This window comes from Cyprinus carpio, chromosome B24 (assembly GCF_018340385.1).
Source record: "Cyprinus carpio isolate SPL01 chromosome B24, ASM1834038v1, whole genome shotgun sequence".
NCBI lineage: Eukaryota > Metazoa > Chordata > Actinopteri > Cypriniformes > Cyprinidae > Cyprinus > Cyprinus carpio.
In genome coordinates, this window is record NC_056620.1 from 489,349 (window position 1) to 561,437 (window position 72,089).

Consider the following 72,089-nt stretch of genomic DNA (forward strand, 5'->3'; position numbering starts at 1 on the left):
AGAACATGCAAACACAGACAAGCATAGTAACAGAAAAGCAAAGCAAAGCCCCAGTGCTTTAGGACTTAAAAAAAATCAGATCCACAAAAGTCTCATAAAAAACAAACAAATAGACTAAATATGACTAAAAAAAAAAAAAAAAAAATAGATATATATAGTCAACTGATCTATTTACATATGTTTATATACTGAGACAGACAGACAGATAGCTAGCTAGATAGATGTTTTGTATCTGCTAGTACTGGCATGTTCAAATCATCTATATGTATCATTCTTTAGCTGTTCTGTTTGCATATGTTTGTATCCTGACTGTGCATGTTGCAATTTTTATGGTCTGAGCCTGGTATTCATTTTTGATTCTGAGAGACAAATAATAAATAAATATATAATATGAGGCAGTGCATAATTCATGGCGGAATGGAAGGACTCATGCTGATGGAACACACACATTCAGCAGCGCCGCAACTGCAGGTTAATATCAGACAAGATGTAAAGGCCCTTGAATTCAAAGGCCTTCTGGGACTTCCTCTCCAGCAGTACATATTTTATAGGTTCTTACCCTCTAAAGAAGATCAGCTACCGTATCCTGGACATGAGCAAGAGCATTTATTCTTTAAGAGTGTCAGAGTGTATTGACGGATATGGTAAGGTGTTCGTCCATCACTCAGAATGAATCACTAATAGCGTCGTCAGATGTGTGGAAACAGAACTGTGTGCATTATGTGTTTACTCTGTGGTTGATTGTATCCACTCACAAAATTAAAGAGCTTGTGCTTATTTACAGCTCTCACATTCTATACTTAGAAATTGCTTTACACATACACATACTGTAAACTTGAGCTGATGTGGGCTGCAGGTTTTATCTAGCAATGTTCCAGGGACAGGTTTAATTTAATTTCACATAAAATACTGTATCAGAAACTCATTAAGTCCAATAAGGAAGGTTGTATATATTTCTACTATTTGTTTTGTTTCATTTTCAACTGATTAGGTTTATTTGGAAATTAAAGTGATTTCTATATTTTAACCATTCAAATATATTTGTGTCTATGGTTCACTGCGCAATGTTCCAAATTCACAGCTGAGCCGCTGTGCATCTCCAAGCAAACAGAGCAGCTGTTTCATTTATGAATATATCTGCATTTTTGAGCAAATCTAGTGAGTCAATGATTCAATGACCTATTCATAAAGAGAGTCACTTGCTTCATTCCTAAATGAATCAGCCTTTTGAAGGAATCGATTGAATGAATGATTCAGTGACAAAGGCAGTGACTTGCTGCCACCTACTGGCGGTTTCAGTTTAATTTTTAAAGTACAATTTGAGTCATTTAAATCATTGAAAAGTTCTGTATTCAAAACATTATATTTTAAACATTAATTTGTAAGATTGTTATTATGAAATGAATTAATGCCACCTCTGAGTCTTGAACATTTGTACTCTTCTGTGCTGTGCAAAGATGAATTTGTGATGCTGATTTCATTTGACTAGTAACTTATCCTTCCTGATTTTACTTTATTATTTTAATTGAATTTATTGTTTTAATTAAAATTTTTGATAAAAGTTTATTAATTTAAATTTTTTGGCACAAACATTTGATAAAGTTAGAGGAATTACAAAGGTTTAAAAAAGGAGTCAAAAATCGCCTCATAATGGGAAGGTTAATTTCTGTCAATGATCAGATCACAAGTGCTCCTGAAAAGAAATGTAAGCCCTTAAGAATGTAAAGTTACCTAAGATAGATAGATAGATAGATAGATAGATAGATAGATAGATAGATAGATAGACAGACAGATAGATTTGAAATCATGACACGCAAGTTTCAGGAAAATGGGAATATTATTTTAATTGACTCAGGCCTGTTAGATCCCTCTTTCATAACACTATCCAGACCGACTCTGTTTTGTTCAATCCCACTTTTAGATTTACCCTGTCCTGCCAAGTCTATGAAATCCACACCACTTCACTGTAGTTCTGCGTCTGGTGTTTCCCTGCCAAATATTTAGCTTTGAGTTGAGCCAACATTCATAGGCCAGGCAAAGCCTCTGTCTACCATTCTGGACTGTGTGACAAACACAGATCCTGCTTTATGAATCTCTTTCCAAATGTATTGCTAAGTCGCTGTGCTCCACATAGTCTGTGAATCTCAATACCTTAAACCACAATGTGGATATGCAACGGCCAAAGTGACCTCACAGATTTAAAATCAATAAATAACCATTCGGACACAAATGGGATGCATATCTATACTAGATTTATTTTATTTTTCTTAATTACGACTTGCATTTTTCACTATGCAAAATGACTTGACCGTTGATCCTTCTTTTTCCTCTTGAGCAGCACCCAGCTGACATTTAATACAACACCATGGGCTATAATTAATTTTCCAAGGTACGGTGTATTCAATAAACCCCCTTAGGCTTGTACCTCTCATTTGTCTAATGCATATGCTATCAGTAATGACTTAGTATTAGGCAAATCTATATTTACAAGCCGATGAGAATGTGGCTGCGTGACGAGCGGGTCAAAGCAGAGGAGGTCAGAGCTGTATGCACAACAAGGAAGCCAATAGATCAAGATATTTGTACTAAATTTAATACCACCACCATGATGGACAGGATGCTTCTGTCATTGTGAATGCTGCTGAAATTAGAGGACATTGATTCCTCTTCCATTTGTCCTGCCACTAAAGCACTGTTCGTTCCTGTAGATTCACAGATGTTCTGCATCAGATGTGTCCTTGGATGATTCTTTGATTGTATTGCAGAAGCGACCACGTTCTCAAGAATTTATCATTTCAAGAAGTGAAGGAGCAGTATTTGCAGACTTTTATATTCTATTAATAGTGATTATGTAATCTACCTTTTCCCTTCTTCTTCCTCCACGCCATTAAAAAGTGAATACCCTTTCACCTACTGACGTCATCCAGACATATACAGTCGTGGCCAAAAGTTTTACATAATTACATAAATATTAGTTTTCAAAAAGTTTGCTGCTAAACTGCTTTTAGATCTTTGTTTCAGTTGTTTCTGTGATGTACTGAAATATAATTACAAGCACTTCATACGTTTCAAAGGCTTTTATCGACAATTACATGACATTTATGCAAAGAATCAGTATTTTTCAGGACCTCTGCAATTCGACTGGGCATGCTCTCAATCAACTTCTGGGCCAAATCCTGACTGATAGCAACCCATTCTTTCATAATAACTTCTTGGAGTTTGTCAGAATTAGTGGGTTTTTGTTTGTCCACCTGCCTCTTGAGGATTGACCACAAGTTCTCAATGGGATTAAGATCTGGGGAGTTTCCAGGCCATGGACCCAAAATTTCAACATTCTGGTCCCCGAGCCACTTAGTTATCACTTTTGCCTTATGGCACGGTGCTCCATCGTGCTGGAAAATGCATTGTTCTTCACCAAACTGTTGTTGGGTTGTTGGAAGAAGTTGGTGTTTGGAGGGTGTTTTGGTACCATTCTTTATTCATGGCTGTGTGTTTTTGGGCAGAATTGTGAGTGAGCCCACTCCCTTGGATGAGAAGCAACCCCACACATGAATGGTGTCAGGATGCTTTACTGTTGGCATGACACAGGACTGATGGTAGCGCTCACCTTTTCTTCTCCGGACAAGCCTTTTTCCAGATGCCCCAAACAATCGGAAAGGGGCTTCATCGGAGAATATGACTTTGCCCCAGTCCTCAGCAGTCCATTCACTATACTTTCTGCAGAAGATCAATCTGTCCCTGATGTTTTTTTTGGAGAGAAGTGGCTTCTTTGCCGCCCTTCTTGACACCAGGCCATCTTCCAAAAGTCTTGGCCTCACTGTGCGTGCAGATGCGCTCACACCTGCCTGCTGCCATTCCTGAGCAAGCTCTGCACTGGTGGCACTCCGATCCCGCACCTGAATACTCTTTAGGAGACGATCCTGGCGCTTGCTGGACTTTTCTTGGATGCCCCTGAAGCCTTCTTTACAAGAATTGAACCTCTTTCCTTGAAGTTCTTGAAGAACCTATAAATTGTTGATTTAGGTGCAATCTTAGTAGCCACAATATCCTTGCCTGTGAAGCCATTTTATGCAACGCAATGATGGCTGCACGCATTTCTTTGCAGGTCACCATGGTTAACAATGGAAGAACAATGATTTCAAGCATCACCCTCCTTTTAACATGTCAAGTCTGCCATTCTAACCCAATCAGCCTGACATAATGATCTCCAGCCTTGTGCTCGTCAACATTCTCACCTGAGTTAACAAGATGATTACTGAAATGATCTCAGCAGGTCCTTTAATGACAGCAATGAAATGCAGTGGAAAGGTTTTTTTTTTGGGATTAAGTTAATTTTCATGGCAAAGAAGGACTATGCAATTCACCTGATCACTCTTCATAACATTCTGGAGTATATGCAAATTGCTATTATAAAAACTTAAGCAGCAACTTTTCCAATTTCCAATAAAAATACAACACCAAAAACATCACGCCACGACCCTACATTCATACAGAGTCTGACCTATTTTAGTCTGTCAGATTCTGCATGAAGCATTCAGACACATTCTAGGCAGTGAAAAATACATCATCATGAATAGCACGTTATGTACTGTATATGTATAGGTTTAAGAGGCTTTGATACAGCCACACTATATTGTACATGTTGACATCGAAACAAAGCTGAAAATTATCAAAGAGGACCATTTTCATGAGATGATTCCCAACCTGGGGCTTTGGGAATATACATACATATATATATATATTGAAAGTTCTCTCAAAATGTAAAAATTTCTCAAGTTTGAATCTCACAATACTAAATTTAAATTAGGTAGTTGTAAGTCATATAAAATACTCATCAAATTAAATATTCTTGGTAAACATATGTATATCATGATATACTGTAACAGAATTTAATATTTTGAATTGATGATTTTTTTTTTTTTTAAGTTTCAGAAATTTTGTTGTTTGCTATTGTCATTTTATTACATTTTTTTATACCAGTTTTAGTAATTTCAGTAGTTCAACTTAAAATTTAAATGAAGTGACAGTTTAGGTAACAATAACAATAACGGTAATTTGACAATTTATTTGAGTAATTTAGTAACAGAATCATATTGTCACACCCCTGGACCTGTTTTGTTGTGTTTTCTGTCCCCATGTGCTCCTTGTGACCCTGTTTCTCTCTTGTTTGATTGTGTTCATTTGGTTCAGGAGTGTCTCATCAATTACCCTCGTTTTGTCTAGTATTTAAAGTGTAGTCTGTCCTGTGACTCCTTGTCTGGTGTCGTCCATGCAGTGTGCTACGTGTGTGTTCCTGCCTGACCTGTGCTACTCCTGGTTTTGGATAATTAAAGACGGTTATTTGTATTTATCCTTTGTCTCCACATTCCTTGACTCCTCAAAGTAGTAACTGTGACACATATATAGTTTGATGTTTTTAATTTGGATTGGCAATATCAATTAAATATAAATTCAGATTCAATTATTCCACTTGATTGGCCAGAAGATTATGATGAATAATGAAGATGTTTGAATGCATGTCAAATTGATGGAATTATTGACTAACTCCATGAATTATAGCAATTGTTTAAATAAATATTAAAAACGCTTGCAGCAACATGACAGTGGAAGACTTGAAAGACACTGGAAGACCTTATTTCTGTCATATAAGTGTTCAGATGGATTATAAATCACACACAGTTTCAGAAAAAGGGAATCATTCTACCTGATATTACCTTGCATGTGCTACAGAGTCCATACAGTATAAAGTGTTTTAGCAATGCTTTGCTAAATAAATCTCTTGGCCAACTATCATCATTGCATCCATGTCTCTGTCACACAAATTGTTTGCAATGAATAAAGCCTTTAGCCAGTGCAATGCATTTGAATATTTCTCAATCTGTGGCCCGTAGAAGTGATTGTGAAGGGCATCAGTAGTCTATGGGCCTCGTCTTATCTGCATGATGTGCATCAGAGAGCGGGTTATCCAACCAGGTATAAAATATTAATACTGAGAGCACTATAATAAATATCACAGATGCTGAACACAATTTACATTTCTGCCACCATCATCAGTCTGGAAAAAACGTGTAATTATTTTTCCATGCACCAGCTCTGCTCAGAGGAATCTGTGGGGTGAGCAAGTCTAAAGTACCTGTGCTGCTGCCTTACCTTAAATTGCTGATTTATGCTTTTACTTAAGTGGGACTCAAGCATGCGTACTATCTCCAGTAGGCCCTGTATACTTATAAGTGCAAAGAAAGGTTTGATTTTATTTATTAAGACAGCGAGTCAGATTGCTAGGTTTCAGATGTTCTGCTGGTAGTTATTTATTGGCAAAAAGAACCGTCACAAATTCAGCTCAAATTAACCTTTACTAGGTTCGACATGGAATCTTTTTGGTGTTTACTGTTAGGGTATTGAATGTTTGGTGGAACTCATGGCCTAGTGGTTAGAGAGTTTGACTCCTAACCCTAAGGTTGTGGGTTCGAGTACTTTGGATGGGTTAAATGCAGAGCATGAATTCTGAGTATGGGTCACCATACTTGACTGTATGTCACGTCACTTTCGCTTTTTTCACTTTTTAATTGCTTAAGTTTTTTTTTTTTTTATGATTTTTTTATTTTATTTTTTATTATGACATTTTAGATATATATATATATATATATATATATAATATATATATATATATATATATATATATATATATATATATATAAGCACAATTTGACAAAACCAAAAAAAAAAAATATTTTCATCTTAACAATTTAAAATTGACAAAAACAAAATTATTAAGTGGAATTAAATATATGCATGCCAATTAATTAAATATATGATTTCTAAAACATGTTTTACTCTAAGACTGTATACAATTCAACAGCATAAATCTAAAGTTTTGTTCAAAATTTGAGGTTGATATCACAAAACATGTCAGATTTTGTTTGGCTTCAGTACCAGATGTTTCCACTTAATGGAATTTGATTCCCATCTGTTTCCTATGGTGAATGAAAAGTGAATAACAAATCACAATTCTGAAAACAAAATAAACAATTACAAACGCAAATGCAAATCTAAAAAAACACAACAACAATTCAGAAAACAAAATAACAAGTCAGACAACTTTTATTTTTCTAATAAAAAAAAAAACTTTCCAATTCTTAATATTTTGTAGTACTTTTTTGTCCTTTAAATTCTCTCTGCACCACGAAAATCCCAATTGAACACACCCCTGCCTGTTGTTTTTTGTTTTGTTGTTGTTGTTGTTGTTTGCATTCCTATTTGCTCAAATAGCAAAGCAAATTGCCATGATCTAGTGTTTCCACGACTTGTAAAAAAAAAAGAAAAGAAAAAAAAAAAGACAAATAATTAAGAGACTGATTGGCAGTAAGAAGAGAGAACTATGTCAAATTTACTGTCACTCTCATAGACACTCTGTATGAAACCCCTCCCATTAGCATTAAATATTTTTTTTTTTTTTTTTTTTTTTTGTAATCTGATTCAAAAGGTAGTATAAGTACAATGTTACCTTTTATGGACCTTGACACTGTTATTTATTTGGCAGTCTATGGGACAGTCACAGGCCTCCCGGTTTTCATCCAAAATATCTTAAATTGAGTTCCGAAGACGAACAAAGCTTTTACAGGTTTTATACCGTTGTTGTTCTCTTGTTGATCTGATTGTTTCTACTGTTCTCATTTGTAAGTCGCTTTGGATAAAAGCGTCTGCTAAATGATTAAATGTAAATGTAAATGTAACAACAAGGGGGGTAAGTGATAAATGACAAAATTTTCGATTTTGGGGTGGAGTATCCCTTTAATACTACTCCTGCTACCCTTATCACTAATAGTTTATTATTAGTAGTAGTAGTAGTAAAGGGATAGTTCACCCAAAAATGAAAATTCTTAGATTAATTACCCACCCCCAATCTTCTCAAAACAAAGAAGACCTTTGTTCATCTTCGGAACACAAATTAAGATTAAGAAGGTCTTTATGACTTACTATTGGGGAATGCTTAACAGTCAATTTGGATCACATGTGCCTTAAAATCCAATCACATTACTGTCTTGATGTCATTTAAATTCAGTCAGAGTTGTGCAACACTCAGTCTCCGTTCACAGATACTGTACCATAGGAATGAATAAGAAGTGCCATAAGCTGTATCCCACCTGTTGCAAAAAGTCATTGACTTCTGTTATAAAATTGCATTTTTTATCTATATATTTTTTTTTCTGTGTGTAAACTCTAAAAATACAAAAGTATTCTTCTTTGTAAAACATGTTGAAGATTAGCTAATAGGCCTTTAATTCATTAAATGATAAGCTGTTTATTTAGTGTAGTGAAGCCTCTCCTCCATTGAAATCCTTAAAAAAAAAAAAAAATTGGCCTCTGGTCTCCTTTCCCATGTACCGCCAGAGTGGAAGCGTAAGCATTAGCCATTACGCTTTTTTGGCTAAAGGTTGCAGACTTGCCTCCCAGTAGCTTTGCTGCTGCTGAGCTGCACCTTGTTTATGAGCAGAGGAAAGTGTGCGCATGCGTCGTCGTACTCTCCATAATGGAGGCACAGGGTAACTTGAGATGAAGAATTTTTGAATAAAGTCATTATTTTTGTTTTCTTTGTGCACAAAAAGTATTCTCGTAGCTTTGTAAAATTACAGTCGAACCGTTGATGTCACATGGACTGTTTTACCGATGTCCTTGCTACGTTTCTTGGAGTGGAGTGAGAGAATGTTCGATTTGACCCGTTTGGTTTAAACAGCTTGTTCACGTCTTTGTAAAGATATCAGAAGGATCCCAGCGTAAGGATAGTTTAAATTAGAATGGCATCCCGGATCGGGTCAGAGGATTGATCAGAGCCTTTTGTTTAGTAATCGAGGCACAGTGTCATGGAGAGTCACAAAGAAACATTTGTCAAAAGATGAAGCGGACCAAGATCTGACTGCAGCCGCATCACAAATGATTTCATAATGCTTCATCTGGAAATAACCGTTTTACTTTGATTATGTTGTCAAAACACTCACATGCAATAGCGAGGGGGCGGTGATAGTGTGTCCTATGCAGTGACTTTAGCCTTTCATAACAGTGGCTGATTACTGATAAGCCTTAAAGGACCCGCCCCTTAAAAACAGCTTGTTTAAGAGAGGGTCAGAATGAGGGTTGAAAATATATATATTTTTTCCCCAAATAAATATATATTTTTTTTGTGCAAATAAATAAATAAATATATAAATAAATAAATAAATAAATATGTCATGACTCATTTAATATGTGTTCCGAAGATGAATGAAGGACTTACAGGTTTGGAATGACATGAGGGTGAATAATTGATGACATTATTTTTATTTTGGGTGAACTATCCCTTTAATTAATATGAAAAGTTAATATTAATTAATATTAAAATTGTAATTAATATCAGTCATTTATATTAAAAGTTGCCATATATATTCTTTTTTTTCTTTTAGCATAACATACCTGCATTATTGAAAAAAAAAAAAAAAAAAAAAAAAAAAAAAAAAAAAATATATATATATATATATATATATATATATATATATATATATACACACACACACACACACACACACACACACACACACACACACACACACACACACAATGGGTTAGCGAAATCCTTGATTATATATATTCTTTTTTTTTCTTTTAGCATAATTGAAAAATACAGAGTGATCTCGTTTGAGTGCTGCGTCTCTCTCCACTCTTTCCGCGATCAATGGGGAGCGCGTGCGAGCCGCACACTGACGTTCATGAGAGAGAGAGAGAGAGAGAGAGAGAGAGAGAGAGAGAGAGAGAGAGAGAGCATTATTACTCCATCAACACCCCTCAGAGTCAGTGGAGAGCAGTGAGCACCTGTGTGAGAGTTGCAGAGTTGCAGTATGTTTCCCGCTCCGCATCTTCTTCGTGTGGCTTTCACTTAATGCGCTGAACATTTCTGGAGGACATCTCTTTTTTTCAGCTCATGTGAGATCTCAGCTTCTCTTTGGAATGATGGGGACCTTACATGACAGTATTGGATTTGTGCTCTTTTCCTGTTTGTCCATTCAAGTTGGATTTTCTCTTGATGGTAAGAACATTTTCGGCTGAAAATACATTTACGGACTTTTAATGCATCACACCAGTCCGCAGTATAGTACACCAAATGATCAACTTTAAAGATGCTCCCAATGGCTATTTTACAGTTAAAACTACTGCTGCATGCATCTTTGTACCGCTCTCTAAACAATAAGTGATAAAAGTTATAAATACGCCAGCATGCTGTCCGTGACGAGCAGAAGAATAGAAAAATCAACAGTTGATTTCGGGAAAACTCGTTCAGTGTCTGCGTATCGTCTCGTATCTGTCCTTCCTCTTCACATGAACTCGTGCTATGTGTCTTTGCCAGCATTATAGGTAGTAAAGGGTAATTTTGAAGGAGCAGCATGCGCGACTTGCATCTCAAGTGGCGGATGGTCAGAACTGGGCTCTCGTTAAACGGACTGCGGTTGTTTTTCAGCACCACGGACAGCGCTCATTAAAGCCTTTATAAACGCAGCGGAGCAAAGTCCTTCATTTCATTCCATTTCACAAAGACAGACACTGCTCCACGAACACGTCCATTCCAGTCCGAGGTATTAATTCAATACATTTGGCTCGTCCCAAAAAATAAAAGTAGGGGAAGAAGAGGAAAAAAAAAAAAAAAAAAAAAAAAAATATATATATATATATATATATATATATATATATATATATATATATATATATATATATACACACAGTGTGTGTTATATAATATATATATGTCATATAATGTGTTTTAATAAAAAAAAACTATAAACTATATAATCAATAATCCCTATTGTTTATTATTAATAATAATAATAATAATTAATATTATTATTATTTATTTATTTTACAAATTTTATTTACAGTTGATGGTGTTTAATGTAAGCAGAAGATGAATTATTATTGTTATTATTAAAGAAAATTATAATAATGTATAAAAATTAAAGAGTTAAATATATCACTGGTAGACTGTTAACTTATGTCTCTCTTGCAGGAAAGTTTACCGATTTCCCTACTAACATCACTGCAAGGGAAGGACAGAACATTGAAATGGCATGTGCCTTTCAAAGTGGGATGTCCTCGGTTTACTTAGAGATCCAGTGGTGGTTTATTCGAGCTCCAGAGGAACTGATTACGAGCGAGGAGGATGAGGACGATACGGAGGTAATAACATTTTATGCACGGGTTAAGCAAGGGTTATTCCGTAACTACCCAGCCTACAGAAGAAGCCTCCTAAGCCTCCTTGGCACATTGCATGAATTTCCCTCTTTCTGTCACACCTAGTGGATACGCATCCATTTTATACCCCCACTCTTTGCACTTTTAATTGACTGGATGAATAGTTTTGCTCATTTTGCTCTTGTGTTTGCATTGCTACTGGTTCCCTTCTGCGGCAAAGCAACCTCAGCAATTAGTTTCACTCATGTGTCCTTCTGAAAGGCAGAGCGTGCAAAATATTCCTGTATTCCCACTCATGTCACATAATTAGAGCCCCTAACCCTCCACGTCAAAACACACACTTACACAGCAAACAATACATGTCAGACTAATCAGTTGTTTTGCTCAAGGATGTTGTGTTGCCTGATTCACGCTTTATGATTCATACCGAATGGAAGACTCCTAAGGCTTTGAGATCCACAACTAAATCGCTGTGACATGCTCGTTTGGTCTTTTGAAGGACAAAACACAGAAGCGAGGCCTATGCGAATGACATCAATGGTCCAACGTGTGTGTTAGAGATGCCACTGGCTGACTGCCAACAAGTGTGTGTTGTGTGTGCCTTTGTTTGGATCTGTTTCTGTGTAACATGACTACATGTTTAATGACAAAACATCAACAAATGAGTCAGTGCCTTGTTTTTGTGCACATGCCAACATGGCAGGCTCACCTAGTCATTTCTGTTGAGAGATGTCTTTATAGTAGGGTTACAGTGCAGTTTTTTTGCATTTGCATTTTGTCATCATCAACATCAAACAAGTTATTTTTTGTTTGATAAATGCACAAGAAGAAGAACATCCCTTTTTGTTCCTGCTCAGATTTAACACTGCCATTACTAAGCTATTGCTGTCACTTATCATACACATATTGCCAAGGCTTTGATCGATGGGATCTATCAATTTGGAGAAGCTGTAACGCTGAACGTGGCGTCTCTGATTGAATCTCATTCTTCTCTGAGCATTGTGCATCGAATGACATGCAGCTGGGTCCCCAGCGAGGCGAAATCTGACAAAAATGAGGATCGAGGAGACGTCCTACAAAAAGACATCCAGCAATAATAAGAAGGGTGACACGAGCCAATGGCTTCTGATGTATAATATCGAAGCGTTCACCTCTATTAGGAGTGATAGTGCAGCACAGTGAAGGACTGCAGCGGTGCTGTCGCTGTGTCACTGTATAATCTATAATGGATATGATCCTGAATCTGCAGCCATCGATATCACTATCGCTGACAGCCAAATGCACAGAGCTTCCTGGTGCTATTAATAGCTGTGAATGAGAGATAATACCGATTCTACTCTGTAATGATACATAAGGACTCACCTCTGGTTAGGCCGGAGCACTTTGCTGTAATCTGCAACCGACTGCATCCCAGTCGTCGAAAGTCTCTCCACATGCTCACTTGAATCAGATAAATCATTGCACATTTCTGATGTCCCATAGCAAGACAAGAGGCCATTTATCAAAAGAGCTACGGCCCACATAAATGCAAATGATAATGCAATTTCGAATGCAAAGATCTACTTTATTTGCATACTTATGGGAGACTTACGGGCTGAAGTTCATTCTTTCAGATGCTCTCCGGTGAATTAGCTGGATTTATTCCAGCCCGTCGTGTTCTTTTGTGAACTTTGCTGCGACTTGCTGTCGTTTGTCAGGGAAGTTTATTAATCCAAACATTATTCAGAAAGAGATCAAGACTTGGGTAGAGACTGACATTTTTAGCTGAACGCTGTGTACCATGCTGATGGATGAATGCGAATGCAGGGAAAATTAGAGACTGTCAAATGTGAATCATCAAACAACATGTTTTTATCATCACTGCGCTATTGTGCTACGATGACTAGTCATGGCAATACCTCGAATCATGCAATTACGGCTGCTCGTCACACATTCAGAGGGGTTTTATTAAATAGAAAAGGCACTGTCTAAAACACTTGAAATGTTAGGACTGGATGTGTGATATTGAGTTTATATTTTAAGCTTGGCCTTGGTTATTAACCTTTACATTTTTTGAATCAAATGATGGTAATAAGAAGGATCAGAATTGTGGAAAAAAAAATTGCATAAACACTTAATTGGGCTGAATTTAACTGAACAAAAGGATCTTGTTAAGACTTCATAGCATGTGTTGGCTTACCTTTCTTGATTTCTTAAGGTATAAATTACCATTGGCATCTGAGACAAGAAAATAGCAGTTCTTCCAGCTGAAAGACGATAGATCCATCAGTGTAATCATTATATGCATGTAGGTTGGCTGCGAGACAGGATCAAGCCCAGTCAAGCACAGCAGCAGCAGAACATTAAAGGAACATGCTTCTTCTTCATGACTCACAGGCCAGAATTATACAGCAGAAGTTCACATTATATATCATATGTATGCAGATCCTGAAGGGCATCTCGGATTTTACACTGGCCAAATGTAGGTGTGATATATAACAGTTCAAAGAGAATATGGGAAGTATTATTGCTTATTAATGTTCAGTAAAGCTATGCCACTTTCAAAAGTTTTATTATTATTATTTTTTATTTATTTTAAATAAATTTTCTTAATCAAGGCTGCATAAAATTGATCAAACGTGACAGTGAAGACATTATTAATGTTACAAAAGATTTATATTTCAATCAAATGCTGTTCTTTTAAACTTTCTATCTATCTGTATATCATGAAAAATCATGAAACAGTTTCCACAAAAAATATTGTGCAGCACAACTGTTTTCAACACTGATAATATTCATAAATGTTTCTTGAGCAGCAAATCAGCATATTAGAATGATTTCTGAAGATCATGTGACACTGAAGACTAGAGAAATTATGCTGAAAATTCAATAAGTTACATTTTAACATATTCACATACAAAACAGCTATATTAAATTATAATAATATTTCACAATACTACATTTTTTTTCCTGTATTGTTCATCAATTAAATGCAGCCTTGGTGAAAATAAGAGGCAGTTTTATATACTACTGTATGTAAAGATCAATTATAAGACACAGATATACAGTATATGTTTTATAACTGTTGAATAAGTGACATCTATGAAGAATGACAAATATCATTCCCAGATTGCATTGCGATGCATAAATCCATCATGGCAGGTGAAATGACAGAGTAGTCTGTTATATTTGGACTTTATTTACTATTGAAAAGTATTGGTTGATGTGCCATGTATATTCATAATTAATTTAATGTGATTAGTTTTAAATAAAATTAAGCTTTTGGCAATGGTGTGAAAAAAAAAAAACTATATTTTTAATTCCAAAGCTACAGTACTTTTGTTTGAGTGCTTTTTGTCAGCAAATATTGATAGGCAATTGATATTGATAGTCCCTATCCACCCCCCCCATCTCTTTCTTTTTGCAGATATATTTACTTATTGCAGTTCCCTGTTTCCTGTACTGAAAGTGATGTCATTGTGTGTGAAAATTGTTGCATTTGGTGCCAAAACAAATTTCACTTGGAAATTGTTAGTAAATTTAACAAAAGAGTTGTTTTGCATTGAATTAAATGTGATATTTTGAAGTAGAAAGACTGAAATAATAGTTTATTTTAAAACATACTCCAATAATCTTTGTTTTTGCTTTGAAAAAAATATATATATTTTTTACAGTGTATACTCATCATCCCAAACCACTCATTTACAAGGTTAGGCTCACTGCCTACGCAGGCAGCACACTAGGGTTTGGAACATGTTCTAGTGTCCATCCGAGTCAATGAGAAATTCATTGGACAGACATTAGCCAGTTTCTCCCTAAATCCTGACCAGCGCCACTGCTTGTGGCATGACTGAAGGCATTTTCAGTCTTGTAAAGCTTAATTGACAGCTACCGCTGATACTGCAGCTGCACAAGGAGACAACGTTTTATCACTTAAGATTTCACACAAATGTCTACTTTTCCCGATGGAAACGAGCGTCCGATCTCGACAGCACACTCCCTACCAGTACAAACTAATGCAAAATCCATATCATCCGCTCAGTCTCTCTCTTTTTAGCCCAATTACCACCCAGTTCTCTATCTAAGTCCCTCCGCCAGACTTTAAAAGACAATAAGCTCTGAAGGTCAAAGAAAGAGTGTGCCTCCGATAGATGCATCCATCAGCTCGGCCTATTGTTAGGCCAGACACATTCATAATCAATGTAATGCTGCTCTGATTAAGCTCTCCATCTGTGGACACGACCGAGTCTGAACCAACCATGTCCTTTCACAGATTTCTGACCTGTAGCCTGGAGCCGAGTCAAGACTGGATAGTGCATAAAGGAACTAAAAATGCTCAGAGCCTTACTTCAGTTGGACTAGCGTAACATTTACACTGTGAGCTTATTACTGAGTGTCAATAATGACACAGATTTTGGCTTAATTGAAAGAGTTGCATGTCAGTTATTAGAGTTCATTTGCAGCATAAACTGGGACTGCTAACACACAGTGGACTTTAATGAAAAGCTTATTATTGTGACGCTTACAACTGAGTAACACAATTAATGCTTGTAAAATTGCACTGAAATCTCACAAGGCAAGGCAGCGAGTCTCAAATCCACCGCATCGGTTTAGTGCTTACTAGAAATCTTACTAACATAATGTACAGTACCTGCCAGCAGGGAGTTTAAGGCAGGAGTAGTATGTGTGGTTTGGACCACAATTTTTCATTAGCAATACTTGCTCAGAGTTTCTCAGTCCCACTGGGTTTTAGCACTGTGATTTAAGACTTGACCGCTTAAAAATGCTGCTAATAGACTCTAAATCGAAACTAGCCTATTTTATATAACTATATTATACACACACCCTGTTACCATCCAACACAACATCAGATATATAAGAACCGACTGTGTTACTTTCCAACACAGCATCTGAGAGAGAGGAAATTGTTTAATCATTTCTTCAGTTGAGAAGCACTGAAGCGCAAAGACGGCAGGTTGTGTCGCTTTTTTAACCAGATTTCTAAATGCCATGACTTCTGAACTCAAAGCATGATGACTGATGCTCTGCCCACCGCAGTGGTGCTACTGTGTTTGTTCTCACATCTTAATTCACACTGACATATGAACCTTATTGTCATTGACAAGCTGTGATAACCGCACAAAGGCTTTGATGGCAAAGGCACAGAATCACGGAAAGCCCCGCTGAGGAATAAACTGGCACAGCTGAACTCATTCAGTCAGCACAAACTGCCAACAAAAACTGAAATAATCTGGCAAAGAAGAGATATTCATCAGCCCACTGGAAAACAACAAAAAAGCCAACTCTTAGTGGCCCCGCCTGGCGATGTAAAGTGAAGCTTCAGTGGGATGATGAGAATAAATGTGTGTGGGCAGTCACTCTTTTAATCTTGACTCTGGGCCGTTGAGGATTTGGAGATCCCAGTATAATGGATTCTTTCCACAACTGCCACAACCGCGTGATAAAAAGAGGCTGCCACCAGCTTTCCAGAGAGAAAAAGAGAGGAAGAGGAGTGACTGGACAGAGGATCGTGTTCGGGGAGGGCCAATCAGCAGCCGTGTAATGTGCACAAGAGAAGCTAGCAGCGCAGTCCAACTCAATTTAGGGGATCAAAACAAAAGTAGTTCCCTTTGAAGACACCAGGCACTGTGGGGTCCAATTAGTGAATGACTCGCATTTGATCTGCCTCATCTATCTCTGGAACCGGCTTCGCAACAAGTGCATGTGTGTTCCCACGTGACTCTGGTGTAACGTCAAATCTTGATGAAAAAAAGAGAGAAAAAAAAAGAAAAAAATAAAACAAAAATAAAATCTTCTATAATATTAATCACTACTAGAAAATGAAAAAACAGCACAAACAATTAAATAAATAAATGCAAGAATGATACAAAAGATTGAAGAATGATGTAAACATTAACTAAAAAACAAAGTATATCATAAAATCATATAAACATATACAGTTGAAGTCAAAAGTTAACATACACCTTGCAGAATCTGCAAAATGTATTATACTGATTTTGAGATCCATCTTTTCACACTGAGGACAACTGAGGGACTCATATGCAACTATTACAGAAGGTTCAAACACTCACTGATGCTCCAGAAAACAAACAAACAAACAAACAAACAAAAAACGATGCATTAAGAGCCGGGGGTAAAACTTTTCGAATTTGAAGCTCAGGGTAAATTGTACTTATTTTGTCTTCTGGGAAACATGTAAGTGTCTTCTGTAGATTCTGAAGGGAAGAACTAAATGAATGAATGAATGAATAAACAAATAAATAAATAAATAAAACATAAAAAACATCTTCTTTCTGTTCAAAAGAAATGCATGGTTGCATGGTTTTTTCTTCTGGAGCATCTGTGAGTGTTTGAACCTTCTGTCACAGTTTCATATGAGTCCCTCAGTTGTTCTCAGTGTGAAAATATGGATCTCAAAATCATACAGTCGTCATACAATAGCTGGAAAGGGTACAAATACACACAGATGGGAGCTGAAAGATTTTTCTGAAGAGCAGCAGGCAGGTGAACTGTTCAGGACAAACAAGGGACTCATGAACAATATCACTAAACAAATAAATAAATAAATACATTAAAAAAATACAGCTGTGGATCGTTCAGTTAACAATACAGTATTAAGATTCAAGGGGATGTAAACTTTTGAACAGGGTAATTTTTTTATAAATTAGACTATTTTCTCTTGTGGACCATATGCAAACATATTTTATGTGAAATATCTTATTCAGGGCAGTACTAAATAAACAATAACATGCATTTTGTATGATCCCTCTTTTTTTTTTTATAATTTTACATATTTTATTTTGTAGATTCTGCAAGGTGTATATAAACTTTTGACTTCAACTGCACATATGCATGTATAAAATATGTATAACTACACCAATAGGGAACATAACTATCCAGTCATTATTAACTAAGTTAACTACTCAGTAGAATAATTCTAACTTCCAAAATGGTCCTTTGGTTTTTCAATTTCTTATTTTATTTGTAATTTTATTATTATTTTTAATTTTTTTTTTTTTTTTTTTTGATGATTTTTTTTTTCTTAGAGAAAATAGCAGAATAATATATAAGTTAAACAAATGTCTTGTTGAACATAGATTTAGTAATTTTATAAAAAGCGTAATACATCTGTTACATTATTTAATAAATAAATAAATCATACATTTTAAAAAATCTAAATTTCCTTTTGGTTTTTCTCCAAAAACTGGACCAATGTCTTGAAATAAATCATCTGAATAATGTTTTGAGGTGTTGTAATCTTGATGTAAGTTGAATAATTGGCTCCAGTCTGTTAAATTATTGAAATATAATGCACACCCAAGATGTAATAATAATAATAATAATAATAATATATTTAACTATGATATTATTGATGATGAATTGTGCAAAACCATTTTTATAGTGAATTGCATAACAGAATGGTTCATAAAATGTAACATAAATCAATTGTAACTGAACTCTATGTTCTTATAGTTTGGTTCAGTATGTGGAACAGAACTCTATGGTCTGTTTTCTTGCTGTTCTTATCTCATTTGTTGTGGAACTGGAATTCGATTCCCAGATTACAGAATCGCACCTCAGCAGGAAATTACTAATGGATTCTGACTGGAGTCCTGAGACGGCCGGCGTTTGATTTCACTGCAGGATTACATGAAGGCAGCGTATTGGAAGTATTGAATGGCACCTGAACTTCTGTATATAGAAAGCTTTCTTTCATTTCTTTTTACAGCTCTTTCGAGATGTACTGTATTGATGTTCCTCAAACGTTCATGTTAGCGTTTGTTCTGAACCTCAAACCCAGAGTATTCAATAAATTCAGCTCGAATCATGCACAGAAGACACAAAATCCATTCAAACCTTTTTTTTTTTTTTATTTTTTTTTTTTTTTTAGATGATTTCAGTTGCATGTGTGCTATATATATTTGATTTGAATATATTGATTTTGAAAATCCATTAAAAATGTCCCATCGAGACTCACGTTGAGTATCATCTGATATGCAGACATTTGCTGCCTTGAAAACTCATATTTTGTTCTATCTTTAGTTTGTTGGCTACCATAGTAAACAATAAATATATTTAAATGTATCTGAAATACATTTATTTCATGCTAAGTGTACTTCAAATACATTCACATATTTATGTGTTTAATAAAATACCCTGCAATTGTACCTTTAGTAAACTACACTGGTATACTTAAAGTCTGCTAAACTGGAACAAATAATTCTGTGCTTAATGCACTTTAATTGTGTGGAAGTAAAGCTGAAGTCCAACTAAAGAAATATATTTGAAGTATATTTGATTGTGCTAAAGTGAGACTATAAGGATACTTCAGTTACACATCTTGCATTTAAAGACTGATATTATTCAAAGACCATACAATCCTCATCAGTAGTGACATTAAAACACATTTTAGGCTTAATATTAAGAAATGTGCATTGTGCACAAGTCGTACTCCTAATAAAGTTGAATTGTAATTTGTATATCAGTAAGTCTGGAGTGATATGTCAGTAAATATGTTAATAGCTGGTTAATAGATTCAAACTATACTTAGTATGAAATAAATGTATTTTGAATACAGTATATTACTTTTTCACTAGGGTAGGCATGGTGAAATGTTTTCTCTCAATCTTTCTTTACTTACTTTCTTGAGTCTGGAGGCTGTCTTCTCCTGATGCAGTGATGAAGTGCTTTGTCCTGCCAGTTCTCCCTCCTCATCCTCACGGTTATTAATATTAAAATGGAGCACTTCATGAGGTGTGAATTTCTCCAATGCAGGTATTCATCAAAACTTTATTAAACTAAGTCAGGCTAATTTATCTCTCAGGACTTTAATTATACATCAGTGAATGATTTATTCAACGTGTGGGGCCGACTTACCCTAATATCACTCCTACAACGCTACAAATCCTACAAATCCCCGACCTGTTCAAGACACGGATCTCCTCTGCCGTAATTTCCATTCTCGCTCACGAGAGACTCTTTAAGAGACGGGAACAGGAGGAATTAAATGCAGTTGTGACGATGAAGCTCATGGACGTTTCTTCACATTAAAGTGACAGATCAGATTAATCTGATCAATGCTATTGACTGATTTTTGGTCTCTCTCCTTTGAAATAGTCAAAGGTTTCGTCCATGTATGTCCTGCTCACTCAACAAACGCTGTGTTTTGATAAACAGTCACTTTAGCGCTTTAATCTAAATATCTGTTAAAGAAGTTAATCGTGTAATGTTTTGATCGATTTCCTCAGTGTGAGTTTTTAGTGGTGTAGTTTGTAAATGTGTAGAATTAAAGTGAAATGCATTATGTGGATACCTGAAAAAGAAGTGTTTATTGTATTGAAATAATCTATATTTGAACTATATTTGAAAATTTGTACTTGCAAATAATACACTATTGACAAAATCAACTTAAGTGTACTTGAAGAGAGTACATTTTCATGACTATGTACATTTTTAAATTTAATTATTATTATAATTATTTTTATTTATTAATTTTTTTTTGAAAGTGCACTTTTCAATAATGTCAAATCAAAAAGTTTTACTGGTAACACTTTATTTAAAGCCTTTATGTACAACACATTATAAAAGTAGTTTTAATGCATATATTATGCCTTGTAATACACATTATAATGCATTGTACAACCTCATGAATAATCATAACAAAGTTGATACAATATAACACTTATCAATTCAGTGTTACACTATGCAATTAAAAATTGGGTTATAATTATTGACGACAACATATAATAACAATGCACATTATGAATAATTTGAATGCATGAAACCCTTTAATAACCCTTTATAATACATTATAAAGGCTTTAAGTAAAGTGTTACCATTTTTTAAAGTATATTTTAAATCATTATGTTTTAATAATCTGTTGTGCTTTAAGGAAACTTTATTTTATTTTAATTATTTTTTTTTTTTTATGTGTAGACTAACATACTAAAGCACATGTTAAGTAGTTGTTTATAATATAACTGTGGTGGATTTTACATTTAAAGTTTATATATTTTAAATGTCCTAAATGGCAACTACAATACGTATGTGGGTAAATAAATAAATAAATTAAATTAAATAAAATCCAGCTAATTGTATTTAATATCATTTCAAACTATATTACTGTTTCATTTATATGCAATTAAGATTCAAATTAGTGTACCAAAAATTACATTCACTTCAAATATTATTTCAGTAATAAGTTATCTCTTTAAAAGTAAGCTAAAGTGTACTTCTTTTTTCACAAATGTAATTTATTAGACCAACATGTTCAGTTATATTTGTATTTGGAAGCTTTTTTGAATCATTAGCAAACATGTAAAATGTGGACTTATGTGAACTAATATATAACGACAGCAAAAAATATTACTGATTGGATTTATTCTAACCGTTTTAATTGTATAAGTAAGTACAGTTTAATTGATTTTTAAAATATTGTAACACTTTTGATTAGGGAACACTATTTATTGCATATTAGCATATATATTACATACTGGCTGTCAAAGCACATAATGAAGCCTTTTCTCTTAATCCAGTGACTAAACTAAACAACCCTACTAACTACTGATAAGCAGTGATTAGGAGTTTAACTCTAGTGAAAGTGTCACCAAATATCTTCTATAATCATGTAACTGAATATTTTCTTAATGTGCAATTTGATTTTATTACTTGTTTAATGATCTTATCGGCAATAAAACAATGTTTCAATTGCAATGCATTTTGGGCATCTATCAGAGCTATTTCTCACTAACTAACCCATCCACTCATTGTCCCACAAACACAAAAATGACTGACTGGTGAAATGGGGAAAGCCCATATGTGGAAGCGCATATTAGTTACAACACAGTCTTTGTTGGACGTGAATAAAACATTGCAGCATCATAAACAGCCAGCCTAGATGAGTTTCCAGAGATGATTTACTCTATTTTTGGTCAGTACCACAGACATCAGTGTGCAGATAGAAAACGATAAACTTTGATTCCAGTACTTCTGAGATCGTCTGTAAAATAAAATAAACATAACGTGGTTGGAAGACTGTGTGAGCAGCTGTTTCATGCATATGAATGACAATCGCTTAGTCTTTCGTTAGCAGCAGCACATCTGATTATGTGAAACACATCTGATGGATCAACATCATGCCACATGCTCAAAGCTTCATCTAGAACAATTTCACTTATTCTGCCGAATATAAATGGTAAAAAAATCTTTGGAAACTTGTATTTACATGAATTCTGTTCAGCTTTGACATGTTCCAACAGTCAGACATACAGTAAGCTTAATTTAAGACAATCAGCTTAAGTTAATAGCTGAACTAAACTTCATGTCAGTACTGAACACATCATTTAAACTTTCATATATCAGACTGGAAAATGTAACCCCTCAGGTTAATGACTTTTCTAAAAGCTAATGGAAGTCAGGTGTTGCAATCAATGAAGTGAGATTGAAGGTGTGAGTCAGACGAGTCCTGATCTCCTCAGATAACACAAACACACATTATAGGGAAAGCCTTGTTGATTCGTGGATGTTGGTGTATCTTGGATGCATTAGTGGAGGTGACAATCATCTGATATCCAAGCCATATGGAATCCATAACACTGGCCTAAAACCATAATAACCTAATAACCTAAAAGTTGATCTGGCATTATGTCAGCCTAGAAATTAATAATCACTCTATCCATTACAATCCTTGAAAGTCCACTTTATTTCCAGTAAATAATGAATTTAAAATAATGATTGCAGAACTCCATTTGCATTTACCTGAAGGACAAAATATAATGATGCGATTCACAGAAACCGGAAACTATCCTCGGCTTTGATGCATTTCATGAAAGTGTTGTCCTTATCCTGTACAGTATGACAAAGCTAATCAAATTAGCTCATTGTTAAAATAAAAAAAAATAAAGAAGTACATGATTTTATGAATTATCCCTCAAAACTTTAACATGCTTCAGATATTATGATGTGTAAATGACGCAAAACACTGAAGTGGGCTTAACCACGTTTTTTTTATGATATTTATATTATTTATGGGTGTTCCTTCAACTGTAGATACTTTTGACCCACAGACGTCATAAAGTCTCTTAAAACACACTCACACTAGTTTAATTTGTCCAATAAATACAGTGTATATACTGTACATACAGTACAACTTCTTTCTTTCTTTCTTTCTTTCTTTCTTTCTTTCTTTTTTTCTTAATTGCATTTAATAATAAATCTGTGGTGGAAATTACTTTTAGAATTTTTGGCTAATTTCACAGCTTTCTTTTTATGTACCCCAAATACACATACGTATATAATATTTCCAAATTTGACAAAATTACAGCTTGATTAGGAATTAGGAAGGCTTTATAAAAGCCTTAATAAAAAATGAAAATATCAAATTAATAAACCATGTTTTGCTCACGAGTGAAATTAACCTTGACTTTCCTTGTTTTCCTCAAATCATGTCTCAGTCTCAAGCATCTCACTGTAATCTCCTTGGTAACCAGGGCGATAACTTCATAAACAGAATATATTACAGAATTTATACTATATCATATATTCATATTTTTATGAGGAGTTTAAGATGGAAAGTCTGGGTCCGGGTGAATCCAATAAGAAAATTTAATTCAGTAATGACAAACCATTTCAAAACTGCACAGGGTTAAAGGTTTAAAAAAAAAAAAAATATTTATTTTTTACCCTCAGCATACTGTAAGTATGTTGGCATAGCAAGTATGGATCTGGGTTATTATAGTTAACTAAAACTAAGTCTAAAACCAGAAAAAAGCCATTACTTCAAATAAAATAAAATAAAATTAAATTAAAAATTGGAAAAAAAAAAAATAATAATAATAATTTAACATTTTATTTCAGCCTGTTGCCAACATGCAAAATGAAATAAAAAAAAAAAAATCTGAAAATATTAACAAAAACAATAATAGTATCTCAATTACAATAAAATAATGTAATGGATTTATTTCTGTGCTAATGAGCGGACAGAAAGGACAACTTTTATAGTAATTTTGTCAGTTTTGCAAAACAAAATTATAAATTTTCAGTGTGTGGATAACAATAACTTGGACAATCTGCAGAAAAAAAAAAAAAAACTCTATTTGTATTTCATGAAGACAGGAAACCCTGCAAGTTTGGAATGAAGTTTAGTTTTGTTAAGTTCACTCCTGCCTGTTAACGCCACTGTGCCGAGCATTAAGAGAATGTCTGAAAGGTAATGGAAGCCTCCAAACGAGCTGGAGAGTGATGTCTGAATGTCGTTTGTACTGTATTCAGAGCGAGGCTGATGGGTTTGTGGCGCCGGATGAAAGTCGCAAGAGTGACGTTTCCTTATGAGACTGTGTTGACACGACGCGGCCTGCTTGTTTTCTTGTGGAGATCTCGTTTTTTCTGGCTGCCTGTTGTTTCACTGTGCCAGGTGAACATTTCAAAGCGTGAAGTTACGCTCCTCTCAAAGCGATGCGGATCTGTATCAGCTCGACTGACTTTCTCCACAGAGAAGACAAAGAGGCAGCTGAAAGTAGAGAAACAGAGGCTGGAGAAAGAAAGCCAGGCCTGCTTAGGGATGCAGGAAGACCAGCGCCATTTCTAGTGAGTGAAAGAATGTCTTTCAGTCTGTCACTCACGGGGGAAACGGGACGCCTGGATAAAGGCTGAGACCATCAATAACACAGCTGTCAGCGCTGGTAACCACATCTGCGGATACTAAATGACCTCAGGCTGAGCTAAAAACACTGCTATTACAGTGAAGCTAACGATGCTGAGACCTCAACAAGGTGCTGCGAGAGTTTAAGGCCCAATCCCAATTCTATTTTATACCCCTTCCGCTTGTCCCTTGGAACAGAGTGTAGTAGAGCGTCAAGGGGTCGAGGTGAAAATATTCCCCTAAGAAATGGGACATAACTACTGCACTGTTACACGTCATCACACGTCGTTCAGCTTCCATACTGGTGTGCATTAGAGCCATTTAACTACTGTTCTGTATAGATGCGCTGCTTATATTGACACACACACACACACACACACACACACACACACACACACACACACACACACACAAACACACACACACACACACGTTTGTTTTTGTGAAAAGTGGGGACATCCCATAGGCGTAATGGTTTTTATACTGTACAAACTGTATATTCTATTGCCCTACACCAACCCTACACCTAACCCTACCCCTTACAGGAAACTTTGTGCATTTTTACTTTCTCAAATAACTCATTCTGTATGATTTATAAGCGTTTAGAAAAATGGGGACATGTGTAATGTCCTCATAAGTCACCCTCTCCTTATAATACCTGGCGACATACCCATGACATTATACAGAGTTGTGTCTTGATATGTCACAAACACACACCACCACAACAAAACACACACACACACACACACACACACACACACACACACACACAAGGGATGGACTAGGAGTAAAAATGGCCCTGGATTTTCTCCCAAATAGGCCCACCACAACTAAAAATGGTCTCACTATCTCACAATATCACCACTATCAATGTATGGCATTTATGGCAAATAACATCAATAAAAAAAAACATAACCAAAAAAAAAACAACAACAAAAAAAAAAAACAAAAAAAAAAAAAAAACACAGCACTTCTAATGGTTTCCACTACAAATGGTAAAAGAAATGGGATTGGGTCTAAATATGAGGAGTGCTGAAATAAAGCACATTTTCACAAATGCATGCTTTCTTCAAGTCATGTCAGTCTGATCAAATGTATGAGATGAGTGCACATGGAACCTCTTAACCCCCGTAATCACAAAGTTATATTTGTGCAAAGTTTTTTGAATGGAATACTTTTTAATAAAATGCTTTCCAAAAAAAAAGATTGGAATGCATTAACTTTAAAGGATAGTTCTTTGTTAGGGTCTGCAAAAGTCAACCTTATGCATTGATTTGAACCTTCAAGTGTGTGCTGAACTTCAGCGTTTGAGTGCAAATGAAAAACACGTCAGTGCCTCCGGTCTGTAGAACTGAGAGAGAAAGAGCGAAGCAGCAGCTTCAGATAATCCTGACTGACATCAGATCCGCTACACCATGAGCACAAATTCATACACCGCAAATAATCTGCAGCCGTAAAATATTCTATATAGGGCTGCCAATTTAACCCGTCAACTTAATTAGTCATGAAAAACATAACGTGTGAAAATTTGCATAGGTCATCTTACATTTCATTACAGCTGATTGGTCATGAACATGATCTAAGGCAACAACTCACTGTGTGATGAAGTCTGTAGAAGCCTGCAGGTACATGCCCCTAAGAATAGAGCGACTGGGGCAAAAACGCCCCGTATGAGTTTTTGTCTCATATTTATGCCATATGATATAGTAAAGATAAGAAACATTCTGTAATATGCACCCTGTTATATAAATAACTTAAGATAACAAACAATAAATAAAGCTTTTAAATAGATTCAATAGCAAAAAAAAAAACAAAAAAATATAAACCAAGACTTACAAAAAAATAATAAACAAAAAAATACTATACCAGCCAAACAAAAAAACAACTTATAAACAAAACAAAAATCTTACTTTTTAAAAATCTTGTTTTTTTTTTAAATTATCTTCAAATTGATGTTTTCTCATTAAATCTGTACGATTTCCTCCTAATACATAAACAATCTCGTCCAAGGCTGATGTTTATCATGGTCCTTTGATGTTTGATATACTGTAATGTATATGAACATAACTTTTTAATAAGCAGGGGAAATTCCCAACATTAGACAAATAAACATGCCTATGGTGTTTGCATTGTAAGAATGTACAGGGATACTTAAGATTTAAAAATGTTGACTTATTAGGTGATGTTTTCTCATTAAATCTGTACGATTTCCTCCTAATTCAACGGAATGCATGGGTTCAAATAATTTTAAAGTTGGGACAGTTTTCAAGACTTTTGGTCAAGTTAGGAGGTTTCTGGGATACCCCTTTCCTATCTGTACTTAAGATACGAGTAGAAAATGTTATTCTTTAATAGCTTTTGTCCTAAAATTGGTCCTAACTGAAATTACCATGGTAACCAAAACAAGTGCAATATGATTTTAAAGTCAGGATCTTTCTGTAATACGCCCCCAGGTCACTAAATAAGAACTTCATGTTGTGTTATATTGTAGACACAATATTTTTGCTTAGTTTTGCCAATATTAACTATTACAGCCACAGCAGAACTGTTGTGCGTCTCTGAGCAACACACAATTTCTGAACAGCTAGCACAGACTAGCTCAAAACATTACTACAATCCCTAATCAACAGATCACAAACCAAAACAATTTTTTAATAAAAACACATCTATCACATACTAGCACAAAACATTTCTCAAGACAATACCATCGCATTAGTTCTCAAGCCATGACCAGCCAGAATAAATCAAACATCTGCTGAACACAATAATATACTCGTCCTTTTCAGAGCTTATCATCTTTTTCCTTTAGCAAATAATACATCCACCTAGTCAAAGCTGAGGAGCAGCACTATGTGTACTTATTCTGTCATTCACCTGCTGTCCATTAGAACAGCAGCAGATCATGTTATTTTTTCACTTTAGCAAATAATACAGGCAGTGAGTGGATGTGCTGAATGCAGAGGAAAGCATGCCTTTTTAATAATGCAACATATTCTAATCCCGTGGAATAAAAAAGGTTAAAGCATTGCTTCAGACCCTCACAAACCTTGAATTATCTGTTGAATGCATTTATGAACCCTTTATGTGACTGTAGAATTCATGAAGCAGCATCGAGGTGTCAGTGTTTAGATGGTTAGCTTTAGCAGTTAGCATTTGCTGGTGTCTGTGGAAGCCTGTTTCCACGATGGAATAAACAAAAAATAAAAAAACAACTGCGACTTTATTTCACAATCTGATTTTTTTTTCCCTCTCACAATTCTAAGTTTATGTTTCACAATTCAAAAAAAAAATCAATTCAGCTTAAAAAAAAAAAAAATTCAGATTTAAGACAAATAAACATTAAAAAAAAAGCAAAACTCTTTGTTAAAGAAAAATTAAAACAATTTTAATGAACTTTGTCCGTTCGTTACACAGCAGCAGTTTTTGGAGCCTGAAAATGCAAATGTTTGAAAACAAGTTTTTGAAAATACAACCTGGTCTCATTGTTTATACGTCAATATTAATAAGTGCAATATTGATGATGCTAAAACTTACAATTTACACCGTAAGTTTCTCGCCAGAAACACGGCATGTTGCAATCTTTTGCATTTTTGTTGTATTTTATAGCTCTATTTTCAGTCACAGCATGTCGGAGAAAACGCCTTTTGTGTCCCATGGCAAAAAACGTTAAATATTATATGATAAGTAATGGTTAAACGACTGCAGAAATGTTTAATTTTTAGGGTCTAAAGTGCAGTCTTGTTTAATAATGTAGGCCTATTCTTCAAAACAAGTTGGCAGCAGAAGTCACACAGAATAGTACTTAATCATTTCATATTACGTAAACGAGTAAACAATTTAATGATGCAATTTTTAGATGTCGTAAATGTCAGTATTGTATGTAAAATGCAGAAAATACTTATTTGTAAGTTTAGGTGCTGTAGATATGTCAGTACATTTTAGTGTCGGTAAAAACATAAGTAAATGGACTTTTTGTAGGACCATTTTATGTAAAATACATACAAATTATTGTGGGATCGCGTTGAAAAATCACAGTGTTTCAATATCTGTGTAAACTATATAAAAAAAACGAATGTTGTCATGCATGTGTTTTACATGTTCAGTCTATAGGGATGTGCACAGGTTCCTAGTGTTTCGCCACCTACTGGCCTCGCATACATAATACAGTGTTTTTAGTCATTTTCACAGATCTGTGTGATCAGGAATCGCTTTGACAACATTGTTTTCTGTATGTGAAACTTTCTAAAAACAGTAAGGAAAAACTTGTGTGTTTTGTGTCAATTGTTTTATTTCATTAAACTAAATCAAACAATTTCTAAAGTTGTTGTTTTTCATCTAGATTTGAAAAAGAATGATTTTTATAAATAAATAAATAAATAAATATGCAGAATGTACAGAAATGTATGAATGAGACCAATTCATAAAACTTAGGCCACCAATTCACCAAAATGTAAATGTAATAGTTATAAATTACCATGGGATTGTTTTGTTTGCTTTATTATATTGCACTAATATGACAATCATTTGCTTTAGAGAAAAAAAAACAAAAAAAAAATTGAAAAAAAAAGGGTTCAGTCCCGTAAACCTTTCTGGAGCCTTACATATGCCACACAAACCACTGCAGCAATAGTTTGATGCATTGTTTACTCAAGTTTTGTCAACAATGACAAGAACACTTGTTAACTACATTATAAGAGCCAAAATCAATCATCAGCAACATCTGTCTGGAGTCACACCGAGAGCAGTTGTCAAATTCAATAATTTCCTTCATATACATATATTCTCATGTTGTTTAACAGTCCTCTCGCCTCTCCACAGGCCTGAATAATTCATGACTCACACATCAGTGTGTCTGTGCCCAGCAGAAAATGATATCATCCCTCTGGGCATTAACAAGCTTTCTCAGCATAAGTATGTTGCTATACCACATTTGACATGTTTCAACAATCTGTCAATGCAGAGAGCCAATGGAAACAGTGAAGTGGTGTAGAGGTGGTACTCACACAAAATTGATTGTTTGCCAGTGGATTTGTTTACAGGAATCCGGTTCAAAATAGGTTCAATGGGTTCAGGAGATGTTAAGAAGTGAATGATGTCTGCTGCATGTACAGTTACAGATGCCTCGCTTCACTAATGAACTCTTCCACTGTGCAGAGGAACTACTATCACTAGATCACACTGCAGTGTTCAGATTAAAAAAGATGGTGACTGAATGCTACTGGGCATCTATATATATATATATATATATATATATATATATATATATATATATATATATATATATATATATATATATATAGGTTAAATCCATATGTAACATAATAATGTAGTTGAGGATCCAAATGCAAGGCTTTATTAAGAGCGTAGTCAGACAGGTGTGGTCAAACATTGGCAAACAACGATATCCGATGCATGGCAAAAGAGTAATCCAATAAAGGCAATGGTCAGAAACAAGGGAACAGTTCAAATAGGAAAAAAGGGAAGTAACACAGAAACAAGGCTAATACTCAGCAATGTGTGTGTTTGTGAGTGCATTTTTTAAAATCTTTCTGATTTGAAACAGGTGACAAGATAAGACACCTAGATATTTCTTTATTTATTAAATATTAAATTTCTTCATGGTGCATCACCAGCTCTATTCAAAAGACATGAAAACATTAAGAAAATATTGGCAACATTAATTGAATGCACTCAAACTTCGATGACAGTAATAAAGACCTCCAATGTCAATGTAAATCTTTATGCATTTAATTAGGAAAACTGCCTGGGTGGTCTCAGAAGCAAAGCCCCATGTGCGCCTGTGCATTATCTGCTGTAGTGTTTGGAAATCTGCAGATGCACACACATTTATTTCACTGCACAGAGCCCAGATGTCATTAAGTGAGGAGTTGAACATGTTCCACACACTCCATGTGCTGCCTCAGCCATATTTCATCCGCTCGGATGGCCGTAAAGCAAGGCCATCATAATGCATCACTGTTTTACGCCACATTCACAAAGCATACGAGAGCAATATAATAACTTGTTGAAGTCCAGCCAGCTTTAGGTTGATGAAACTGTGTGTGTGTGTGTGTGTGTGTGTGTGTGTGTGTGTGTGTGAGAGAGAGAGAGAAAGTTTCAGAAGTGTGTATCTAATCATATTGTTTGCCCTGAGAACAAAAACACACTGTTCAATATCCTCATAAAGAGGGAGATACAGATTCATAATAACGATATCCACAAACAACAGCAGAAAACATACGACTTCATCACCACCATCTCCGCAGTGAAATACGCTTGACGGCTGTGGCCATTCAAGTGAGATATGTTTATATCTTAATATAGATGATGCCGTCCTTCTTCCCTGACATTAATTTAGTGTCGGGGACCTCGGAGCCTCGTGCATTATGCAAAATAATTGCAGGGGCACAGTTTACAAGAAGTCAATTCCAGCGGGCGTGAAGAATGACAGTTAGCTGTAATGAAGAGCGTAAGAATCACAAATGACGAGTCAAAACTAGCAGAGGTATTAGTGCGGCAGGCAGTGGAGCGTTTCCACATGTGGAAATTAAGCAAAACACATGTTGTTTTTGTTTGTCACATTGCTTAACTTGTGAACTTATAATGCTTTATATAAACATGCATTCCTACTGTATGTGCTCAGCTGCTCTGCATAAACAAAAAAAAAAAAAAAAAAATAATAATAATAAAAAATCTAAAGGAAAACAACAAATCAAAATTGTCTTTTCATGAAGGAGCTAAAGGAAAATTTCAGATTAATTTCAAAGGAATAATTCAATAATGAAAAATTCACAATAAATCAGACCAAAAACATTTATTCACCATCTTAAACTATCTTAAACTATACTGAAAACCTATATTTTGCTTGTTTGTTTGCTTGTTTATTTATTTGCCTTGTTGAAGCTTGACAATACCTGTTCATTAGATGTTTTTATTGTATAGAAATGAGAAAAGTTATATAAAATATAAAATATAAAAACAACACACACATACAGGATATACACACGCACTAATTAGAAATTACCACTCAAAAGATCATTTAAAGTCATTATTTTTTGGGAAAAGCTTTGAAAAAACATTACAGAAATACATGTTTTGATTTAACACTGCATAAATAATATTCATAAAAATATTGATAAAAAAATGAAATGATGCTCTCAAACTAAAACTAAACTGAAATCAGTTATTCATTTGTAAAGTCTTAATGAGTGCGTCATTGAATCAATCATTCAATCGATTCATTCAAACAGTTGATTCATTCAAAAATGAAGCAAGTTACTTCCAATGAATAATTGAATTATTGACTCAACTGATTATTTCAAAAACATGGATTAATTCGGTAACAAAACTGGTATAATTTGCAAAATTAAGCAAAAAACAGGCAATATTATGTCTAAAATGTAACCAAATTTCCTTGTCGTTTATTAAACCATTGTGTAAAATCAATATCACATTATCAGTGGTGCAGATATTGGGGAAAAGCAACACTCGCGCTGGTGTGATACTGCTAAACAATATTTTTTTTGCCCTCATATCTTGAATTTCAGGCTCATATAACTGCATTCTCCTGCAGTCTTCATCCCGGAGTCAGTCATCCTGCATCATGATCATCAGACACTGAATAAATTACTGTATGTTATATGTTTGATTGAACCGTCCTTTTAAATAGCAGGCTTTGCTGTGGAGCATATCAGTTTCGTGAAATAAAGAGTCACCATTTGCAGTGCAAGCCAGATACTACTTAGAAGTCAATGCTGAACACCCAGAACCGCTAGTGAAATTGGAAATTCATTAGAGCTCATTTAGTTTAATTGTATTTGATTTTAATGGGAGGCTACTGGAGGTCCAGCTAAATGGCCGTAATGTTATAGCAGAGATACGAGATCTCAGCGTAATGGAGATCAACGGTCCGTATCCGAGTGAGTTATCCGGACACAAGAGTCCTTCTTCTGCTCTAAAAGCTTACTTTCAACAGCCTGATATTATTGAGGACTTCTGCAATTATTTTAAACCCCTTCCACAAAACATAATTTTATTACTCAGTATTCTGTTTTTGTTTTCCAGTAAAACTTTCTAAATGTCTTTAAAACTAGACGCATTTATTTGAGAAGCAAGTGTGTTTTATATAACAGGATTTATATCCTGAGAATACAATATGCATTATAAAAGAGAATATTATTGAATCAAGTTGGTATTTTATTTATTTATTTTTTTAAAGCATAAACTTAATTAAGTTTAGTTTGAGTTATGCTTAAACTTTGAAAGAAACACATCTAAAAAAAAAATAAACAGCAGTTTTGCTACAAAATATTGTTAATTTAACACAATAAAAAATCATACATTAAAAAAATACAAAATCAGTTATTAAATATTTAGTTAGCAATTCTATAAAATAATCAAATCCACTGCTATAAAATTTTCAAATCAGCTCTTTTCCACACACTCGGACACAATCCAGATAAATTCATTTGGAGGAAAATGTCAGTTCTGAAGTTTTTTCCCTGGTCTAGATGACATTGCCTCAGATGTGAATAATTCATTCCGTGAGTGAGAGTGAGCAATAAGAGGGTTATAATGAGACGACCCACTGCATGTCAGATAAAGCTTTTATCATTCATCTCATGTGAGTCTATATGCTTTTCAAGTACATTCATATCTAAAACGTTTAATGAGGCCACTTTCGAAACTTTATAGCATCTGCTTTATCTGTTTTATATTTATACATTTTATATTTCTATTTTAGTATTATTATAGTATTATAATTTTATAAATTTTTATTTCAGTTTAAGACTGTAAGAAATTATTTTTAAATGAAACAGATTACTGGAGAATGTTTTACAAGTGTTTTCAATGTTATCTACTTTAAAATTTAACATTTAACTCAATGTAATAAATTGTGAAATTTGCAAGGAATTATATAGATTGATTGATTAATTGATTGATTTATTGTTTCAGTGTAGTTAAACTAAATACATGCTACCTTGGCAATTAGCTGAAATAAAATGTTAATTATATTTAATTTCAGTTAATATTTAATTTCAGTTTATTTATTATTATTTATTATTTTAATTTATTTTTTTAGGATTAATTAACTTTATGTAACCCTGACCTGTTTCCCTTGTGTAAGAAAGGTCACTTTAGCATACTTAAATAAATAAATAAATAAATAAATAAATAAATAAATAAATAAATAAATAAATTAAAAGAGTACTAAGAATATACTTTAAAAGACAATTAACTGCATATTAGTTGCAGTTAAATGAAAATAAACTGCTATTAATTAACTGCTTTTAAACTGCTATTAATTGCAGTTAGCTGAACTTCACAGTACTTTTTTGCAGTGTAAACCTGAAGTACATCTTTATATGCAATTCTGTAATTAATTAAATTGTCTTTTAAATATGATTAAAGGACTGCTGAATGTACAGAAAAGCATATATGGAAATTTCTAATCGGTCATTTTTGCATGTCATATTTTATTATATCTGCAATTACACATTTTTAATGATAAATTTGCAACTAAGTACATTAAATTTTATATTTAAACTGCAATTTAAATTATAAGCAAGTATTTTACATGTGCTTTAGTAGTCAACATTAAAATAAGTGTGCATTTTGAAAGGCACAACAAAAGATCATTAAAAGATTTAAAGTGTACTTTAAAGTAAATCTTAATTTGAAATGAATACAATAAGCACTTTTTAAAAGTGTACTTACTGTAACAATAGACTATGTTCACTACTGTGTTTCTTAACACACTTACCGTAAGTGGCCTTCATTAATATTATCTGCAAGAACAGTTTTTTTTTTTTTTTTTTTTTTGCAAGTGCATGTTTAATACTTTTTTTCATAAGGGTTACTATGAGTCTCAACATGAACTTCTACAGTTTTATCTTCTGCGGCTCAATTTGTCAGTCATCTCCAGAAAGCGTCTCTCTATCATTGCTTGCCCTTCTGTAAAACCGCAATAAGGTTGCAGCATTCAGCGCAGTGTTGTTGATATCATGTGGCAGCACGAAGAGCCTCTGCGGTTACGCTCAACCCTGTCAGCGACGTCTACATCTTCAAAATGCCATTTGCCACTTTTTCCCTTCTAAAAATCAATGCATAAAGTAAATCTGGGTTCAAACCGTGTGGCATCGGCTCATCAGGCGTCTTCATTTGAGCGCATTTTCACGGTGTTCTCTCCAAAGGTTAGCTGGGATGAAGCCTGAGCGGATAATACTTCCAGAGAGCCACAAGCAAACATGACATTATTGGTGTTAAGGATGAACATGTTTACCATGGATCTAATTTGTTCCTTATTGCTTAATTTAAAAGCAATTGCCTCAGACCTCGAGCAGATGAAGTTCATTATTTGGCCGTGTGTCGTCTTGCAGAAGCGTTATTCCTCTTTAGCCTGATGGATTTTGTGCTGATTGTTTTTTGATGTGCTGCTTTTTGAATATTTGAAACTCCTTAAAGAGCAGAAAACGGTGCCTGCAGTGCCATCTGTTCCTGCGCCGCTTCTAATGAATCATTGTTCAGTTTAGCTCTGGTGATGGAAACACCTCTCACCGTCTGCGTGCCGTCCCTAAACAAACAATTAACTGTGCTTCTCAAACATTCAGAGTTTTTAATTGTGTCGTTTGTAACAGAACAACAACAATCCAAGGTCACTGCAACACAAGCTTGAGTGTTTCTTTTCTCTCTCTGTAATTAGAAACGTATGGATATGGTATCTCTGAGCCGATAATGATAACCGATAATCAACACCTCGCCATTTTGAAGCTCAGTTATTTGACATTTGTGCTCTAACCAGCTGGATAATTAGCTGATTAATTAAAAAACACTCCTACATGCAAAATTAAGTCGTTTGAAAGTTTACAATGTGTAAAAGTGATCTGACCGATAAATAACTGTTTTTAGCATAATGCTCTAAAATCAGAACGAGATGTGAACAAACAGCCAAAGATGTCCGTAAAACAAATTTGAACAAAATTAAAACAAAATAATACTAATATTTTAAAGCAACCACAACACACTAAAAGAAGGAACGAATTCTATATTTTAAAGCATTCAGTACTCATTTTCCGAAGCAGTGCCATCTGCTCTTTTTTCACTTTCAAAAGTGAAGGCTGGAATGCAGTACACGACTCTCAAAATCTGAACAGATTTTAAACACTATTAAGCATCACACACTTGTCAACTTAGTAAATATATACAGAGGAAAAACTGGGCGTGGACTGAGGATCACACACTGAAGGCGTCTTTACTCAGCTGAGTTCAATCTGCTTAAAATACAATGCCACATAAAAGCCAGACTAAATTATGCCTGCTCTGACCCACCTTAAGCTCTGGTCTCAAGGTACTTTATAAAGGTGCTGTCTCTGAGTAAATGCATTCATGCCACCTGTGAGCAGCATTTAACAGTCTGTGTGAAGTGCTTCTGTGTCACCTGTGCAGTGTAAATCTGGCATGTGTGTGCTAAAATCAGCTGTTTCAGATGTTTGATATCCTACAACTGGATGATATCAGATTCTGTGTCCATCATTCACTATGATATGACGGATATGATCAGACCGGCTCTGACTTGCCTGTGCAGACTGTAAACTGGGGCAAAAATCTGGTCAAAAATGGTATAGTTACTTACTGCTTAAATGGTATAGTAACTAACTGCTGAAGAGAAAAGAGAGTGAGAAAGAGCAACAGTGTGTTTGTGTGTGTGTGTGTGTGTGTGTGTGCAGTAAGTATATAGTCTGTTGCACTGTGTTTCAGAGAAAAGCACATAACTTAAGATGTCTTGGTTTACAGTCTCTGCATGTGTAGTGAGTTTAACATGTATTTGTGAAAACACAAGACAACTTTCAACAATTTTGTGGACAGATGATTGCACTAAACAAATAATTAAACATATCATTAAACCAAATTTAAAAACAAAAAAGTCTTCAAACAGATTTTCAAAAATAAAAAAACTAACTTGCAGTTTTCCACCAGAAATGAATGAATGAATGAATGAATGAAGTGCATTTGTAATACAATAGTAATGTACTATTACTACTACTATTATATTATAATACTACTATTTATTGTTATCATCATCATCATCATTATTTTATTAATATTATGTATTATTACTTTCATTATGATCAAATCTAAATTAAAGGGGTCATATGACGTTGCTAAAAAGAACATTATTTGGTGTATTTAGTGTAATGTGTTTATGCGGTTTAAGGTTAAAAAACAACAACATGGTTTTCCATATAATGTACATTATTGTTTCTCCTCTACGCCCGCCTTCAATAAATACAAAGCTAATCGTTCAGAAAAAGCGAGGTATGCTCTGATTGGCCAGCTATCCGGTGCATTGTGATTGGCTGTGACGGAAATTTTACGCCCCTTAACATACTGTGATGCGTGTCCTGGCCGGTGCGACGAGACAAAACCAATAAAACCCATTATAAACGAAGTATTTATTGCATCCAGTGGGGACATAATTATTGATTATAATGACTTATACTGTCTTTTTATGAGTTGCGTTGCATATCGCGCTGCGTAAACATAAAACCAGGCATCTCCAACCCTGCTCCTGGAGAGCTACCGTCCTGCAGCTCTCCAGGAGCAGGGGTGGAGACCACTGCATAAAACCATGTCTGCATTTGTGATCTGAGAATCGACAAACAACATGCGCGTACGAAAACGTACTTACAGGCTGTGAGTCAGAAGCGCCGGACTGTCCTTGTAAAGTTGGATTTGCCGCACTTTATAGAAACAGACGCCGTATTGTAGTCTACTCTCTCAGGAAACAGTCCTCATTCTCTGTAAAATGTGCTGCACACATCTGAATATTTGGTTTGAACTGTTCTGGAACAGTGTTGTAAATACAACTTAACCACTGATTTCTAGTCGTGTCCTCTTTTGGAAGACCAAACAAAGTAGCTTCACTTTCACAATGAAACACACAGCATCTATACGACATGATGCCAGCTGCAACAGCGAGAATCAAAGTTATGCCTTCTTTCTTTGCGTGAACATTTGGTCGGTGTTATGCAAATCTTCCCACATAGTGATGTAGAGATGTGGGGCGTGTTAGAACAAGCCGTTTTAAGTAGGCATATCTCTTTGGATTTGAGACTTTAGTCTTTGCAACTTTACAGATCTTCTTTATTCACCAATAGCTTGGAACACTCCAAAGAGAAAGGAAAATGTAATCGCGTCATATGACCCCTTTAACTTCAGCTATTGTTCACATTTTATGCCCTGAATGAAACTCTAAACACTATTATTGTTGTTCTGTATGAGCAGATGGAGCTGATTCCAGATCCAGAACCTGATGAAGAAGGGACTAAAATAAGTGTGAGTATGTAATCTATGGCTATATGATACAGTAAATTATTACATGTCTATGATTTGTGGGGGAACGATCCCTTTAATAAAGCTGTTCAGTACAGACAATTTGTAATTCACAGACAGAAGGTGTGAAGAAGATTGTGTGCGACAGCAAAGCTATGATGCAGTAGTCTTTATAGGGTTCAATAACTTGACGGCAACTTCTGCTGTTATGAAAGGCCTCTAAAGCAAAGACACTGGCAAATTAAGGTTTTATTGGTTGGTCTAGAGCAGCGAGTTCATCTGAGGATTTATCTTCCATTCTCTTCACAGACAGTCAAGGTCCAAGGCAATGACATCTCCCACAAGCTGCAGATCTCTCGGGTGAGCAAGAATGACGAGGGTCTGTATGAATGCCGTGTCACAGATGCCAACTATGGAGAGCTGAAGGAGTACAAAGCTCAAGCCTACCTGAAAGTCAACGCCACCGTCCGCCCTCGCAACAGGACCATTAAGAAGAGCTCTCCGCTGCACCTGACCGATAAGAAACCACGCAAGAGCAGCTCGGCTCTCGGCCAGGACAGCAACGGCATGAGTTCAGACCAGAGGGCTCAGTCCACTTCTACTTCGCAGACAGCACACTCCAAAACAGTGAAGCACAGCACAGGGTCAGGTACGAGACGCCGCACGCTTATTTCTGTCTCAAACGTTTGGCAATTGCATTTCAACATGCTTGCAGATTGCATAAAGAAACAGCTTCAGTGCATCAGATTTCATTATTAATCATCTGTGATGCCATAGAATTATAGATATTGCCGTGTTCATGGGATTTTGAAACTTAAATCGAAGGTGGTTTTGTGCTGAACACTGTATTAAATATTATGCACTACTGGGGGAAAAAAGAGCGACTTTAATCGTATTTAAATTTGCATTTACAATATGTACATAATAATGAATATTTACGCAAGATATTTATGGCCAGTCACTGAAAGTGTAATAAGCTACATTTAATTACTTCAGCGTTTATGTAATTGGAATTCAAACTCAGGCAGTTTGGAAAGTTTTACATTACACACTTTTATTGCGATTATAATACTTGTACACCTTCATTGCTATTTAAAAATAGCTTTGAGAGTTTTACCCTGAGGGAAAATAATGCGACCAGTTATTATAGCTATTTAGATTAATGACGCCATATTATTGGCAAATTAAAATCTAAAAATGTATATGTAATAGAGCTGCTAATAGGATTTATTTGAACAGTTGTAGAACTAGTAATGAAGTTTAGAAACTGTCAGCAGTCAATAAATAGCAGGCCAATAATTTCATTGACTGAAGGTATTATACTGAGCTCAAAATAGCAAATATGCTCCTGTCATGGAAGCAAACTTTGCCTTAGTATAATATATATATGTGGATTTTATGGAATAAACATGCATTGGTGTCAATTAATTATTTACATCTGGTATTACATCCAGATTATACTGACCTCATAATAGCAAATGTATTCCTCTTTTGAAAGCAAACTTTGCCACAGTGTTTAGTACAAGCAGCAGATTAACATGTAAAAATCTGATTACGTTTTTTTTTTTTTAAATTGGTCTGGTACTATTTTCATAAGTAATGTGTACATTTTCAAAACTCTTAGTACAAAACTTGAAACTGATCACACTTGTAATACCACTTGTCATTCTTTCAAAACCTGATCTCATTGTACTTGCACATTTTCATTCCACAATCATTGTATTGAACATTTGTTTTAATCTTCAAAACACAACAGTAAGAGCTTTTCAGCTAAGTACCTTTAACAATCAGTTCATTCAGTAGCAAACAATACAAGGGACAGCCTTCAAATCACCCTCGGTGCTGAAGGAATGTTACTGTACTGTAAGACTGTATACAGGGCCATTACAGCAAATGTTACACTTACGTTCAGACAAACTGACAAAAGCTATTAAAAATAAATAAAATACAACAATACTGTTGTTGCATGTGAAAAACCCAAACAACAACCTGTAAATGTAGACCTGAAATTCACATTAATTATCAAGCCCGTCTTAAACATTTGACCATAAATTTCCATCACAGTGAATGTCTTCATTGTTCAGGCACCGTGGGAAAAAACCCTCTGGCATGACGAATACAGGCTTGACATTGCTCTGCACTTATATCACCACAAGCTTCATCCATGGTTTGAAGGGTGACATGCTCATGGGGACGGTGATCATACACCTTCCACCTCCATGTAGAGAAGAATTCCTCAACTGGGTTGAGGAAAGGAGAGTATGGGGAAGGTAAAGGGTCATGAACCAAGGATGTGCCTGAAACAATAACCGAACCAGCTCTGCATGGTGGAAACTGACACTGTCCCACACGATAACATCTACACCATGACAGACCTGCTCATGGTCATTTAGAAAAGCTATCAGGTGTCCAGTGTTGTATGATGCTAGAACTGATCTACAGCCTACCACACCATCTTCAGATCAGGCACTTGGATGGTTCCCCTTTGGCCAATAAGGCATGTCCAGGCACTTACTCACTTAACTCTTTTACATCTATCAAAAGGCACCAAGTAAATTTGTTGCATAGAAACCTGGTGCTTCTTCAAAAGGTGGGCAATAGTTGGAAGGCTAATTGACGGTTCATTGGCAAAGATGTCATTGCAGTTCTCAATAGCCTGCTTGATTTCAGACAGCCGCATGCCATTCCTTGCCCTGACCATTTCCACCACAGCTAACTCCTGCTGGTCAGTCAAAACACATGGGTGACCACCACCAGGTTGTCTCCTGTTAATTCTGAAAGGACAACAGTATGCTGTCAATATTTTACCATTACAAATTACATAAAATGGTGACAGTTACATGTTGTTTTTCTATACAGTAATGCCTTTACTGTAACAGTTCTATATTGTAAAAGTATAGTGAAGTTACTATAGCAGACTAACCAGTTTTCTTGGAGAAAAATTCTGATGATAGAGCTGACAGTTGTCCTTTGTTAGTTATGCTGAACTAACCTGGCAGCCTCGGCCATGGTAAGGCCTCTGTTAACCACATGGTCAGCAATGATGGCCCGGACTTCATTAGAGATGATGGTGCACTGTCTTCTGCCTACATTTCTCTGAAGTCCACCTCTCTGTTGAGGATCACCACCACCTCTTTTATGCCGGTTTCCTCTCTCTACAAGTCTATCCTGCTCCATGTTTGAATATTGCAAAGTCTCACTCTCAGTTCTACTTATATGGTATCTAATTGTGATCATCAGGTGAAAATAATTAGTAATTGGTCTTTCATGACTGAAAGCTCTTGCAGCAATTTGTAACTTACAAATTATCAGACAACAATCAGACAAGTTGAAAATTTATGGACATAATAAATGATTAATTGATGAAACAGTTGAATTAAATGATAGACAAATTGTGACGAGAGGGGCGGGGCCCGTGGAGTAAATGCTTATAATCAACACCATTTCACAACTAAACCTTTGCCAAAATACAATAAAACATCCAAACACATCAAACACAACCTACAAACGTTTGTTACATTGGTGCCGAAACCCCGGGGGAAGAAGGAGGCGGGTACCGGTGAACATTCAAATGAAACTTCAATAATAAAATAAACCCAAAAGTGCGTGACAACCCCTCACAGACAACTGCCACGCACACGCACACAAACAGAACCAAAACACAAAATAAAATCCAAGCCTGGTCCGATCTCGTCCAACACTGTCATCACTCCTCCTTTTATCCTTCTGGAGCTCCTCCATGGATCTCGAGACGGTGAGTGGCACAGGTGTCACGCATTAGCACTTACTCCACCGGCCTAAATCTCTGTTCCCACGGCTCTTGGCCCCGCCCCTCTCGCCACACAAATTTATTTAACTGAATGAAAAAATATTTAAATCAAATGAAAAATATAAATAGCTATAATAAATACAGCAACAACAAATGAAACATTTATATAGATGAAACACTTTTTATGTGTAGTGAAAAGGATATGTTGTGATTATGTGTATTGCACTAACACAATTGAAAAATGTTGAAGTGCACTTACCAATTGCTTGTGATAATTGAGCCAAAGCAATTAAAAAAAAAAAAAAAAAAAAATCACTAATAATCTCTTTTTAAGAATTCTTGTGTCAGATTTAAAATCACTAATAATCTTTGTGACATGAAATAAATAAATAAACATCTTGTAAAAACACTGGCAAATATTTGGGCCAGATCTTGAATATTTGGAGGTCAAGTATTAATATCGTTGACTTGATTGCAAATTATTGCACAGATATGATTTAAACTGAACTGAGCTGCATGATTACATCACTGAATTCAATGATGAACTGCCTTTAACTGTCATTTTGCATTATTGACATAACAAACTCAACCTGGTTACAAAAGTTGCTTATAAACAATCCAAATAGAAAAATAAAAAAGACTTAATAGTCTACAGTGAGATCCGGTAATATTTAACAAACTCAACCTGGTTACAAAGTCTAAAACATGAACAATGCAAATAGCCATGTAAAAGATGAAAGAACGACGATTTAAATTCAGATTCAGGTGCTGATTTTGAATTGGATTTGAAATGAGATGGAGAAACGGTGGAGAATTAAAATTCTTAGAGAAAAGAAATGAAAAGAAAAAAAATAACTTACAATAAATGTAATATTTAATACTATTGTTATTTGCAATTCATAAAAAGTGAAATATGGCACAATATATAGGGTACTCCCATGCATTAATAATCAGTGTTTGAAGTGCCCATAGACAGTTACAGTTTCTCACAATGCTAACACACTATAACTGATTAGTTTGGCACAGTTTTCCAAACCATTTATAAAGTTCTCGAAACAAAGACACTTTCAAAACTTTTAAAACATTTCACCTTTTTTAACACACGCTCCAATTTGCTCTTTATTTTTTGCAAAACTCTACACAAGAACGGCATCATTTTGCATGGCTTTAACCATGTTCTCATTTAGGAAACTCAAACACACAATATAACTACCTCAAGAATCACAAAATGAACACAAATAGCACTCATTTATCCATGTGTGAACATTCAGTAGCAAAACTGATGACACACAGGTCAGAATCTCAGGATGATATAAAAAGTAGCACAGGTGATTATGTGATTTGGAAAATGAATCCTAATAGTGGGAGACAAAGAGGAAGAGGAGGGGAAAAGAAAAATGAAGGGGACGGGGTAAAAGTACAGTACATGTATTCCTAATGAAATCATGTTCTTGTGCATGAGGAAGCTGGTCTACAGGCTTTCAAAACAACAAAAATACAAAATATAATAAAACAACAACAACAGTACTTCAAAAGTAAAAAATTTTACATATACATGTACAGTAAATACTAAAGCACAAGTTGTACATCCTCAAACTCATACAGCAACTGCTGAACTGATTTGTAGCCAAGTACTTCTTACACGTACTGTATTTTTTGCAGAACTACAGTAAGAGATGACTCTATATTCTGTGGTGTTCATATGCAATTCTTTGGTATTTGACCTTTTCCTTTCTAGTGCTTTTCATCTACTCTACTGTAAGATCTCTTTACAGCTGTGTAATGAAAATAATATTTTCTTACTGTAAATAATATTTTTGAATTTCACTATATCTGCTATATTTACTGTAACATGTATATGCTCTAATTATGTTGTATACTGTAAGAGACATTGAGCTGTAAAATAATACCTGATTGCCAAAAGAAGGTTTTTGCAACAGTGTTATGAATTGATCTAATTAGTGCGTAAGACTGTGTTGTAGTGTGTGTGTTTCTGAGGGCTTGTGTGTCATGTCTGAGGGCAAAGTTATTTTATTTTATTATTTTTTTAATAGTTTTGAGTGGAAAGCGTAATTTTGACCTGAAAATAGGAAGTATGGGGAATTGGGTGAGAAGTTATGAATTTTTATATACAATAAAAGAAAAGGAGTCACAATTTCAAGAAATGTGTTCAATTGAGAAAAACTGTAATAATGTTAAATTATTCAAGTAGTGTCTTAAATCATTCTGGACTGATGAAATTGAGCAACCTTGCTAAATATCTTTGAACTGCAAATGAATAAATTTCTCTTCCTGTCATTTTAAATCAAAATCCTGCACACTGTGGCCAATTCAATTCAGCTCTCAACTTTTGATTTGAATTAAAGCCAGTTCTTACACTCTGAACTTTCCAAAACCAGCAGAGATCTTACAAACGGTTTGAGCTGAAAAAAGATGCTGGAAAATATAAAACAAGAATAAAGAAAGTTCTGATCAATAAATCAAGCACCTAGATGGTTAAATTTGACTGCACAGAGGTTCTTCTAACATATAATTTGTACGGCATGTAAAATGAGCGGAGGTCAGATTAATTGCTTGCTGTATACCTTTACTATAATTACAGTATGTCTGAGTTGTATTCCTTGAACACGAGTACTCCGAGCTCTTTTAACCTTCGAGAACCTTCACTACAGCAGCATCAGCAAGCTGTAATTACATCTGCTGACATCCTGGCATGACTCATACTCTTCCTCACAGCTAATCAGATGCGACTGGTAATGAACGTAAAGATGCGACGCATAATCGACAGTGCATTTCGGCCCGGATTAAAGAAGGCCGGCAAGAGTGATTAATTATTCCCAGCAAGCAAACGAAGGAAGGGACGCTTCGGGCGGATGCAATCGCTTGTTTCAGGAAGGTTCCCCTTCGGCTTGATCACCTCGGGCCAAATGAGATCTGGCAGAGAGGAGAGGAGGGTCATGGGAGGATCCTGGTCTCCTCTCTGATCCAGAGCTCCACTCCCACCGCCAGAAAAATCCCATAAATGTCACAGTGATTTACTGAATATTTCATTTCCCATTTCCTCTTTGTTGCCTTGTTTTTGTGGGTTTTATGGCCAGTGCACATCCTTGAGCTTCTCCCGTTCTCTTCTGCAGTCGAGGCAGCTGTGCAATAAGTTCAGAGAGCTCTTCAGGCCTTGTATCACACCTATATATATATATGAAGGAAAAACAACAGGAAATGCGGTTCAGAAATGTATTTACAGGCGTATTTATAGTACTGTGCGAACACGATCAAACCTGCTAACAATAGGGCTGAGAAACTGACTTTCTGGAGGAAATGGAAGAGATTCATCATTTATCAAAGCCTTCCCATACATGCCTGCACCACTAAAAAAAATCAGTTTATTAAATTAACGCTTTATCCGTTTCTTAACTTCCTTCCAGCACAGAGCTGTAGTTGTATTTCTCTGTAACACAGCTGTCAGCACACATAGGTTGTTTTAAAAATACTCTGAAAAGCCTTTAGAAAGGCAGGCTGGGCTGCAGGAGGCTCCACAATAATCCCTTTTCATGGCGTAATGGCAGTTTTCAGCTTGATTTATATGTGGAGGTTTTGGCAGGAAGCCTCTGTGAATAGGTAGATAGCGTCTTCTTTATTTACACACAGACCAATAAAACCAGACTATTTTGTGGTACCTGGGAAGTTTAGAGTTGTTTTGGTCGCACTTTATGTAAAAAAGAAAGAAAAAAAAAAGTAATAATATTAGTAATATTAAGAAGAGTTGCACATGAATGACCTCGTTGCTTGTGGATGTGAGCAAATGAAGAGTTCAGATGCAGAAGTGCTTTTTGAAATGGTCTTCTAAAATGAGTATATTTTTATCAGGCTCCTATGTGTAGTTCAGTAATTTCACTTTAATGGCAATAAATAGGTTATTTTCATTAACATTAAAGTTAAATAACTGAACGTAAACATTGGAGCCTGGGAAAAATGCTATTAAGGTTCATCCGAACTCTTCATATAAGGGTCAATATCACCATAGAGTGCCTTTCAAGCCTCACAATATTCAATTTTGGTTTTAATTCCCCATTCGGAGTATGTCATATCATTATATAGTCAGCCTGGTCTCATGTTTATATGTAGGTATTAGTATGAAACATTTACAAGCACAAAACACACATTCTTGTATGTTTTTATTGATGCAAAAACGAACAATTTAGACATATTGCAACATCTTAATTGTACAAATTGCTGCATATTTAAAAAAAAAAAAAAAAAAAACTACAAATTGTTTTTATGTATCTTTTATATCATTGAGATATTTGTATCAGGGCATTTTTATCATTTGATCAATAAGAGATTTAGATTTTTAGACCCCCATTTTATAGTGAATATAAAAGAATGTAAAACACAATTGACCAAAATATGAAAATAACCGTTTTAGTAACAATGTAGCATTAAATATTTTGGTAACACTTTATAATAACTGCACACTATTAATCATTAGTTAAGCATTAGGGAAACAGTTAATTCATCATTTATAAAGCATTAATAGACATAATAAGCAGGTTTATAAATACAGATATAAATGCTTTATACTTTGATTTAAAAGCATATCTATAATGTATTTAATAATTGTTGTTTTCATACTTTATTAATGATCAATTTATCATTTCTAAATGAAGTATAGCATTATTTACACACCAGTTATAAAGGAGTTGTCAGTGGTTCATAAGATTCACTTAGAAATTGTAAGTAAATGATTAATAAACTGTTTAAAATGTGCATTCAATACATCTTATTATTCAGACATATAGTTATAGTTACTTAGAGTGTTAATAAATGGTTTATTAACATGTATTTCTACTGTAAGTCAGGGTTAATTCAGGTAGTTATAAAACATATGTAGTTGTTACTTAACTATTTATGTGAGCCTCATCTAAAGTGAGGACTATTTATGCCTTTGTAAAGCTTTTACAAATGAGATTTAAAGGCTGTGTTGATTTATTTCTATGTTCTGTATCACTGTATTGGTGTTTGTTTTCCTTTTCCTGTTTAGAAGATAACTGAGCCTTTAAATATCCTTTATAAATGCTTTACAAGGCATAACTAGTCCTCACTTTAGATGAGCTCACATAAATAGTTAACTGACCACTGCTAAATGCTTTATAACTACCTGAATTTACTACATTTACTTACAATTTCTTGTGATCTTATGAATCACTGGCAACTCCTAAATAACTGATTTGTAAATAATGCTATACTTCATTGAGAAATGATAAATTGATCATGAATAAAGTATGACAATAAAGTTATTAAACACATTATAGATATGCTTTTAAATCAAGAATACAGCATTTATATCTGTATTTATAAACTACTTATTAATGTCTATTAATGCTTTATAAATTATGAATTATCTGTTTACTAATGCTTAATTAATGATTAATAGTGTGCAGTTATTATAAAGTGTTACCAATATTTTTATAGTCGCTTATCCCACTCCTATGCATTAAAACATTTCTGTACAGTATAAGAAAAACATGACAGACAGATAAATACAAAAACCAAATTTATTTACCAAAAAAAATCCAAAAGCAGTACCAAAAGTAATCCAAGTGACGATGTGTTGGAGCAGTTAATGCTTTGCTGTGTACGGGATGGAGATGAAGATCACAGAATAAAGGCTTGGATTTGGGTCCGTTCCTCACAATCATATGGATCCGGATGATTTGGATTACAGCACACAAATAAAATAGTTTCATTTCGTTTATGTTGCGTTTTTGGTGTATTTTATAGTTCTATTGTCAGTCACGGCATGTCTGGGAAAACGCCTTTTGTGGCCCATGGCAAATGACAAGTAGAGATAAACGACTGCAGAAATGTTATATATTTTAAGGGTTTAAAGTAAAGTCTTGTTTAACATTATGTAGACCTATTCTTGGAAACGAGCTGGCAGCAGAAACCACACAGAACAGAACTAAATGTTATAATTTCATGTTAAGTAAACGGTTGAACAATTTAATAATGCAATTAAAACAAGGTAATTGATATGACAACTAAAACCAACTAATAATAAAATTAATGCCGCGATTTCAATATTCATAAAGATTATTTTTTTAGGTGTCATCAATACATCAGTTTTGTATGTTTAGATGCTGAAAATACGTCAATATTGTATGGGTTTTTTTTTTTTTTTTTTTTTTTTTATAATTATGGGCAATTATTCGAAACAAAAACCATAAGATATGTCCACCCTGTCATGGGCATTTATATTACTGTTAAATACATTTTCGTTGCAAAATTAAGATGATGTTTTCTGGAAGGTATGATGTCCCTTTCCTAAACAGGGTTACTTGTTTGCTTTCAAATTATAAATAAATAAAATATTGCATGTAAACCGTGTGTTTTTAAAGAAACTAATACAATTCGCACATATTATTATTATTATTATTATTATTATTATTACTACTACTACTACTACTATTTATTTATTTATTTATTTATTTATTTTCTGATTTGGAGAAAACTATTTGGATGCAGGTTTTTTGTTTGCATGTTACTGCCCCCACACCTAGCTATTGAACACACTGGATTATATAGATATGATTGATTTATCATTTAAAATATCATTGTAACACATTGACACATAATGTAGAACACACAAAGCATGAGAAAATATGACAATTAACCGTATTCAACTTTAAAAAAAAAATATTATAATAATAAATAACATTATAACCTCAATCACATTGATATACCATTATATATATATTTCAGTTCATATTTATTTTATTTCAAGTAATTATTTCAATTGTTTTAGTGTTAGTTAAATGTTATAACCCTTGTCTATACTTAGTGTGTTGACAACACAAACAAATGCACATTTTGACTCCAGAAAATCCACTTCAGCTTAGCACATAAACTTTTATGCCAATATTGAGGAATATGCAAATTGTAATTCTCTATCAGGCATTTACATTCAGGATTTCTTCCATGCAAATTCAAAATTTGCATACAAACAGGTGAATGCAAAGCCAGCAATTAGTTAATAAGTATTACGAATGCACATCATATTTTAATTCATGCAAATTATGCCTGGAATTGCCTGTGCTCAAAACTCCTTGTTTGTAGATAAATAGTGTTCCCTTATCTTCCACACTGAAATGTTAAAAAACATCACCATTTGTGCAAATCAAATGAACGCACATTTTGTCTTATGCAAAACTAGAAGAAGAAAAAAAACTCCTTAGCTTAACATGTTTCTCAATATTCATGTAAAAGTTTATGCTATTTTTATGTTGCATGTAAAACTTATAGACATAAATAACTGTTAGATGGAAAGCCAGCAGTACATTATTTCCACATGCAACTTATTATTGTGGAACAGCTTGTAATCACGCCTGTTTGTTACCTGAGGACCTGAAGCGTTACAGTTTATTTGCTGCATGAAATCTGCATTAATCATTCCTTTTTGAAGCAATTCCTTTTGATATATATTGGGACGTGCAATAAATGACGAGCAAAAACCTGTCAGTTTGAAGTATTCTTACGCTATTTGCCCAGTCATGCACAATCAAGTCTAGACAGGTGCATTTCGTTTATATCTGCGATGAAGTGCTTCTGTTTTGCCTTTCTGTTCAGTGTCCTCTCTTCTCTCCGCACAGGTACGAGGATATCCATGAGTAATGGACTCGCTGTTCTCCTCCTCACGACCGGCCTCATGAGCGGAGCGTGGCTATAGTGACTCTTTTTCCCGGAATCACTCTTAATTCAGAGCCAAGAGAGAATTGCCTGCTATTTGGACGGAGCAGACAGCACATTCGTCCCTCAACACTGCACCCAACATAGTCTAATGATCATCACCAGAAGCACCTTCCTTTCTAAAGCCTAGGAGAAGGAAACTGCCACAACGGACACGTGCTTCACGCTCAAAATCAAACTCCAGACCAGACAAACGGACACGGACTCTTATGGGATCTTGCACCCTTATATATTTTTTTGGTTGGTTTTTGTTGACCTTTTATCTCCAGCTGTGAATTTAATACATGCTCTGAAGTTGCAAAGAGTCTATATTTGTGTAAAATATGAATATATGAACAGATATACAGTATATATATATATAGTATTTGATTTCAAATTCCCTCCCCTCTGTACAGCCGCCATTCACTCGTCGTGTATTCACATGCAAAAACAGCCTTGAAGTGAAAATAACTGCATCGCGGCTTAGTACATATTGTGTCTGGATCGCTAACTGAGCTCAGCTTGACTGTGTGGTAAATCACGGTTGTTATTGCTTTATTTTTTTGACATAATAAATGTGAGTGTATTCTTTTGCCCCTCCATCCTGTAAACTCACGCCGCGTGAGAGTCACGTTGAGTTCGCATGTTGCATGTTGTGAGCATAGAAGTCTATGGCTGGAATCAAATCACACACTCAATAATGCCATTTCAGAGCATCGTTTCAGTGCAATTGAAAATATATTGTTTGTTTGGTTCTTATTTACTTTTTTTGGAGAGTGGAGGGTCAGACGAATTGATCGAAATAAATGTCCTGAGCTTTGAACCTTCTCATCACTAAAGGTGTTACATGACCTTCAGCGCTATTGAATGCTGTGGTTGTGTCCTCCTAAACATCTTAAGTATGATTCACCTACGTTTAAGTGCTGAAGATGATTGCTTTTCACCTCTTGAAGCCGCTCTCATTTCCGCGGTTGTTTACCATCTTCAAAATCATATTGCATCAAGGATTTACACTAAAGCTGGCAAAATCAATAGTCATTGACAATTGGTTTTCTCTCTCATCTTTTTTCTTAATTTAAAATGGAACGAGCTGAACACAAGTGACTGAACTCAATATGACACCAAAACATCCTCTGCTGCAGGCGAAATGAAGAAGAAACTGACTGATAGATCATATTCTGGTTAATCAGGGTCAGACTGGGCATTCTGAGATTAATAACCAAGATACAGCTTGAAAAAAAAAAGGCATCAGAATTACATATTCCCTCATGATGCCCTTATCACCGTATTTTAAAAGTGATAGTAGTGGTTGAAAATAAGATGGTGACATTTAACCAACACTGTGTTATCAACAAGAACAAGACGTCCCTTGAGGAATGTCAAGGTTTTGAAAGGAATCTCAAGATGCGGTTGATGGAATTCATTCTGTTTGAAATTCTGCTCTTTTATTGATGTCTTGAGGTGTTTTATATCATTTAACCAAAGACTGCTGAGATGGGCACATTGCAGTACTGTTTACAAAACACATAAGAGCCCCATGTATTATGCCAAATCTATGCTGGCTTTCTGAAAACTCATTTTCTTACTCATGGTGGAGTTGTGTAGTGTTTGTTCCTCAGTTTTGGCTTTCGGGGCTGATGTATTGGGATTATGCTTGGATTAAAACATAAGAAAGAGAGTCTCTCAAAAACAGCAAACACAAAACCAACATGAAATGTTGCTAAAAACCATAACAAAAGGGAAAAATCCATGTAGCGGTTTTTATCCTGCACTAACAAAATTTTGCTTTTCAGTCAAAACTTTTGTTATGCCAGATTATCAGTGAATAATAACACAAATAATGCATAATAACATAAAAAAGTTTTTAAAAAATGGGTTCAGATGAATGGGCACAGAAATTGTGCATGGATAAAACTGGCTACTTTTATTATACATTAAAGGTAGTTTTGTAATTTTTTTGAGCTTCAGCTGAAAAAAAAAAAAAAAACAATTTTGACAATTTTGTGAGAAAAAAATAAATAAGAAAATGAGAAGAAATTTAAAAAAATAAAAGTGGAAGAAAACTATCAACTAATGGGTAAATGATGACAAAATGTCACATTTGTTACATTATAATGTTGCAGGATAAAAGTTGTTACATTGATGTGTCCTTTAGAAGTTTCTGGCTTGTAACTCCAGCCTGGACGCTGTAATGTAAACTTAGCAAAGTTCATTTGCACTTTGATGGCTGTAATGATCCTGAACCCTAAACGAGGCCATGAAAGAAAAAAAAAAAATGCTACAATATTTCTTTGAATAATGAGATGGGTCATGCAATAAAAGTTTGTTCAGCAAGATTCTTGCCAAATTGTACTCTTCATAATTGGAAGATCATAAAATCATAAAACCAGCTGGAAGCTCTAAATTCTCCATAGATTTATGGGCATATGTGACTTTCAGAGCAGCTGCTATCCGAGAGTGGTAAGGTTTGTTGATTTGAGTAGGTTGATCTACATTAAACTTTGTTTTTAAGACGCCACTTTAAATAGGGCACACGACGTGATGATGAAGATCCGCATTTGTGTGTGCTGTAAATAGACAAAACACCTAAACTGAATCCATCAGCTGCATTTTAACACAGGACGCCTGCGGTTGTAAATGCAGTCGGGTTGTCATCCTTCAAAAACAAACTCATTTAATTAAAACGTTTATGTAGACGAGTGCTTTGAATGGGATTCAGATGAATATATCTGATGCCTTGTACAGCCTGTGTAAACAAATACAAGCCGCATGGTTTATTTCTGATTCGTTTCCTTTTTTACTCAGAAAGGACAAATTCTATTATGTGTATGGATTTATTGAAATTACAGAAATGTTATATGTGTTTTTGTGTTGCCATCTGTTTGGAGAACTCTACAGGAAAGACTTTCCGTCCATTGGGAAACAGTTTTGGCCAAACCTCTGGAGATATTGGCTGGATTTCGGAAAGCTGAATCTGACAGAACAGAGATTACGTTTTTGATGAAACACAGACTCTTTGTGTTCCCAAAACAATAAGCAAAGATGGAGCCGCTTCTAGGATCTCTGGATATTGTTTTGGATGCGTATTTTGCGATTTCTGCATGTGATGAATCCACTGTACAAGCATACAGAGATCAATCCTTCCACTTCTGGGATCTGTATTTCAGAAAGTCGTCATCTGGGTTCAGATCTTCTTCAAATGCGTCATCACAGGGAATCGGTGTATATATGGATCACCTCTTTGCCATCTTGTTGGAGTCATAATTAAATGTTTACTGGACTCTTTCAAATACATGACATGATTAAAATGTAAAGCTGTCATGGCTGAGCAAAGCTGAAGTTTGTAATATAAGACAAAATGAGCCACATTTTAATAAACTATCTTCACAGGCTGTCTAGATACAGATTTTTTATGAGACGTGCGGCGTGATTTACAGTATGTGGCGCATCGATTTTCCAGAGCCGTTTTATTTTTATTGCTGAAAGGAGCCTCTTGTGTATCTGCAGATGTGCGTTAAAGGATCTGATGTTTGAAGAACATCCTGCTAAATGAGAGTTGGATCAGATAACAGATGATTGATTGAGTATGAGAGAAAAGATACGACACGCTGCTGTATAAAGCGCTCAAAGGCCTTTCCACACCATGAAATATGAAATAATTAAATTGCTTTAAAGCACTGTCTTCATTTTTATTCAGTCACCTCAATAAACAAATACAGGACAGTGAAAAAAATAAAAATAAAAATAATAATAATAATAATAATAAATAGACTGGGAAGCAAGTCAATATGTCTCTCGGTTCTTTGAAAAAAGTTTAAATTAGACTCATATTTGTGGCTTGTTTGGATGCCTCTATAAAGCCAGCCAGAAGATTCAGCTCAACATTTTTATATTAGAGCTGTTTTACCAAGTATCCAATGTGAGGCTGTTTGAAGAAAGTACACTAAAGGCCCTGCCAGAAATGTATTTGAGTCTTATATAAAGAGGGGGGTCAAAATGATGATTTTCACCTGAGATTTAGAGCCAGATTATAGGGGGGTAAAAATGACTTCAGAAAGCTGACAGAAATGTCATGTTATTTTTAGACAGAGATTGGTAGCTCTATTAGTAAAATATGTTGACTAGCAATCTCTGTTGCATTATGTGCCAGTAGTGCCAGTTCAAAAACTGGAAAAAGCACTTTCGGTTTATTTTATTTTTCAAAGTTTGCATTGCTGTTACTCAAGAAGCATTAAAGACATCTTAACATCCTTTTAGATTTTAATTCTTAATAAACACTAATTTTGATGTATTAAATTTTAAGGCCCTATATGGTTCAGTTCCAGAGATATTGGGATCTCAATATGGCTCCAGAATAAATTGTGCACATTTTCAGTGGTCAAAATCCAAACAGTCACTTTGCATCCAGGATATATTTATTGTATTTAAAGAGGAATGTCTGAAGAACAAATAATGTTCAAACTAGAAAAATATCTTGTTTCCCTCTATCAAAACAACTGCACCATAAATATATATATATATATATATATATCTCCAAACTTTGTTTGCCTGTAGCTCAAGAAGTATAACACATCTCCATAAGATTTTAGGTTCAGGTTCTTAACTTATTTTCATGCAGTATGTTTATTTTAAGGCCCAATATGTTTAATTCCCATAGATATGGGGTTCTCAATGAGGATTTAATATTTTGAAGCTTATTTTGGAGCTGCATCCTGGGTATGTATTAATTTATTTAATGTTTAGTCTGACTTGATAAATATTAAACATGAGTGATGTTTTGGAGGTGCAGGATATAAGTGGTCACACCAAAATTGGTTTCGTTAAAGCCACTTACAAAATCTAAGGCACTTTCAGTCCGGTGAAGGTACAATTTGTTCTCCTTGCCATTTTATCTTCATCAGTAGAGCTAAAGTACATGGAAACCCAGATCTACAACATTTTTTGTACTGTATAACACAAGTAATATTTGCATTCTGAAAGTTTATGCAAAACATTTTTAAAAATCTGTCATCTACTCACTCACAGGTTGCTCTTTTCCATGCAATGTGTGCATTTCATTCCAAGTCATCTAAGGAAGAAATAAAATAGGTTTATTACTGTAAGTTGCTTTGGATAAAAGTGTCTACTAAATGCATAATTGCACATGTAAAATGTAAGCAGGAAAAAGAAAGATAAGCTGTTATTACATGATAACCTCCTCTATTCCTGATTGGTGTCACTGGAAATTAAAGTCATGCCACTTTTAATCTAGTGGTCATTTCACCTTTGGCAAAAACACATGCATAATCACACCATCCCCACGAGAGCAGGTAATGCAGCATGAAACACTGAAGAGACGATCTGACTGGAGCTGCTAATGACCTTCTTCAAGGGCGTAATAACGATGTTTCAGAATTGTAATCTCAGTACCGGTCCAGTTCCTTGGGTCATTTGAGCCAGTGACCTCTGCGGCACTCACTCATTGAATAATATGAGCACAATAAACATCTGATTGTAAAAACCCTCTTTCCTTACACCCGCTTACAAATGAGACACTTGCATCTTTTATTTGTTCTCGTTAAACCCAATCAATTAGAGCTGACGCTGATATAAGGTGCTTTAATGGCACCCTATAATAATCCTTCACGTTAATGAACTGTGGCTTTACTCTCTTCGATGAGAGCGTTCTCGTCTGTACAAGGAGACTAGGAAAACACAGAAAGGGGAAGAACAGTTGCGTCAATGTGGATCAACTAAAGCAAACTTCCCCCGTCGGCTAAGCATCCACCGCTAAACACATCAAAAGAACAATGTAATGTTTAAAACACTTTACATGAGACGGAAACGGCCTTGCTGTTGGTTCTGTGTGGCTGGAAGCCATACTCACAGTCTGTTGTTTTGCGTTCCTGACACAAAGCTGGAAACACCGGGAAAGCGAGAGTGCTGCGAGTCATGAGTGGGTGTGATTCTACGAAGGGGAAAGCAGAGATATATAGCGGTTCTGGTACAATGGGGGAACATTTGCGCTTGTGGAGAGAACAGAAAGAGGTCATGAAACATCATGAAGATTTAGGGAGAAGCATCTCTGCCAGCACAATAAATATGACACCAAAATAACATTTTATGAGCTCTACTCCTTAAACTGCCAGTTATGAGCCGTCAAATCATTGCTAAGATCATTTTGCAGATTCAAATAACTATATTATTAAAAATACATTTTCATAACAACAAATTAAAATCAATAAAAAATAATCATTTATAAAAGTAACACAAATCAAATTTATTTCACTTCAAATTGTGAAACTTGTGTATTAAATAAATTCAATGCACACAGACTGAAGCAGTTTAAGTCTTTGGTTCTTTTAATTGTGATGATTTTGGCTCACATTTAACAAAAACCCACCAATACACTATCTCAACAAATTAGAATATGAGGGCTTATATGAGAATATAAGCCTTCAAAATTGGTCTCTCAGTTTGGTTCACTAGGCGACACAATCATGGGGCAGACTGCTGATCACAGACTACGTCAGAGGCGTCTTACCTGGGCTAAGGAGAAGAAGAACTGGACTGTTGCCCAGTGGTCCAAAGTCCTCTTTTCGGATGAGAGCAAGTTTTGAGTTCAGAGTCTGGAGGAAGGGTGGAGAAGCTCATAGCCCAAGTTGCTTGAAGTCCAGTGTTAAGTTTCCACAGTCTGTGATGATTTGTGGTGCAATGTCATCTGCTGGTGTTGGGTCCATTGTGTTTTTTAAAAACCAAAGTCACTGCACCCGTTTACCAAGAAATCTTGGAGCACTCTTGGAAGCTTTTTGAAGATGCTGATTTCATTTTCCAGCAGGATTTGGCACCTGCCCACACTGCCAAAAGCACCAAAAGTTGGTTGAATGACCATGGTGTTGGTGTGCTTGACTGGCCAGCAAACTCACCAGACCTGAACCCCAGAGAGAATCTGTGAGTATTGTCAAGAGGAAAATGAGAAACAAGAGACAAAACAATGCAGAAGAGCTGAAGGCCACGGTCAAAGAAACCTGGGCTTCATACCACCTCAGCAGTGCCACAAACTGATCACCTCCATGCCACGCCGAAATTGAGGCAGTAATTAAAGCAAAAGGAGCCCCTACCAAGTATTGAGTACATGTACAGTAAATGAACATACTTTCCAGAAGGCAAACAATTCACTATGGTCTTATGAAGTATTCTAATTTGTTGAGATTTAGTGTGAATTTGTGGGGTTTTGTTAAAGGTGAGCCAAAATCATCACAATTAAAAGAACCGAAGACTTAAACTACTTCAGTCTGTGTGCATTGAATTTATTTAATACACGAGTTTCACAATCTGAGTTGAATTACTGAAAAAAATTACCTTTTCCACAACATTCTAATTTATTGAGATGCACCTGTATATTAAGAAATAAAACTAGAGTAAACACTGGAAATTCACTTAAATCTTCTGTGTTTCCTCCACACACCCTGCCATCTGTCAAGCATTATGTCAAGGCATTTTGAAGAAGACCCCCCTCCCCCCAAAAAAAAGAACATTATCACTGATTACAGTTTTTCTCGATTGCTAACACACAAACAAGTCACCATTTTCTCACAACTATAAACACTATCTCAAAACTACACCAATTATACACCAACTTGCACAAACCTCAAACTTACAGGTCAAATATTCTAGTCAAACACACATTCTCTTCAGTCAAAATCAAACTTTGGCCTCAGATGATGCACAAACCTAACAAATAAACAGACTACTCTACTGCCTAGAGAACACAAGTGAGATCAGTTCAAAACACTGTTACGTAAACAGAATCAGCGGAAGGGTCAAGGCACAATAAAATACAAGCACCATTTAGTTTTTGTTTAACTCTTTTTTTTTTTTTTTTTTTTTTTTTTTTTTAACAAATTTTGTTTATTATAGGACTATAATATTATATACACTTTCCAAAAAAAAAAAAAAAAAAACTGGTCAATTACTGATCAGCATCAGCATCATGTCTCTGGACAGGATCAGACCACATACCTTCATCTACATCATAGTAAATGTTTTCTCTTGCAATGCATCCAGCCTTGGATCGACTCAATAACAATGTCACCACAGGCCTCTTCCATTGCTTGCAAAAGGTTTTCCCATTCATAATGGTTTAGATCATAAACTTTCCACCGCCATGCAGAAATAAACCCCTCTATGGGATTGAAAAACAGCTTAGAAAATCTGGGATGGTCATCAATAAATATATATATATATATATATAATATATACACACATGCAGGGTCTACCATCAAACTCAAACATGTTCTGCGAAAAGATGTTTTGATATGTACAGTAAGCAATACTGTAAGAATCACTTTACCTGTATGAGTGCATTATTAAATTACAGCACTACAGTAAATAACACATTAGTGAGTTACACTTAGTACCTGCACACACTGCACTCGCTGATTCTTGACCTGATCTGAATCCCTTTCAAAAGGCACCCAATATACCTGTTTCATTCGAAGTCTGTTACGAAGCAGGATCCTGTCAATTGTAGAAATACTTATACGATCGATTTCTGAGAAGGCATGTTGATCTTCAATAATTCTTCTCTGAATTTCAAGCAGTCTAATTGCATTATTAGCAATGACCATATTTACAGTTGCAGTTTCTTGGTCCTCTGTCAGAAGACGTTGTCTGCCTCCTCCAGGCAGTCGCCTCTCAGTTCTGCAAAAATACAGAAGGCTACATACAGTATAAGAACAACTAATACTGAGCAACAAATCAACTTGACAGTTATGAGTTTAAGGATGTACAGCATGTGATATTGTATTGTTTTAGTTCATATTTAAAATGTATCCGCAACACAAAGAAAAGAAAATCATGTTGCAAATTAATTATTAAAAGCAACTCGCAAATGTGTTTGAAAAATGCAATTTAAATGTTGCATTAAAAGATTAATGCACTTTGTTATTATATATAAATCACAGTAAAAAAAAGTGGTTAATTAAACACAATTAAACATATTTTTAAATAAATAAATTGACAAAAGATTCTGCTGTTTTATATTTACAGCAAGTGCCATTCTTGGAGCAACACGATATTCTTCTTGGGTTTAGTTAACTAAAACAAAATATTAAAAAATAATAAAAAAATAAAAAATCATAAAATTAAATAAAAAAAATAATTACTTGAAATAAAATAAATGTCATCTGAAATTTATATATATATATATATATATATATATATATATATATATATATATATATAGCTGCTAAGGCAACTTTTTTATTTTAGTTTAGTAAGTTATTATTAATACTAATTAATATCAATTAGTAAATTACTAAAACAAATAAAAATATACAAAAAAATATAAAGACACAACAAAATTACTAAAACTTTAAAAATTAAAACTTATAAAAATATTAATAAAAGCTAAAATAGTATATTGATTATACTAACATAACACTGCTTATTCCTAATTATAAAAATGTATGTACTCAAAATTTTCATCAACATGTAATAGCTTGCTCGACTCTAAAACAACTTTTTTTTGTGCAAGTCTATTTATTTATTTTATTATTATTCTTTTATTATTTATTTGAACCCTTCTTCACTGACACATACAGTTTAAAGCTCCCGCTGTTAGATGCTGTAACTACACAATTCTGACTAATATTTTCCATAAACAATCATCGAATGTATCTCTGTTAGCTGATGAAACAACTGTATATGAATAAGTTCTGACCTACATTTGTTCAGCACCAGTCAGTCTGTTAAAACTGCAACGACTCATTTAAAGTACAGTAATTGGGTCAGCCATTCAGATTCCCTTTATATAAAAGAAGCAGTTTCTCCAGAATTATACATTCATCAAGTACCAGTTAAAACATCAAAAACTGAATTTGTAGTCAAGACAATATCTTAGCAAGCACTCAGTGCAGTCCAATATATTGCTCAATTTTCCTATTACTTTTAGAAAGCCATTTGCTAATTTCCAACTAAAGTTGCCGTCAGCATGTTTCCCCTTAAAACTTGTGCCATTATTATTATTATTATTATTTTTTTTTTGCACTTGCTTACACACAAAATCTTTACTTGTCACACCGTTTCTGAAAGCTGACATTCAAACAGCAGAAGCAGAAGCACACACCAAATGGTGCATTTCTCAAATCAGAAATAAAATTCTCAAACCTACTTGTTCAACCTCCACATCATTTATACACATAATAAAAACCAGTTTCTCATACTTTTGAACAAGTTGCCATTGCTTTGGTACTTTCATGCAAATGATTATGTACATTTATCTGCAGATTCCTACATTATCAGTTGCTAATGTCATGTTGCACAAAAAGTCTTTAGGTCATTGTATAAGTCATTAAATGCAAAATGGTTCATTTAGTTGTCATTAACTGTCAAGCATATTTTCTACACATTTCTATTAGACCTTTTGTAAATTTGCCATGAATTGTGCAGGTGAATCTTGACTTTCACTAATGAAGGGAATTCAGTCTCTGAGAATGTAATCTCTTTCAATCAATACCCCACGTACAGTAGTGTGTAAATTTGTACTTTTGAAATGGATATATGGTATACAGAAGAAGTGCAGCCTTCTGAATTTCAATACAGTAACAACCATCTAAACTGTTGTCATAGTTTACATCAGGTATAGAGTGCAATGTTAAATTGACGACATGACTAAGCATCTTGTTTGTGAACAATGACACAAGGACTTTTCATTCTGATGGCACTAATATGTTCATTGACATAAATACTTACTTTTGAGAGATGAGCTAAATATTTTGAGTAAGTTACAGGCTTTTGCAGGAAATCCATTGTGTGGTGCTGTTTGTTTCGAAAAATGTACATACTTCTTTGCAAATACTGAGGACTCTTCGAGGAATGCACCAAAGCGACAGAGAAAAACTGTAATTTTATGGCAAAGGGTTTTGCAAATGTTTGATTTTGAGATGTTTGTGATATTTTGAATGCTTCGTTTTGCAAGAGATGCAAATCATTTTGCATCTTGTGTGTGCAATTAATGGGTTTGGTGTGAAAGTTTGGAGAAAAAAAAAAGAGGCGAAGTTTTGAAATTGTATGTACGTGGTTGAAAAAAAAATACAGTAATATAGTGGTTAAGTTATGTGAAAGGAGGAGGTACGAGCATTGAGGATGAGATGAATGACGCAAAAAAGGACAGTGTCTAAAACTCAAATAAAAAGAATCTGACACCTATTTGATGGGGGGTTGTGTTTTCTTTTAGATGAGCTTTTACAGTTTTTCTCAGTCACTTTGGTGAATTTCTCAGATCAGAAATGAAATTCTCAAAACTACTTGTACAACAAGTATTCTTTTGAACAAGTTGAGATTGCTTTTGTACATTCATGCAATTGATTATGCACATTTATCTGCGGTTTCATACATTATCAGTTGCTAATGTCATGTTGCTCAAAATGTATTATATAGTTTCTGTGCATCTACTCTTTAGTTCATCGTATAAGTCATTAAATGCAAAATGGTTCATCTAGTTGTCAAACTGTCGAGCACATTTTTTTTTTTTTTTTGCACATTATTATTAGACTTTTTGTAAATTTGAACTGTGCAAGTGAATCTTGTATTTTCATCTTTGTGCCCATATTTTTTTTCATATTTTTACTCATATACATATAAGCTTGATTCACAAATTTAAGAGAACGACATATTTGTATGCAGAGATGTATAAGCTTGGGTTCCTGCTGCGTCTGAATCCTGACAGTGTCCAAAGCAGAAGTGTGACCTATAAAACGACTCTGACTCACACTATGGCTTCAGGGATACTGTCTAATTAACATTTTAATTAATAGGAAATATTGTTAACTGAAGGCCATTCTCTGAGCCTCAACTCCAACTGACTAATTAAAGACGTGTTCGCTCTACTCATCTGGCCTAAAAGTGCAGTGAAAGAGAGCGTGTGTGAGAGAGGAATATGACACCGACCGAAGACTGTATCTCCCAAATGTCACAACGGGCCTCATTTTAGCACGCATATTCTGTCTTCAATCTAAAGGGTGTCCCTCAGCTGGGACGATAAATCAATCTGGCAGATGATTGTGTGAAAGTGTCAGATGTATTCTTCATTTCTGGCCATTATAGCACCCCCTTCTTTTAACATCAGCAAAAACTCTGTATGCGTTGAGTCATTGTGAGTCATTTTCAGTGAGTGAATAGTGGATGGCTGATTCAAAACCAAACCAAAATCACCTGCAGTCTAATACTAAAACTACTCATTTACACTCATAGGTGTATGCATGTGAACTCTACACTCTTAAAAATAAAGGTGCTTCATGATGCCATAGAAGAACCTTTTGTGTCTAAATGGTTCCATAAAGAACCTTTAACATCTGAAGAACATTTCTGTTTCACAAAAAGCTCCTTTGTGGTGAAAGAAGGCTCTTCAGATTATAAAAAAGGTAAGAAAGAGATGGTTATTTAATCTTCTATGGCATCGCTGTGAAGAACTTTTAAGGCACCTTTATTTTTTAAGAGTGTTCATGTAGTATGGACAGACACCAAAAAATAAAACAGCAACATATTGAACGCATCTAAAATAGAATTAAATAAGCTTTTTATTAAAGTATAACTTTAGAGAGGAATACTATGATAATGCTTTGGAACTGGAATTGCCAAAAGAAGTTCGATATATGAGAAATGTGATCTTTAAAAAATAATTAGATAACAAAAATATTTAATTTAGTGTAATGTCAAGATCAACAACCAGTTTTTCCATATTGTGCATTACAAATTTTTTGATGCTTAAATGCACATTTAAAATGTTTGATTTTAGTTTTTACAGTTTTATTTTAATTTTATGTAGATCAAATATTCTAAAATTTTAATATTGTCCATTGGTTATTTGCCATAATATTAAACTATTTAATGGGTTATATGTGATAATAATGGCTACAGTCATAATATATTTTAAGCAGATGTGTCGAAAGGCTGAGCGTTCAGTGGTACACATGCACTAAAATAAAATCTAGATGTTAGTAATATACGTTATTTGCACTTTATAAGGTTGATTTTAAAGCTCAGTAAGTAAATACAATTGAAGCATCAATAATGTGCAATAGTTTTTAGAATATGCACAAAAAATAATTAAATCATTATAAATCTCACATGTGTTAAATCTATGAATTGAAATGTAATTAAACATATTTATTATATATATGGTTAGTGCATTTATTTTTGAAATGGTTAATGCATTATTTATTTATTCATTTATTTTTTTATTGAATGTGTTGTTAATGCATTAGGCATCATAAACTTATGAATAACAATTATTAACAAAATGTATCAATCTAGTTTAAAACTTAATTTATAAATAGAACATTGAATTAGAAATATAGAAAATAGAAAACCAAAACAATAGTTTTTTTTTTTTTTCATATAATACTTACAGTAATTATAAAACTCAAAATGTTAAAATGTCAAAACATGTAAATATAAATTACTTTAACCAGAATTAAGTTATAACATTATAACTATGCTAACCAAATAAACCTTTTTGCAAAATGTTATTATAATTACAGCAAAAACAACATATTGTCACAGTCTGTGGACCTCAAAGGATTCATAAACATTAATCTCTAAAGTTCTACATGAGTATCAAACTCTTCAGTTTTACATGCTGTCAGTGTGTTGATATTAGCACTTATTAGTGTCTCTCCATGAAAATGTATGTGTGCTAAAATTACACTTCATGCACAACAGCTATGAATAATAATAAGAGCAGGCTCCAGTTGTCCATGCTCTGGGATACTCTCTATATGCTGCTGTTATCAAGGAGAGCAATATCATTCTTCTCTGGTTACCTGAACACGGTACACTCCCCAGGCCACCTCAGAAGACCTTGCTGTAAATAGATGTTTTTTGCGCAATTATTTGTTTTGAGGACATGGCAGAGAAATCTATAAAGGAAATATTCACTGCCCACTGGTGGTCCATAGTATCGATTGAGGATGTGAAGTACAGTTCCTCAGCAGCTCCACAGTCCATGATCATTAAGAAGTGCAGGAACATCAAATCATGAATCTCATTTCGGCATCGAACCATCAGATAATCCATAACATTCACAGCCTGTTTGGAATAGGACATGTTCAGTATATATATGAGTTTGATCTTCGTTCCTTTGCACGGTTGCCTGTTAAACGTTTGCCTTTTTATTAATGCATTGTTAATGTGTTTCCCATTTAATGTGCTTTATATATATATATTATATATATATATATATATATATATATATATATATAATCGTACACAGCAGCCTTCAGTAAACAAGTATCTGAATGGAGAAAAAAAAAAATAATAATAATAAACAAATAAATAAAATAAAATAGATGGGAAAAGTATCCTTACAGAATCAGAATCAAAAAGCAGACATACTGCTGTGCGTCCAATTAGCATGATTCCATTTTTGTTGTTGTTTGTTTGTTTGTTTGGTTTAATGCTCTACTTCTTTCATTCCTCTCAAGCCATATGCACCACCTCCCTTAAGACGCTCACACAGACAATAAAACAACACAGAATTTTCTAACACAGTGACCAAACATCACAGAGAGAACGAGGCTTTATAAGTGGAAAAATATCATTATATTTATCATTAAATATAAAACAACATCTATTAGAATGTTTATTCCAAATCATTGCTCATTTAGAAAATAAAAATTAGATGGATTATCACGTCCACTTCACATTTCTTCAGACAAAATTATAATTCACAGCCACAGCCATTCAATTATGTGCGCTAAGGAGCATCCAATGGTCCAGCACTTTTCTTATCATGCATTACATTCATATGCAAAGATGGAAAACACCCTCAGTCAGAAAGCTGCAATATGTGGTTGGTGTTTGTATCTGCAGGTCTAATCTGTACATGAGCCATTTAGCAAAAGACTGTCAATTCAAAACCACGTCCTCATTAAAATAGATCTACTACATCAGCTATATAGATAAAGGGGGCTCATATGGTTTGATACAAGAACAAATGCTAATATTGTAAACTGAACTGATTGGTTGAGGTTAAATAAAAACAAAAAGCCTCTACATGCAGTATAGAGTGAACAACCTGCTTCAGGAAATCTCTAATATATTGGTTTGGGAGTCCATTCGTGTTTTCATTTGAGACAATTCTTAGTTGATGTAAAGCTTTATTTTCAGTGTTGTTCCCCCTGTAGAGACAACCACACAGAAACACTGGAGAACAATCAGAGCTTGATTAGGAAGAACTGCCCCCCTGAGAGGAGCTTACGGGGTACCAGCAGCTCTGACGAAGAGAGACGTCCTTTCAGAGAAAAAAGAGGCACATGCTCCCCTCAGACTTTTGGGTGAAATCTTGTTTTTTTCAATCAATCAACAATCAAAATCAATCAATCTTTGATAATTAAAGAGGTAAATCACAGCAGGTAAGGTTGACTTTTAATAAAACTATTAAGATGGCATTTAAAAAAGGGGGATATGGCTAGAGAAAACGGAGAAAGAGAGATGTAGTGTCTTCTTTTTGCCCAAAAACATGGGTAATTTTCCCCATTTAAGTTTAATATTGCTGTAAAAGTACAATCTATAGTTTTCACAAAAGCCCTGAAGCTGTCAAAAGTTTTGCTGACAAATAAACGGGGATACATGGGCACAGGAACATGGAGAAAGAGAACACATGGTTCAGTTACATACACTACAGAGACTTTAACAATACAAAGCTGGCTGAAAAGTTACACCAAGAAACTTGTAGGTAAAAAAAAAAAAAAAAATGGTTGTCTAAAAATCCAGGCTTAAAGGGATAGCTCACCCAAAAATGAAAATGACCCCATGATTTACTCACCCTCAAGCCATCCCAGGTGTATATGACTGACTAAAAATTATTTGTTATTTACAGACATCAGCTATACAGCATCTAATGCAAATTAGAAAGTTGAATACTGACAATACTCAATGCACGCTAATAAAAGGTTACTGAGTTGGGTAGTGCAGTGGGGAATGAGAATCAGTCTCAGTAGCCTTGATCTCGAAGCGCTGTGGGACGCTGATCTGCTGGAGCAGCGAAGGGTGCTTATATCTGTATCACGCAGATGAGGCACTGAAGTAGGTGCTGAAGGTCCTTAGCAGTCTTGAAACTCACAGAGAGGAAGGCACCTTGATGAAGTGAAGGTTTGCTCACCGGAGCCTTATGGTGTGTCTGTGTGTGTGCCTCTCTGGGAATCTGGGCAGTCTGCTTTCATCTCTCTGGGACAGGACTCGTGAGTGCTGCATCTGTTGTTGTCTCGCAGGACATGGACTCTGAATGTAGAGTATCTGTTAGTGTTTCTTTTCCTTACTGGCTGGAGGCCCAGAAAACAATGGAGGGATAGCACTGTACTCACTGGAGGGACAAGAACGTTTCTGACTGTACAGTTACAGTTTTTCTCAGCTGCTTTGGTGCATTTCATGACTCATCGTTAATATTTGCAAAGAAGTATGTGCATTTTTTAAAACAATTCGTACAAACAGCACCACACAACGGATAACCTGCAAAAGCCTGTAACTTACTCAAAATCTTTAGTTTATCTCTCAAAAGTAAGTATTTATGTCAATGAACATATCAATACCATCAGAATGTAAAGTCCTTGTGTCATTCTTCACAAACAAGAGTCAAAATGCTTAGTCATGTTGTCAATATAACAGTGTATTCTGTTAGTATTACCTGATGTAAACTATGGCAGCAGTTTGGATTACAGTTACTGTATTAAAAGGCTGCACTTCTTCTGTATGCCATACAGGTATATCTATTTCAAAAGTACAAATTTACACATTACTGTATGTGGGGTATTGATTGAAAATCCTAGACTGGATAGCGATTCACAGTGCACTGTCATTTGTGATATAGAAAAGAAAAAATAAATATTGGTACAAAAGGTGAGACTACAAAATTAGTAAAGGCAAACACAGGAAACCCACCTCAGCCATTGTAAGCCATGATTGACAACATGGTCCACAAACAAGTGGCCCTTATTTCATCTGATATGCTTCTATGTCCGTTGTCCTCTTCTGCCTTTTCCTCTGTTTTGCCTTCTGTACCCTTCCACCATCGCATCCTACTAACATCCTCTTCTTCCTCTCAGCTGTTTGATCCTGATCCCATTTCCTGGATGTTCATCGAATGTCAGAATTTGTAACTCGTGTGTTGTCCTCTATCTATATGCTTTCCAATTGAAGGTTCATGAGATGCACCTTTGAGCTATTTCAGAGGACTGGTTTATAATCGGTTGATCTACATTCTCTTCATTATGTTGAAAGTCAAGAGTCACCAATTCGTGGCAAATTTACAAAAAATGTGCTTGACAGTTTATAACTAGATAAACCATTTTGTATTTAATGACTTATACAATGAACTAAAGACTAGATGTTTTGAGGGGTAAAAGGACTATGCAAAGAGAAATATATATATAATACATTTTGAGCAACCCTCGACATTAACAACTGATTCATGTAGGAAACCACAGACAAATATACATATCTTTTGCCCATGAATGTACCAAAGCAATGGCAACTTGTTCAAAGAATGCGAAACTGCTTTTATGAAGTGCACACGTGACTCGATGATGTGGAGGTTCAACAAGTAGTTTTGTGACTGAGAAAAAAATGTTATGGTCCTTTTCTCATTGGCAGGAGACTCAGAACTTTGTTGCATTGGTTAAGGATTCTCAGCTTACAGGCCTGAGACTATTAAAAGACACTCGGAACAAGGAGTGTTTGCTGAAATTTTTTTTTCCTTTTTTTTTCTGATGAGGGATGAAGAGATTGCACTTCAGCGCTTCTCCATTCCAGTGCTGTGATTGGCTCCTGTGGAACTCATTTGCATAAATCTAAAGCACAGTTACATTAGTGTCTTTAAATTCTATGCTATACTCACTTCCCAAATGACTACCAGAAAACATTTGACAATGTCCTGAACACAATGTTCTGAGTCCCATCATGCATGCATGCATTTGTCCACTTTTGGCTGCATTTTTGGAAGATGTTGCACTACAAATTGCTGTCACTGAGAATGCTTAGTTCTCTGAATGAGTATGAAATGGATGTGTTGTAGTTTACATCAATTTTAAGGTTTCCAAGCATAGTTATGAGTGGATTTGGATTGATCTTTTTGTTTCAGATACTGCTGCTGTATCCAAAGGTCTTGAGGAATTTTTTTATGGTGCTCTCGGCCTAAACCTTTGGAACTGGTTATAAAGATGGGTAAAGGTCAGAAACTGCATGGTGACCAATGGCTTGCTACTAGGAGTCTTCTTGTCCTTTAAACATCAAACATAGAGCAATGACAAAAGCCAGCAGTGGTTTTTCTTCCCATTTGGGCTAAAAAGTTGGGGCTTGAAACACCCCCCGAAGACTACAGTCAAAGAAAACTCGCATTACGTTCTGCATTTACGTATCGTGCACCTGTGTGGTATTATGGCAGTGACGTTTTAAGTGGCTCTAAACTGTAATATTCAGTAGCTGCGTGCCACGTACCCACTGTTTAAAGGTTCTCGTCTGGAATGCAGACAACTAATCATAGCAAAACAAACTGTGTACATACCAGGTTATATTAGTCTCACAACGTCAAAAAACTCAACACTGAAAACGCAAAAGCAAAGCGTTAGAGTGTTACAAGTATTAACTCACTGACTATTAATAACACCAGAAGCTCAATTAGTGAGTCATTCAGCAGCAACAATATGGATGGGTTTTAAATATCTAACTGTTACTAGTAATATGTAGTCTACATTATGTAACATACCAGAATGATGTGTCAATCAAAACATTTCCATCATTAACTGGAACATGTGACTGGATAGGCTTTCCCACTCGTTTTGACAGCACAAAAAATGTTGCATTTTCCAGGTTTAGGAAAAACATTCTAGCTCCAGCAGAAACACTGATGATAGGGATTAGAAGTAGGAGATGATTACATTTTAAAGCACAGTTTGAAAAACCTGGAAAGAGATGTGAATGAGATGTGAAACAAGAACATCATCAGGAGGAACAGAACAATGGTAGCAAAAAGGAACGAGATTTTGAGACAGATATTGTGATACCAATGTCACATTACAATACAGAGTATTACATTATTTTCCTGACACATAGAAATAGAGCACACGAAAGAAAATGGACAGCTCATGCAGTCAAACAGACGAAGGAGTTTATTGTCATGCAAACTTATTATTTGAAATAATTAGTTTCAGTCATTTTGAGTGGAAGTTCCCTAAAGTGCCAACCATAATTTAAAAAAAGATTTGTTATGAAAAATAGTGAAAACCCTAAAGAAGCAGAGCTTGTTTATCATGTTCAACATGAATCATACTAACCACTTTCTTCATTCCAGATGGCTCTGTCGTTATGAGAATGTTTGATTATTGGAACCCTCAGCTGAAATGATGTAAAATCAGAAGGGTCCTCGCTGTGTGCACTCTTGACTTCATCGTTTACTCACTTTCATTAATTAAAAAAAAAAAACAATAATAATAATAATAATTCTCATGCACTGGTGCTCCAAACTGAACAGCCAGTCAGAGTAATCCCTTCCCGAGAAAGATTCAGCATGCTTAGTCAGTGGGGTTTGGCATCAAAATCCAGTTCCAAATTTCCAAGAACCATAGATTTGATAAGACACATGCTTTAAAAAAAAAATCGATCTGCTTGTCGGTTTTTAAGTTTATTTGAAAACTCGTTTAACTGTAATAGACACCAAAAGAGAACTCACATTAGCACTCAGACATTGTTTTCACTCCAAAGCTTGCACATAGAAAGCCACCTCTCATATACTGCCATTAATACTGAGCTTGAGTTCTTTTCTCTGACATCTTCTTAAACATAAACAAATATACACAAAATTATGTCAACAATTATCCTCGTAAACACAGTCGCGGTCCTAAGTGAAACGTAAGGAATTCAGAAAGAAAGTGATGTGTATTAGTATATTGTATCTGTGCATTAAAAGTGTTTTAAAGTGACAGCAGCCTAATATTTGTGCTTCTTCTTGTCTGTGCCAATTGATACATAATTAATCAAGGAGAACAAAAGACAAAAAATAAATAAATAAAAATACTTCACTGTGATCTTGACTGAATAATCATTTAAATTTACTAAGGATTAATCTATACCTTTACTTGTCTTTAATACTGTTTGAAATCTGTATCAGTCAGTTGTTTTTTGCTAAGGCGTATTTTTGAACAAAAGTTCTCTTGTGTTGTAAATGTTCTGTAGGCTGACCATTTTATTTCACAGTATTCAGCTATTCAGCTGCAATATATATATATATTTTTTTTTTTTGCAAAAAGACAATTAATGTGTTTGATGTCTAAATATTAGACTTTTATGTGTGTGTGTGTGTGTGTGTGGTGGTGTGTGTGTGTGGTGTGTACAAACCCGATATCCAAAAAAGTTTATGGGAACACTGTACAAATTATGAATAAAAACAGCATGCAATGATGTGGAAATTAGTCCAAATTTCAATATTTATTCAAGAAATACAACATACAGATGACATATCGAATGTTTAAACACTGAGAAACACACCATACAATGTTTTCTCTGGAAATATTAACTGAACCCATGTTATGTGATTTTCCATTAGACAGTAGGCATTCCTGTAGGTGATGCAAGTGCCGTCTAAGGGCCCGAAGACAGAAACACAACAATAACTCCATGGGACAATAAACATCCAGTATGGTTTTCCCGGCCTTGACCGTAACGCACAGAGATTTGTTCCAGATACTCTGAATCTTTGGGATGATATTATGCACTGTAGATGATGCTAAACTTCAAAACAAACTCTTTGCAATTTTTCTCTGAGAAACTCCGTTCATGATATTGCTCCACTATTTTTCGCCGCAGATTGGGGGAATGGTGGATCCTCTAACCCCATCTTGACTTCTGAGAGACACCGCCACTCTGAGAGGCTCTTTTTATACCCAATCATGTTGGCCAATTGGCACTAATAATTTGCAAATTTGTTCTCTCTCTCCTACTGTTCCTTATATGTAAGTTTACCTTTCCGGCCTCTTATGTGCTACCTGTCCCACTTTTTAAGGAATGTGTAGCTCTCATGAAATCCAAAATGAGCCAATATTTGGCATCATGACATTTCCAAAATCGTCTCACTTTTCTCACCTTTCACATTTGATATGTTATCTATATCTATATGTGAATAAAATATAGGTTTATGAGATTTGTAAATTATTCCATTCCTTTTTGTCAGTGTCCCAACTTTTTTGAATCAGGTTTTGTATAATTACCCTTATTGGTATCAAACTAGAAATCGTTATGAATTGGCATCAATGGCGAATTGGGGAAAAGAACCAAAATCAGCTAAAATTCAGGTTCTACCGAAAGCCTTACCAGTTCTGGAAGCAGATGGTTTCGACGACTGAGGCACGCTGTGGGAAGACACACAAACAACTGAGTGAAAATGACCTCAATAGTCCTAGCAGCCTCAGTGAGGGCTGTTGGACATTTTGTTGCTTAACTAATCTAGACAAATCGAAATGTGGGGCCAAACATTTCCAGGGGGGGGTGGTTGCAGTCTTCAGTCGGAGAGGATCACGGCCATAAATCTGGCCATGGAATATGCTTCTGAAAAAGCGTTTCAATACACAGCACAGGACCTTCGAATGAGCGTGAGCCAGACTTCGCTAATAAACTAAAGCTCAGCGAAATATGGTGTAACTGAAGGCCGAAGGCATTGCATCGTGCATATATTTGGGGGGGAAAAAAGGAGGGGAAAACACCACCCCAGTTGTTACACATTACTAGTCTTCCAGTCATCGAATCGATAACCACGTGACCTGAACGAGTAGTGTTGTGTTTATGTCATCACCCATTTAACTTTGCCTTTAGTGTTGTTCTGTTGCACATTCATTTGAAGTTTAGAGAAAAACACAAGGATTACGGCTTATATTGCTTTTTAGATTTAATTCGTCGTGAAGCTACCAAAAAAGCAATCCGGGTCTGCAGGAATGCATATCATGGTTCACGGGGTTCTGAACTGGACAGACCAGAAATCCCCCCCCCTTTTTCTTTGTAGCTTATTGTTGTTTGAACTAAACATTGGTTGTTTACAGCAAGAGATGAATCTCCCTAGAGAGAACTTAGAGTAGAGAGGAAACGAAAATTGCTTCTGTGACCAATACATATGGCCAAACAATCTCCCCAGAACTCTTAAGCTCATGTACGCCGAGGTGTGAGTGGCACAACACACAGGGGGGGGGGGGGGGGGAAAATTCGGACGCAGAGTTAACCTCACTGTTGGAGAGGGGAACTGTCTCTAAAGCACCTCTCTCCCAGCACTGATTTGTCTTTCACCAAGGCTCTGGGCCATCTGTGTGGGTTTTAGAGTTTTGTGTTTGTGAGGAGAGATGGTTTTTAACAATGCGCATGTGTGCGAAGAAGTTATTTTGAAAGTCTCCC

At 35.0% G+C, this 72,089-nt stretch overlaps 1 protein-coding gene across 1 annotated transcript; it reads left to right on the plus strand.

The window, feature by feature from the left end:
• The first annotated feature begins 9,801 nt into the window (after window positions 1-9,801).
• Window positions 9,802-50,989, plus strand: LOC109063879 (V-set and transmembrane domain-containing protein 2A-like). Its single transcript, XM_019080887.2, has 5 exons — window positions 9,802-10,057; window positions 11,030-11,199; window positions 38,138-38,188; window positions 38,495-38,834; window positions 49,604-50,989. The coding sequence occupies exons 1-5, from the start codon at window positions 9,979-9,981 to the stop codon at window positions 49,678-49,680; spliced, it is 717 nt and encodes a 238-aa protein (XP_018936432.1). The 5' UTR covers window positions 9,802-9,978; the 3' UTR covers window positions 49,681-50,989.
• Window positions 50,990-72,089: the final 21,100 nt, after the last annotated feature.

Coding starts and splice junctions, on each gene's coding strand:
- LOC109063879 (XM_019080887.2), top strand. CDS start 9,979: ATGATGGGGACCTTACATGACAGTATTGGATTTGTGCTCTTTTCCTGT. Junction 10,058..11,029: donor AGTTGGATTTTCTCTTGATG/GTAAGAACATTT, acceptor TCTCTCTTGCAG/GAAAGTTTACCGATTTCCCT. Junction 38,835..49,603: donor GAAGCACAGCACAGGGTCAG/GTACGAGACGCC, acceptor CTCTCCGCACAG/GTACGAGGATATCCATGAGT.